The following is a 60,948-nucleotide window of genomic DNA, read 5'->3' as shown; positions in this document are numbered from 1 at the left end:
TCTCCACCACGCCAAAAAACTTCATTCAGATTTTTGTTCTATGTGCCCTCACATTCCAGAATTATCTTCATTTTTGCATTTCCATCCAAACCCCTTATCCACTGGACCGATACAATGGCAACATCCATCCAACAAAAGACTTAGGTATCTTCATTAGTACTTGACATCCGAAAATGCCCTCGTCTAAGACTCTACAATGTAGTTCTCTCGATTGGTCTAAACCACCCGTCTTTGAAGTCACCGCTGCCCAGTTGATCTCACCTAACCACCGCTCTCATTTCCATGAGAAACTACATCATCGTCAACTCGAAAAATCATTACTCCGAACTCGCACTCAATGTCATCTCTAGTGTATTCAATGGGAATTACTTGATTCAGGGAAAACGAAACATTCAAATCAAAGTTGTTTTGCGATTCCGGACGTTTATCTTCAAAGGCCGCCTCGGGTTCAATGAGCTTAACTATAGCAATTAAAGGTAACTCGGGTTCAAAGGCCGCCTCAGGTTCAAAGGCAACTTCAAAGGAGAATGGTCCTTTGTATTCTTCTTTTTCAGACATACCACTAACATCACTCATGTTCCAAGAAACCTTGAGATCTTGAGCTTGTCTTAGCGTAGTTGAAGAATCAAACTTAAAATGATCACAATGTACAAAAATTAATTACATGTTACAAGTCAACAAGCCCACACATTCAGATCTCGTGAGTCATCAATTCTTTTCCTACTCTTAGTACTCTATGGTCTTACTTTAAAACATCCTCCAAGTTACATAGTTTTCTAGGTTGCCAACAAGGACTCACACCTCGCTTTGATTGTTTGCATATAGTTTACCGAAGATCTAAAAGCCGTCCCCTGCCTATTGAATTCAATCATTAATATGAAGTTCTCGCTAGGAAGTTCACCTACTTCACTCATAAGGACCGCAATTAAGCGTGTCCTTCAACGCAAAGAATAACAACATTAAACGTATTCAACCCCGGAGGGTTACCAATTCTCATCATTTCGTGTAAACTAGATAACGCTTTCTCCACCGGTGGACAAAGTTTGATTACAAGCCATAGTTTGTGGGTAAAGAGTAGATCCCGATGACTTGATTCTTTCCAACACTTCCTCAACATCTCCAAATAGCTCTTCATTTGCCCCCTGGTCTCCTACAAATTCCTCTTAAATATTCATTATCCTTTCATCTACTTGTATCTCCACCATCTCCTTGTAAACCTTTAGAGCTGCCAACACTTTCCCCATTTCAATAGTCCATGTAACACAAGATTGTAACTAATATGATCGGTGGCAATCTCTCTCCTTCATTCTCTTCAACAAAGAGTTTGACCTCCCTTCCCTATACCCATTAAACAAGGTATTAAACACAACATTCGGCTTTAGGCCATCCGCTGATTCTTCCAAAGAACTCCATCCCCTCGTCCGAACCACAAAAACCATCCATAACCAAATAAGTATAAATATCCGGTTTCTTCAAAGATTTCTTCATCTTCAAACAACTTAAATGCTTCCTCAACTTTACCCACATAACACAAACCTTTCATCAAACATTATAAGTGTACATTGGGTTCACACCCAGTTTTACTCATGACCTCAAAACCTCAAAAGCTATCTTCACTCTTCCCCTTACACACAATGAATTAATAACATCAGTAAATATCACAACATGTGGAGTGAAACCATTTTCCACCATTTGGTCTAGAATCATTTTAGCTTCAAGTGGTTCATTCTTCTTGCAATAACATCTCACCATTGTCCGAAAATCGAGAATCCGGTATTATATCACATTTTATGATTCCTTAAAATAGCGGTTTCTATATATCTATCTTATCTGCCTCCCACTAAATCAATAAATGTTTTTAGAATGAACTATCTTTTTTGAATAGTCAAGAAACTTGCTTCCTTCTCCATCTAATAAGTTTCTAACATTTTCAACAAAATCACTTTCAAAGTTATGTCTTTCTTAGTAGAACATTCACTTGATTTTTGTGTAGTGGGTATTTTGGTTATGTTGTTGAACCAACTCCCTCTAACCGACTTCTCATTCCATACAATATAAACAAAGACAAAGACAAAACCCGACTACAAAAAGATGGGAACTTGAAAAATGTTCTCCTAACCCCTTTGTAGAATGGAGCCGATATTATATAAGGAAATATCAAACTTATCCATTTTGTGTTCTCCCCATTGAATTTGTTGCACCACAATACCGCGTGACCTCCTCATTTACTCATTATTCTCGCCTCCTTTTAGATCGGCTGCACCAATTAGGTTGCCCTCGCACCCTTCGACCAAGCCGCCGTGTAGTTCACCTTTCACCCCCTCTCCCTCCATTCCATTCTCCTTTTTCCTCTCCTTTTCTCTTTCCTCCTTCCCTCTTTTAGGGTTACTCCTAGGGCATAGTTTGGTCTGGGCCCAATACACACTACGGTCTGGGCCGTATCTCTTGGCCCAGTACTTATGTGATACATCCCTGAATATGGCTACTACACAATCCATGTCAACCTCGGTCATTGTTTGGGTGGAAGACACAATTTCCTGTGAAAATATGAATGAAACGAAATAATAATGTTTTATGCTATCGCATCCTTTACATGTTCATGAATTTTGTTGACCATTTGATTTGTGTTCGTAGCCAGCCCTGTGGTTTTAGCCTACTAGTAGGGGTGTAAAACGGGCCGGGCTGGGCCGGGCTGGCAGCTCATATGACTTGAGGGTCGGCCCTCTCATGTAGTGAGGGGCGGGCCTATGAGGGCCAATGCTAAAATTGTGAACCTCTAACTCTCGCCTTAGCCGTCTCTTTAGAGAATTGAGGGTCGGCCAGAGGGCCGGGTTTGATTACTCTTTTAAACTCTTTATTTTTAGTATAATCTTGCTAAATTGATACGCGATAAATTAATTATCACGTTTAAATAATAGGTTTTCTCAATCTTGACTTTGGTTAATGTACTATATTAATAATTTGGCTAAAATTTGTAAGATAATAAATTTCAAAAATTTCGTTCTTAGGATTTATGTGCCGATGTATTCAATGAATCAATAAGAAATATATATATGACACCAAAAATATGATGTGGTGTTGCTGGTTGTAGAATAACTTGTGTTTGATTAGCTGAAGTTGATTAAAAATTTTATTACCATATACCAAGGATCATATCACATCACTCTAATTTATATTTTATTCTTGCTTATACATAGAGAAGTGACCCGGGTTCATATCATGACAAAAAAACAATTTGTTATTTTGAACTAGATTTTTCATGTAACGTTGGAGGAGCATATACAAAACACTAACTTATGTAAAACATACTTCTAATTTTGCTATTTATACAATTACGTATTTTTTAACAAAATATAAATAAAATTACATAGAAAAATTGTGAGGGCCTTAATGCGGGACTTGTGAGGGTCGGGCTGAGGGCCACCCTCATGCCACCCTCATGCTTTCAAAAATCTAGGCCCAAATTATCCTTTAAATTTGAAAATTGTGAGGGTTTAAATTGTATGAGGGTTTAAATTTGAGGGTTTAAATTGTATGAGGGTTTAAATTGTATGAGGGTTTAAATTTTTCGGCCCATGAGTCGGGCCGGGCTGAGGGCCTCTTTTACACCCCTTGCTACTAGCTAGTATTTATCTTTATACACACATACCCATGCATGCACACAGGCTTTACTGTATGAACTCATTTGCAATCCATAGGCCCATATAGAGATACAAACCAAAACCACTATGTGTCACTTGATACCCAAAAAAATTCCCGCCAGCATAAAAGAATAAAAAAGAGCAAAAATTTCTTAACAATAAAACAAACCCAAACAAAATTTCTAGCCATTCCATGAAAAAAAAAAGAGGAAATTTGTCCAAACCCCTCATTTTTGTCACCACTTTATAATAAACCCCCCACATTTGTAAACATCACGATTTCTCCCCCTGCTCCATCTAACTTCCATCCAAGTTCCGTTGGTATTTCACCTAATACCAAAAGTACCCCTCCCAAATATAGATTACATTTTGTCTAAACCTCCCAAAATAGTATTTCATTTTGTCTAAACCCCCCAAAATAATGTTTATATTTGACTTTACCCATCAAACCAAAGGGTACTTTTGGTATTAGGTGAAATACCAATGGAACTTAGATGGAAGTCAGATGGAGTGAGGGAGAAATCGTGATGTGTTACCATAAGCGGTGGGCTAAGCCTACTTTTGACGAAGGTTGTTTTTCTGGTTTCTTGTATTTTTGTTGGTTGTTATTACCCTCAGGAGGGATGTTGCATGAGTGCATGGGGTCTTAGGCTTATGATGATGTTCTCTGCTAATGGCATAAGGGTCTTGCTTGTGTTTATAGTTGTATACTGTACAAGAAAAACACGTTCATTTTAGGTGTTTGTCGCTTTTGGTAAACGAACTATGCAAGTATGCAGTTGATTAATTAACATGTACTGGTTAAAAGCCGAAGATATAACTATTATTCTGAAAGTGTCTTACAAGGTAATATTTACTTACAGATATATAGGGAAAGATAAAAATATCTAGAAGCCGAAACAGAGCTGATGGAATCCCTGCAGGCTACAGCTGATAAAAAAAAGGGGTAATTGCCTGAATCGGCCATGATAAAAGCATATTGTGCTAAAAAAAAGGGGTAATTGCCTGAATCGGCCATGATAAAAGCATATTGTGCTCAAACCGGCCATGCCTTTTAATTTTGACATTTTCAATAGGTTTTTTACCTTTTTTTCCCTTCCTTACAACACTCTCTTTCCTCCTGCCACACTCTCTCTCCTCTACAACACACTCTCTCTCCTCTTGTACTTCTGATGTTGACATGCACAGTAATATTTATCCGTTAGATTCTCTTAACGATACGTACTAGTGATTAATGACTGTTGGATTTCAATCCCAGCAAAAATGAAAACGGACTATAGCTATTGTGGGAATCAGGAACTAGCAACTTATGGATCTACTATCAGCAACTTTTTCGTTGTTAATTTAAAGATGAGACAATATTTATCTCGTTTTTTGTGCCAACCTCAAAAAGTTTTTACAAAGCTCCAAAGCTACACTTTTTTCTTTGGGTTCTTCTTTTTTGTTCCTCTACTCTGTCTTCTCCTTTACGATTTTTCTAAGGATTTTGATTAATGAAAACAACTCAAACCTCGATAATGGTCAGTTTTAATGTTTGTTTAGTTGTCTTTAGTGTTGGTTTGTTTCTACGTAGATTTATGTTTCGGTTTGCTTCTTTGTGGTTTTTCGTAGAAGTGTGAGTATTTTTTTTTATAAGGTTTCCATGGTTGTTTACCATTTCCATGTTGATTTTGTTGTCATAGTTATGGTATTTATACAATGTCATAAATGTAGAATAATAAATGAAAGAACTTTATTGTCGTTTTATTAAAAGCTCATACTTTTTACTGTGCTAACTTTGTATTTTTGCAGGTTCATTCGATATGCTTATTTATTATGATGGCGAGATGAAATCTGACCAGCATGGTGTGATGAAGTATCTAGGGGTGAGGTGAAATTGAGAGTGTTTGATGTGGATACTCCCTTTGAAGGATTCATGTGTCTTGTTGAAGCTATGTTATCGCGCATGAGATTGGGTTTTTCTGTTAGGTATTTGATGAGCAAGTCCCCTTGTAGAATCGATGAAGAAATCGACTACTTGAACATGATTAAGAAGCAGAAGAAGACTCCAACGAAAGCAATGAAAGTTTGGGTTATCAATGAAGCAATCGTCATCACACCATATGGTATGGGAGCAGGACAAATTAGAAGATCAAGTCCTAGACAACCTACTGTTAAGAACAAAAAAGTTCGTACTGAGCTGTTTAAAGTAGATAGTGTTACTCTTGGAAAAGGTGGTGGACAACTTAGAGTGCAAAATAAACTAGTTGGTAGTAAGCTATTTAAACAAAAAATGGTTAGAAGTGCAAGTCCTAGATCAAGTTATGGAATTCCTAATACGAAGAAGAAACAAGTTTGTAGTAAGCCGTTTAAACCTTCTCTGCCAAAGAGTGCTTGTCCTGGATCAAGTGGTGGAGAACATTGTATGAAGAAGAAACTCAATGAAGAAATTCCAATAACTGATTCTCCAAGAAAACAATTTTTTGAAAGAAAAAGTTCTAACTCAAAAGAAATATTCTTTCAATCAATTTAAACTTGTGAACAAACCAATAGGTAAATTACTAATTTTATTTTAGTTATTCTTAGTCCCAGTAAATGGTTTGGTTGTTGACGGTTATAAACATTGTGTTCCCCAGACAGTCCGCTAGAACAACTTTCAACTGCGACTCGTCAATTACAAGATGTGGAAAATGAAAATGGCGTTGAAAATGTCCCACACAGCTTGGAGACGTTCGAAAAGGTCATGGCAAGTGAGGGATAACGAACATGTAGTACACCTATAAATATGTTAGTTACTGGTATATCCCTGTTAAATTACTCACATTTAGTAACCGTTTTAGATTTGTTCCCAAAGGGAAGCTCAAATGCAGTTGGTAGTTGCAAATCAATAGACGAAATGATACCTCTTGCAATTGTCATTGAAGGTGAGCAGTATAAACATTACAAGGGATAATTATAGTTTCAGTCCCTGATAGTCCGTGCACTAATGGTTGACCTATTGTAATGCAGAGGATGATCCCACTGGTGGTGAATATGCTGATCAACCAGACTATGAAGAGTTTGATTCGCAAAAATCCATATGGAGATACAGCTGACATTCCTAAAGAATACATAATTGCCAGTTCTCGAAGTAATGAGGAGGTTGAATTTCAAAATGAATATGAAGATGAAGTTCAAATACTAAATGATTTAGTTGATACAGCTGACATTCCTCAAGAAAACATAATCGGCAGTTCTCAAATTGAAGTAATGAGGATGTTGAATTTCAAAATAAATATGAAGATGTTGTTGCGGGTGAAGTTGTGGTAGTTGAAGATGATATGATGATGATGATCAAGTTGAAGAATACGATTGTGATGATGGTGATATATGGTCGACTCTGAACCGAAGCAAGAGTATTTGTGGGGGGACACACCTATGACAGTTGTGAATGATGGCGATGGGGAAGGTGAGATTGATTTCGAATTGGAGGGAATGGTTGATGCTAGGGTTTTTGGTGCTAAAGATCTGAATTCTAAAGACCTACGTCAAGGATATAATCCTTTGTGTGGTTTTCATAGTCCAAAAACCCCTACAAACCAAAGTGGGGTTGTAAATCCTTGTAATGAGGGGTTGACGTTTGTACCCCCTAAAGTAGGTCAGCACTACACCACTTGATAAGAGCCTAAAACTGTAGTTTTAACCCTGTAACGGTCATACTTTTAGACCAATTATGTGAGTAATAATTAAGAGTTAATACTGATTACGTGTTTTTATGCATTTCAGGCTTCAAAGTCCATTATGTGTAGAAATGTGCCACTTTAGCGAGATAAAGGAGCAAAGGTCGGTTGCTAAGGAGTTCTGTGATTAAAGGCCAAGATTGAAGAAGACAAAGCCTTTCTAAAGCCCGGTCAAAAGCTGAAAAGTCGACGCGCGTAAAATGAAACAAAGTCGTGAGAACTTCCGGTCAGATCTTTGGACTCAGACCTCGGAATTGGGCCTACCTTATGTCAAAACGACCGGCTCGGAAAGAGCTTTCCAATGGTCTAAGCCTTGACCCAATAAGAGGATCAGAAGTAGACGAAAAGTCTGTTGAAGCCAACTGCAGCTGAAGAGGCCTTTTTGGACTGAAAGAATTGGGTTTTGGGCCTGATTCTCTGGCCCAAAACATGGCTCCAAGCCCATGCACGATTTTTGGATCTGAAAGTATAAAAACAAGAGCTTGACTCTTTGTTAATGGTAGCTATTTAGACCTAAAACTATAGATAATTATAGATCTAGTTTTCATGTAATAAAATTAAGTTTAGTTTTAAATTCAATTCTTGTTTTAGATTAAACTCTTAGAATTATTATTCTTAATTAGTTTGATTAATAAAATAACTAGTTTGTCAATTTCGATTCTTGTCATTTATAATTGTGTAGATCTAAATTCCCTTATTACGTAGATAGCTAGACTTAGATTAGTTAGATTATTAATTTAGTATTGAATCATTGTTTTATTATTCATTAGATTAATAAAATAGTGTTCTCCATAAGTTAGTTTCATTTCCATTAATTGTTTAATTTAAATTCGTAGATTCAATTAATTGTCATTATTAGTTTAATTCAATTATTGCATTAGTAGTTTTGAATTAGGTTTAAACAAGCAAAGTTTCAATCTTTATATCATGTCTTGTTTGAATTCCATTGGGAATGATAGCCGTGATGATTCTCGGCTAAACCTCCATTGAGGGGTTGAGAAGCCTTGATGAAAGCTTGATTCCGATTATCGTAGAGTCGTCATAATTTCCTTTCCACTCTAGAAACGATTAGTTCACCATGAGAATGGGTTTAATCATTCACATACTAGTTATGAATTGGTAGGAATGTCATGTGTAATTAGGGATTAGGAGTAACCATATTGTTGGTAATTCAATTTGGATTACTTAATTATTCGTTAATAGGATTAAGTCGAAGTTAAGGTGAAATCAACCCCCTCTAACTCCTTATCATAGAATCAACGTAGCATTCTCATAGTTGTTCTAATAGTCGACTAGTTGCACCCCAGTGGGTAGTTGCATAAGATAGTCTAGTTGCCACTTCAAATCTCTCATTAGACTTTAGAGTTAAGAATACTTATAATGTAGAGAACACAAAGATGGGAAGGACTAGGAGTGGAACGAATCACTCTACTCCACTATATCTCATAGGATTGAGAGTAGAAATCTTTGATAAAATTAGGCACGTAATATAGTTTTAGTTTACTTACGTTTTGAGTTTCATCGTTCATTTCGTAGGTAAACTATTCATTTTTATGTTTTATCACCACTCGAGATGATCTTGTGAAAGACATGAAATCTTATGCAATTGCATACATGTTTGATTTACGTCATTGCAATACTACCTCCCAAAAGTTGGTAATCAAGTATAAGACAACTAACTGTCCATTTCATTTGTATGCAAAACCTGCAACTGGGTCTGATATGTGGGTGGTTATAACTTTTAGAGATGCACACACTTGTGCACAAGATAAGGCTGTTTCAAAAAATTTACAAGTAGACGCAAAGTGAGTTTCAGAAATTGTTATGTCCAAGCTTAAGGACAATGAAGAACTGACTGCAAAGAACCTTCAGTTGGAGGTGAAACAGGCACAACTAACCGATGCGACATATAAGGTTGCGTGGAGGGCCAGAGAAATTGTGTTAGAAAATGTCAGAGTACTATTGTAACTGTCAGCAACTATGAGGATAACTAGTAGCAATATGTAAAGTCTTAGTACAATTTTTTTTTTTAGGGTATACTATGAAGAACATCTAGTTGTACACCGAATTATTCTTTATAGTATGCTATGAAGAACATGTATCATCTTTTCGATTAACTTGTATCTATCATGGCGTGTAACTGTTAGGAAAGCTAAATGACGTGTAACTATCAGCCACTAAATAAGTAACTGTTAGGCATATGTAACCTGAGATGGTGTATTTTGTTTCGATGTAGATAAGGGGCAACTTCAGTCAATCATACCAGATGTTGCCAATTTATTTTAAAGAACTGAAGAAAATTGATCCAGATCGCCACACTGATATAATAACAACAAGCGAGCCCAGGTTTGAGCGTTTGTTTCTGAGTTATGGTGTAATTGTTCGTGCCTATAGAAAGTGCCTTCGTCAGTTAATTATGATCAATGGAACTTTTATGAAGGGTAGATACAAGTTTGTCATCCTAATTGCTATTTTTGTTGATGGAGATAGTCATTGCTTTCCAATTGCAGTTGGTGTAGTCCCAAAAGAGAATAATGAACATTGGGATTGATTACTTCAAAAACTCAGAGATGTTGTAGTTGGTCCTACAGATAAGTTTGTTCTATTATCAGATAAGCATACAAGTATTCTCCAGGCAGTGCCAAAAATCCTTTCAAATGCGTACCATTGCTTTTGTGTACAACATATCTCTAACAATGTCAGCAAAGAAGACACCAAAGGGAGAGTTAAGGTCCACAATAGAAACTTATGATAAAGCTGTCTTTGAGAGAATCATGTGTCGCATTTGGTGTAGTGATAGTAAAGGTTACGCAAAAATAATAAAGATTCCTAAGGAATAGTGGTCATTTGCCTATGCTGAAATGAGAAGGTATGGAATTTGTTAGACAAATCATATCGAGATTTGGAATAAGATGATTATGCCTGAGTGAGCTATGCCAATTACATCTCTGCTAAATGGTATTTGAATGAACATTATGAGGCATTTTTATGACTATTGGGTCATGGCTTCGAAGCTAAGACAAAGCTGGCAAAATCAACTGAGGATGTAATCATTTCCTCTCGTTATGTTAGTTAGTCGTTCACTGCAATAAGGGCTAGTGAGTAGGTATACTCGGTTACCAGTGTAGGGCGCACGGATATAGTTGACCTACTAAATAAATGTTGTACATGTGGTTTTTTTCAACAAGTTGGTATTCCTTGCAGCCATGCAATGAAGGCCATTAACGATGGTCGGTTCTGTGTATATGACTTTTGCTTGCCATGCTACTCAAAGGAAATGATGATGGATACCTATCAAGAGAATTGGACACCGATGAAGGGCAAAGAACAGTGGCATTAGGGAAGTTACAACATCATGCTTCATCTTCCCACAGATGAGGTAATACCTAGCTGGCCCCAAAAGAAGAGGAAATGTTCTAAAGGGGAGGGTGTGCCGAATAAAAGGAGAAGGTGCAGCTGTTGTGGTGCCCTTGGACACAACAGAGCAACCTGCCCTAATGCGACAGATGATGCTGCTTGGATTGACTTTTGAGCTAGGGGTTCCGGCTGAATTTACCAACGAAGACTTCAATTAAGTCAACCAGCAGTGACATATATATAGAAGTACTGTCAGCAACTACGCTTGTAATGTTATTTGGATTTTCTTTGGCCTTTCAATGACTATGTAATTTATTTGGAAATCAATGTAATGGTATTTTGTTGTCTTTAAAGTGGCAGGTGTTTTGTCTATTGAAGTTATCAATATGTAAGGTAGTAAAAAAAACAAATACTATAAAAAAAATACTATAAAATTAACGCCACAATTGAAACACTTAGGATTGTAACTTGAAAATGAGAGACGTTATCTAAACAAACCACTGACATCAAAATATTATGTTTATCAAAACGGAGCACTGCAAAATGAGACACATAAGTTCCAAAATAATAACAAACATCTAAAAATGAGATAGCATTTCGATGTCCCCTAGTTCTTATCTTCAGCTATGTTCTCCTGCTGGTTAGCAGACCCATCTTCACCATTTTCAGCATCCTTACCTTTGTTGTTTTCTACATCCTTCAGCTGTACCTGACTTTCAGCTGCATCATCATGACTCTCTTCATCTTGGTCAATGTTGAGTTGGTCCTCACTTGGTCACTTCCAGCTGCATCTGCTTGACTCTGTTGGCATTGGTCAGTCTCTACTTGGTTCTCAATAGCAAGTTCAACATCCTTGTTCACTTGGTTCTCAGTAGCAGCTTCAGCATCCTTGTTCACTTGGTCACTTCCAGCTTCAACATCCTTGTTCACTTGACTCTGTTGGCATTGGTCAATGTCCATTTGGTTCTCAGTAGCTGCTTCAGTATCCTTGGGCTCTTTGTCAATTCTAGCTGAATCTGCTTCACTCTGTAGCTCTATGCCAATGTTAACTTGCTTCAGTGCCTCTTTCCCAGTAGCTGCTACATCCTTGGACACTTGGTTCTCTGCTTGCAGACTTCCTTCTGTCAACCTCTCTTCAAATTCTTTTCTCTTCTTAGCCACTTCATCTGGGTTTAATCCATAGGATATAATGTCCATTCCAATCCTCAGCTGAATTCTAAATGGTTGCATGTCAATATGGTTTACCCTCTCATGAACACCTCCAAGAAAACTATCAATAAAGGCAAGGCAATATAACCCACAACTGTTGGAATCTGGTTGTTATGTGACACTAACAAATTCATGAGCCCATGATGTGTTCATATCAACAATGGAGCTTGGATCAACACACCTGAGCACATAAGGAATCATTCTCTCCAAAGCTAGTTGTTCATCAGAAATTTGGTTTCCACCAAGAGAATCATAGGTGCACACTTTCATCACTTTAAAATTAAAGACATCAACAATCCAGTGACTACCATGAACTTGAATAGGTACAATTACTCCCTTACCCTGTACTGGGTGCGGTTGATTTCTTATCCTTCCTTCAAAGGGGTCCAAATACTCTTTCACAATTTCATTTGTATGGTACAAACCATTACCCACTCTCTCCTCTGGGCTTGCAGCTCGAAAACTTGGTTCTTGTAGCTTTTTGTTGAATATCCCATACTCTCTTATGATGAATTTCTATATCCACAAAGTGATGATGAAGCTTATCAAACTTAAGTCAGAATTGTGAGTAAGCTTTAACAGAAACTTAATATTAAAGTATAGATAACTCACAGCAAAGTAAACATCCTCCACAACAGTATACACTTCCTCTTCTTGAATGGCATGTTCCTTACAGTGCTGCTTATACCACCTTATCAATAGCTTGACATATAAGCTGAAAACCTAGAAAAGAATCATATAGTAATTAGTAACAATTAACTTTTTTGTAGTTTTTTTGCAATGGCCAAGTTGTTGATAGTTGTAGAGCTAATTACTAATGGTAGATTCATTACCTCACCATCCACCCATTGTCTTCCATGTAACGAATGAAAATTATGCACCCTTGATCGTTTTCCAAAAACTCTCATATCTAGAGAGCTCCCCTTCTTCCCTTGAACTTTTTCAAGTAATAATTGACAACATTTACCTCACCTGGTAGTTGTTTTCTTGTAAAAGGTTGATGACAGAGCAACCTTGATTAATGAGTCACATTCCTTTCCCATTTTCTCTTCCCATAAACTAGTACTTTCTTTTCCCAGTTTTTTTTCCCCTCCTCTTTCTTCTACGGCCACTCTCTTCAGTTTTCTTATCCATTTCCTCCTCCATCTGAGTGTGAATGAGTACCACATCAGGTTCCTCCAAATCACCAGCATCATGCTGACCCACAGTGTTCTGATCATCATCTACAGATGCCACAACATGTTCAATGCTTGCTCCTTCTGATGGTGATAAGGCTGGCAATTCAGTTATGTTAGGGAGCTCTGCACTTCCAGCCAATAGCGAAACAAAACTAATTTTTTCCATTTCTCTATTCAGGACTGCTTCCCCATCAAGATCACCAGGAGGAAGGACTAAAGCAGAAGCCAAAGGAGAGTAAAAGGGAACATGATCAAGCATTGCAGATTCAGCATAAGGTACTATAGCAGTTTATACCCCCCACCAGGTCGTCCTCCAGCTCCACACTATGTTCTTGGTATGTCCCCTTGGGTATGACCTCACTAATCTCTTGCAAAGCACTTGCAGCAACTGACTCCGAATCATTTTGCCCTTTTTGTTGTTGTGTAACATCTTCATCTTCATCTGACTCAACCTAGATTAACTTTCTTCTTTGTTTGGGTGTCTCTGCTGCCTTAAGCTTCATCTCCCTTTCCCTTGTTCTCTCACTGATTTGATATTTTTTTTCTTCAAGTTTTGCCTCTCACTAGCCTTTATAGCCTCATCTTTGCTTGCCCTAGATGGCTGAACTCAGGTACCACAAACTTTGACCACTTTCCTTTTCTTTATTTCATACTGAGTAGGTATTGAAGTATCTCCCAGAACTTTAAGGCTTTGATCCTTGTCCAATGCTCTTTTTCTTTTATATGAGGAACTAGGAAAAACCTCAAAGATAACTTTCTTAGAAGCAGATGAACTCCTTTTCTTAGGTTCTGAGTGAACTTTCTTCTGGGAAGACCTTGTTGGTGTTTTCAGTATAGCATCAACACCTACATTGCTTGGCTTCTTTGGGCTTCTAGTTGTAGCTCCTTTCATAACCTCAACCTCTAAACTTCTACCCCTTGTTCTAGGCCCTTTCACAACCTCAACCTCTGAACTTTTCATACCACCTTTCAACCCACCATGAACAATCTCTTGAATTATTGTTTCCATGCTAGTCCTTATTTCACTCTGGAGTATATCCCCAACAACCCTAACCTCCTTACTGACCTATTTTAGATTAATCATAGCACATAACAAATAATATAAGTAAGATCCCACTTCACTATTTGTAAACCACAACAGATACATTGTTGCTGACATATATTATTTAACAATATCTCAATCATGGTACTGTAACATATTACTGCCTCATATATGAAAAAATGCTGCAACATGCAATTCAATAACAACACATTAATTATCAGTGCTTCATATAACAACATGGGTCCTAACAACATTTGCAATTCCAATTCAAGACTATATAATAGGGTACCCATATTATATTACAACTTCTATAACATTATAAGATTATATAAGTACTTCAAATGTCAAAACTGGTTACCTATATATTATCATGGGTACCCTATTATCATTCTGGGATACAACATGCAAGATCCCACTTCACTGTTTGTAAACCACAAAAGATACATTGTTGCTAACATATATTGGTTAACAATATCTCAATCATGGTACCGTAACATATTATTGCCTCATATATGAAAAAATGTTGCAACATGCAGGTCAATAACAACACATTATCAGTGTTTCATATAACAACATGGGTCCTAACAACATTTGCAATTCCAATTCAAGACTATATAATAGGGTACCCATATCATATTACAACTTCTATAACATTATAAGATTATATGAGTACTTCAAATGTCAAAAACTGGTTACCCATATATTATCATGGGTACCCTATTATCATTCTTGGATATAACATGCAACATTGTTGAACGCAGTAAAGAAAACAAGTTACTTACAAGGCCTTTAATTACTTTTGTCTGTCTTTGAAAAAGTTCATCATTATTGTATTTCCCTTAAACTGCTGCACCACTTTGTTTGGGCTGTTGCGCCAAAGCATCCTTTAGCACTTCTTCATTCAGTTCTCCTTCAGACAGATCTAGACTTTCTAACACTACTGCCTTCCCCTTAAGAGGCTGAAGCTTTTTCTTATAAGTATGTAGATGTATGTTTCTTGAAGGCAAGTCTACCCAATCTAGTATTCTGGGGAACCTACCATCAACTTGTCTCCGAGCCCCAAGAGATAGGATGTGAAGATATACCCAAATAACAAAACAAATTAAACAACCATAAACTGCAGAAAAATCTTTTCTAACACTCACCAAGTTAGACATGTCTTCCAAAGACTCTTCCAACATTTCAAACAGAGGTGTGCCCCAAGGAAAGCTGACAAATGCATTTAAATTCTCTGCCAGATCAATATAACTACCATCAACTGTCCTAGCAGATCCTAGAAGCACAACCTGTAACAGTATATACAACCTATTCAGCCTAAACACATCATTCTAACTTTCTTCACCAACACTTGATTTTGCCAAGTTTCTAGCTTCCAATATTTCTGTTTTAGAAACCGTGGTTCCTTTAAAAAACCTTGCACGAAATTGGGATGGGATCTTGACGTCTGCTGTGTAGAATGAATTAGAAATCGGCTTCACACTAAGACCCATTATAAGAGCAACATCACTTTTTTTAAACACCAAATCCTTCTTACCGATTTGGTAGCAAAGTTTACCTACTTGGTGTCCCAAAACAGTATACACTAGCATAGTAGTGTGTGCATTCTCTTGTTAATGCTTAAAAACTTCCCGAACCAAGACTTCTCAAAATCTTCCCTCTCTGCAGTAGTGAATGTCTTGAACAATTTATGCATTTTATCAAGTGACATATGAACAGTCAAATTAAGCTTTCTCATTTTTGAAAGATTGGAAATGGTCAGAAAATTAGGGATTCAAGGTATTCAATTTGGATGGTCTTTTTTGTCCGAAAATGAACACTGAACAGTCCTTATAGCTCACACATATTACTACCGACACGTGCCCGTTAAAGGTTAAAAAATCATCATTTATTTAACTGTTCGGAGAATAATTAATGCTATCGTATCATTCCTAACACGTGCCAAATATTTTTCCCGCCCAAACTAGATTCTTCATCTCACTAGTTTATCTCAGTACAGACATATTCTAATGTGCTAACCATCTGCAACTTCTGAGTCTGATCATTTTACAAAGGGTGGGACTTCCAAACATTTTAGCTATTTGTATAAGAAAACTTTTTAAATATTGAACAATGGACAAGCTTGTAACTGAGTTGGGTGGGAACAATGGTGAAATATGGCACTGAGATGCTAGTTACTACTTCTCAACTTCAGTATGTGTTATTAAATGCTACATTTTTGCTTTACTTGATATTGAATAAACTTATCAAAATTAACTTTTGTTTAACTTGTTATTGGATAATACTATTTTGTACATAAGTTATAAATGTATATTAAAGTCAACCTGATAGTCTTAATTATGTTTTTGTTTATGGCTTCAGTTGCTGATGTATCATACATAATACGCTACCGGTTACCTCTGTTTAGAATAGCACGTCCAGCCCAGTTTTGTGAATGCCAAATACATCTTTTCTTATTGAGTTTCCATACATATTTCTTTCTCATTATCTCCTTATAAACAACAACAGTGATATAAGGGTACCCCTGATATAATCACAAACAAAACATATGAACATTAACAGGTATTGTGCTGACACTCAAGCACAATAAACCGGCCATTTCGCAAACCACAAAATACCATTACATCGATTCATGCCCAAACCTATACAGTGAAACATACTTCCAAAACTCCATAAGGTGATCTGTGAAATAAAAGTGGGATTTCCAAATAAACCCAAGTTGCTGACAGTACATGTAAGTGTCCCTTATGGTGGCATCCACACAGTCTTCATTGCTAAAACCTGGTGGAACCGCCACTGAAAAGGCAATCCAAGCTCACCACAATGACTGTACAGTTGTCTTCTTCTGCTTTTGAATCATATTCAAGTAGTCAATTTTTCATCGATCTAGAAAGGGACTTGTTCATCAAGTACATCATATAAAAACTCAATTTCATGCACTTGGACAAACCTTCCACAAGACACATGAATCCTTCTAAGCAAATATACATCAAACACTCTCAATTTCACCTCACCTGTTACATATTTCTTCACTCCATGCAACAAGAACAAAATCAACATGGAAATAGTAAACACAACTATAGAAACCTTAAGAAACTCTATACACTACTACGTAAAAATAAATCCAAGATGACCTAGAAACAAACCAACATTGAAGACAACAAACAAAAGTTCAAAACATATCAATAAACAATGAGAACTGTAGAGGGAAAGGATAATCAAGAAGATGAACCTTAGAAAAATTCATTATCAAGATTTGTGTTCTTGTTCTCCATGAAAAACCTTACCAAAATCACGAAGGAGAGGATAACCAAAAAGATGAAGTAAAAAAACTGAAAACTTTGAAGGTTTGTAAACACTTTTATAGTTTGGCACAAAAATCGAGATCAACGTTGTTTCATGTCCGTACAACAAAAACAACCAAACATTGCTGAAAGTAGGTCTATAAGTTGTTGGTTCCTAATTCCCACAATAGCTAAAGTCCGTTTTCATTTTTGCTAGGTTGAAATCCAACGGTCATTAATCGCTAGTACATATCGCTAAGAGAATCGAACATATAGATATTACTTTGCATGTCAACATCAGAAGTATAAAAGAGAGAGTGTGTGTTGCAGAGGAAAGAGAGTGTTGTAAGAAAGGACAAAAGGGTCAAAAACCCGTTGAATTGGTCAAAATTAAAAAACATGACCGGTTGGAGCACAATGTGCTTTTATCATGGCCAATTTAGGCAATTACCCAAAAAAAAGAGTGCGTGAGCAATATAGCTAAGAAATTTAATTTTTATCAACAATGTAGCAAAAGAAACTACAAAAAGAATATAAACTTCAAATTAAAAAATTATCACGGAAGATCAAATCTTAGGAGTCGCACAATTTTTTAATTGAATTCTCAATTTTATACCTACAAAAGTGTGGTGGAGTTTATATCCTCTATAAAGTAGGAGAAAATAATGAAAAAATAACCTTCTAATACATGCACGAAACAATCGGTTCACATGGCTATGTAAATTATCCTGATATGATTTGTAGATATACATGAAATCATCAAAAGCATTTCTTTCCTTTTGATAATTCAAATGCATTGCAGGAAAGTATGATTAAATCATTAAATGCCAAAGCAAAACTGGTGCAATCCCTGCAACTGAATAAAACTGTGCCCTAGCAATATAGCAAAAGAATGAAAAGACACTACTTTTTTTATTGATGATATAAAACAAATTTACCATAAAAAGAATCTAAGCTTCAAATTTGTAACTTAAGAAAACAATGGATGAAAGTGTATGGTGTGCTATGCTATTAATATCGCCTTATTCCTCTTATTCCTTTTAATATTTAATTTAATTGTTGTGTTTGACATCTATGTAGTGCTCTAAAATTGAGGTAGTTAGATATTTAGAGGTGATTATGAGAATTTGATATTTTTTATTGTATCTCGGATAACTAATTAGAAATATTTGGTATAATTATACTATTATATATTTTGAAAGTGTCAAATATATACATCCGATATAACCGATTAAATCACCTATTAATCATCGATTAATCACATATCGCTTCTCGACCAAGTAGTTCTGAAAACTAACAGGGAGAAAGGTTTGGAGAGAAAAATGAGAAAGAATGGAAGTGGGCAAGCAATGTTTTCATGGTGGAATAATACTTATATGGGGTACTATCTAAACAAAAAGTGATACAAGAGATAAAATTAGCTTGAGATCATTGTTAATTTTCCTTACAAAAAGATATGGGTTAATATCGTTGGGCGCATCTAAACGATCAACAATGTTAATGAGAGAGGTATGAAGCTAAATAATGTATGTCCACTTTGCATGGAAGTGGAGGAAGAGGTGGATCATCTGCTTGTTTTATGTCCGGTATTAAAAATCGTGTGGGAATTGTTCATCTCTTCATTCAATAGACCTTGGAATTTTCCGGAAAATGTAAGGGTGGCTCTTGGTAGGGATATTGTCATTGAGGACCTTGTACCAAAAACTGAATGGATTGCAGTGCACCTTCAGAAGGCAAGGGTTTATGGAATGAGCGCAATCAGAGGGTATTTTGTAACTAAAAACTGGTGCATCGGCGAGAGTCTTCGGGCTAGGTTCCCTTGGGGCAATGTAAGCCTTCTTGGCTAGGGTCTTTCAATGTAACCGGTGTGGGTATGTTTTAACCCTCTAAAAAAAAAAAAAAAAAAAAAAAAAACTGGTTATCCTTAGCATCTTGCTAAGGTTTAGCTACTATGTAACACTATTTGGAATAAACTAGCTTTCGAACCCGTCTTACAAACGGGTGTCGTTATATTAAATTATTTTGAAAAATATTTACAATTATGCAGAGTTATGAGATATAAATATCCCCATATTATTATATTCATCACTCATTTAAATTTCTTGCAACGTGAAAATCTCACTCTCAATAAAAAAGAAAGAGCCCACCCTTGATAAAACATTTCACTTCTTTTGTTGTTAATAAGAGAAGTTCGATTAAAGTTTTGTAAGAATGCCCAATGAGGTAGGGGTGCATAAAACTGGGCTGAATCGACAAAAACCGACCAAACCAAATTGAACCGGGTCGGTTCACGGTTGGTTATATTTATGAGTCGGTTCGGTCTTGTCAAAACTATATTTGTCGAGACATTCCCAATACAACTGTGTTTTGAGGTTAGTTCAATGCATTTACATCTAGTTTTCAATTTCATGTTAATTATTTTTTGAGGTTGGTTCATTGTATTTGCATCCAGTTTCTGATTTCCCATTAATTATTTTTTTAGGTTGGTTCAATGCAATTGCAAATCTAGTTTTCAATTTCCCTTTAATTGTTGTTCTTTGAGGTTAGTTCAATGTGCATTTGCATATAGTTTTCAACTTCCCGTTAATTATTCTTTAAAGTTAGTTCAATGCAGTTGCATCTAGTTTTTTATTTTTCTTTTAATTATTCTTTTTTGAAGTTAGTTTAATGCATTTACATCTGGTTTCTGACTTCTGGTTAGTTATTATTATTTAAGGTTAGTTCAGTGCATTTGCATCCAGTTACTAATTTTCCGTTAATTATTCTTCTTTGACGTTAGTTCAATATATTTGCATCCAATTTTTGATTTCCCGTTAATTATTCTTTATTGAAGTTAGTTTAATACATTTGCATCCAGTTACCAATTTCATGTGAATTATTATTCTTTAACGTTAGTTCAATACATTTGCATCCAGTTTTTTTATTTCCCGTTAATTATTTTTTTTAGATTAGTTCAATGCATTTGCATCAAGTTTTCAATTTCCCGTTAATTATTATTTCTTTAAGATTAGTTCAATGCATTTGCATATAGTTTCTGATTTCCCGTTAATTATTCTTTTATGTTAGTTCAATGCAATTTCATCCAATTTCCGATTTTATGTTAATTATTCTTTGAAGTTAGATTAATGCATTTGCATCCATTTTCTGACTTCCCGTTAATAATGTATTTGCATCCAATTTTCAATTTCTAGCTATTTATTCTTTAAGATTAGTTCAATGGATTTATATCTGGGTTATAATTTCAATTCCCGTTAAGCCATTATTCTATGATATTAGTTCAATGCATTTGCATCAAGTTTTTGATTTCCCGTTAATTTTTTTTTTTTTTTTTTTTTTTTGTTTATCAGTTGCATCCAGTTTCCGATTTCTAACTTTGTGGGATTCTCAAAAAATACCTTGAAATAATATAATAACATGTGATAGGTAATAGCATCATACTCTAATTAATCTGTGATTCTTTTTCCATATTGTGTATGTTTTGTGATTTTAATTCGTGAAATTCTAGCATTTCCCAAGTTATAAACGTCTTAGTAGGAATCAATAATTTTTTTAGTTGATTTTACATGCAGCAGTTTCAAAATTAATTAAAACAAATATTGGTAAGAAAAACTAATGACAATAATTAGTAACACCTCTTATGTTTTCCATGTCGTATATAACATTTTTTATAGACCAAAAAAATCGACAATTTTCTATTGGGTTTAATTTACATATCACAGTATCAAAATTAATTAAAAAAATCGAAAGTAAGAAAACGTAATGATAGTAATTAATAATACCTCTTATGCTTTCAGTCATTTAATTTTGTCACGTCATAATGTTGTATGTAACTTTTTATAGACCCAAAAATGGGGGGGGGGGGGAATTGTCACGGACAAAAAAATATTTTATATTTGAGCACACGTTGAAGAGATATTTGAATGCACAAAATAATCTTATAACATATTTTAAATTATAGTCCAAAGAAAACTAAAATTTGCTTTATTAGGTATCAATAAGTAGGTAAGCACAACTTTCTCAAAAGCAGGCTTCTTCATTTATTTCATTTGGACACAAAAGACTTGAAACTGATTATTTAAGGGTGAGGGTGATGAGAAGAACTTAGAAAGTAATAACTATTTAATTTACTTGCCGAAACATAAAGGACTATTTGATGTACAACATTAGTGTACGCTTTCTACAGTGCTCATCTTTATAGAGAATAACCATAACAACCTTGCTATGCTTTTATAACTTAGCTAAAACAAAAAACTACTTAAATATTTGAACTGAAGTGACTTTTTGCTACGGAACAAAATTTTGAGCCTAACAGGCTTGTCTATGGCTTCACATTGTCTTTGTCCGTAGGTACATAGTTGTTGATTGGAGGCTTTCTCTTACAGTTTCCATTCCCAGTGTAATCCATATGCATCAAATGGTTTCCTCTAGGAGCCTTCTGTATTCAGTAGTTTCATGCAATGCTTCATCAGAGCGTGAGACTGATTTTCCCAGTTGCAAGCTGCCACTATGATAAATGTCAGATTTTTGTGACTTGAGATTGTTCCTGATTGAGAGATCAACTGGTTCACTATGAAGATTTTTCTTTGTGGCTAATTTGCGATTGTCCTGTGATTAAGAAAATTGTTAGTAATGTAGATTGCCTGAATCTATTCGATCAGCAACAAAATGAGCAATAATTGCCCTGAAAACATGTACTGCAAGCACGCTAGAGAGAGAGAGATGCCTACTTTGTCATTCATCATCTTCTTATGTGATCCTCGGAGCAATTTGTTTGAAGTATAAATCGTATCCCCTGCATTCAAGCATATCCAAATATTTCAAATTGATCCTTGGAAACCATCTAGCTTGAGCCTAGCTAAGTAGTTTCTTTAGTATATAAAGCATTCACATTGTAGATTCCATATAACTAAAGTTCAGATCAAATCTCGCTAAACAAAGGCATACACATACACAATGAATTAAGAAAAATATAAATATATAATATAGCAATTTGACACTAAGAAACAAAATTAATTGCACATGGTCATCAAAAAACTTTTCTTTAAGCATATAATCTCAGTTACATACATACACATTTAAGGTATCTATCAATAATGTTACTATCATCTTATCAATTTTCACAAAAATTATCTTAATTATTAATGAAAGAAGCATCAAAGAACAAAGTTAAACCCATAAATACAAAGAGTGCATTTTACAATGTATGATTCATTGTTCAAAGAGTGCATTATACAATGTATGTATTGACATATTTATTAAACACTAAACGAATGACAGGAAGTAACAACTCTGAAAAGGCATGGCTTGACCATAATCTACAATGGATACAAACGGCACCCAACCCCACAAAATTCAAAATACCTACTTTAATTTGCAACTAAATAACCTATGACTTATTAACACCAAAGAACAAATTAGGAAACTTGTTTGTTAATTTTCCAGTGGAACTAAAATTTAATTCATACAAAAATGAAATAAGAGAGAAAAATCAGACCTAGAAGGCAGAACGTCCAGCTAACTAATCCAGTTTGAGAGCGAGTGCTTTGATGATGCCAAACCTCTATGTTTCTTCTCTACTTCATAGATAATATAAGCATGGACGACACAATATCAAAGGGGAAAATAGTGAAGAGTAGGGTTTAGTTTATCACTTGTGGAATGGAGAAGGAACATTTTTCGTGATATAAATTAAATCATTGAGTTTTTGTTGGGTTTAGCTTTCCTTTTTCAGTTAAAGACTCCTAATTTAATCTTCCTGATTTCTCGTAATCCCCCTGTGACGTGGATAGCCTCACTGAGCTGAAAAGAGGACCAAGTCATGGTTTCTTGCTCTATAGCACATACTTAACTATAGAATAAAAGAAATCACACAATAGATTATAAGCAGGATAACAACGTTGCGTTGATTTAAACCAATTCACACTTTCAAGCTCAAGTTCAAGACTCAGGTTATACCAAATTAAATAGGCACCAAGTACCTTAATAGGCGTGGAACATCATTAAGTCTCCATTGAAGGTACTTGAAGTCTCATCACTATCTGTGTAGAACCGTAGCATGCTGAAAATATAGAAGCGTATCATAAACTGTGGCGTAACAATAGTTTTAGGCATCCACTCACCACATATTATATTGCCAGTACCTTTTGACTACCTTACATGCCAAAAATAGAAGTAGAATTCATGCTTTTACACCAAGTACATAGAACACCCCCCCCTCAAGGCATCATTATATAAATTTGAATTTGAAAAATACATCATCATATAGAAATGCAAAAAAGCAGGGGAAAAGAGAGAAAGCAAGTATAGTACTTTTTGGCTTAGTTAGTTTGGTCCTAAAACAAAACTATAATATAGATCGTTGATTTTGTATGCATAAATAGAGCAACCCTGCAAATCCAAGTTGCACTATACATGTATATACTTAGTCAGCAAAAAAGAGTTGAACGATATGAGCAATCGATGATGATGTATATACATAGCTCATGGCAACATACTAAATGATGACTAATTCTATCCTTCTAGATGAAGAAGTATGACTCTGTTGGGACTATTGATCTAAGTGGCGATAAATTGCTTTGTTGATGTATATTTAGAATTAAAGGATGAATGCCAATGCAATGATGTCCGCCTCTCGAACCCATTTCAAAAGCATCCAACTTAACCTTGGGACACTAAGTACTATAAGAATATAAAAAATTAATGAAATGAAACAAAACACATAACACTACCCCCATTTTGATCGATAACAAAAGCTAAAAACCAAAGGACTAAAATCACAGTAATGGGTACCCACATACGTTAACCCGAATCACCAGTTGGTATTATGACATGCAATTGCCACATAATTGTAACTCAACTTATGAAATTATTCAAAGATATATACATGATATGTCATGCGAAAAATTGGTTTGAATTTATCAAGATTTACTCCCTCTTTTTGCTTTTGCCACAAATTCTTGGTATTGGAGCAGTACGTGGATTTAGTCTTTTTTTTTTATGGTTGGCTTCCTTTGGGGCTAAAATTTCCTACTTCCTAGATGGTTTATTAAGAACTTTTGAAGAAGAACCATTTGAATTTGAGGAGAAAGAAGAAAGAGAAAGAAACGTACCTGAAAGAGGTGAGGCTGATGAGAAGTCCTTAGAAGGTGGTGAAGTGCATTGAACTCGCAAACCCAACCATCTTTCGTGTTGGGCTTTACATTCACATTGTTAGTGAAAAGATATCAGATGAGGTGGTGGGGGAAATGGCTGTAGAGGCGTTGGCAGAAATGGACTTCTAAGAGGGTATACATCATTCCTCAATCGTAAAAGCATTAGCTTTTATATTCGTGCATATATATTAAAACTTCTAGTCGTATATATTGGTACTTGTGGTACATATAGTATAATCCCACACAGGGAATTTAAAGTTTGCATAATAATATTTAAGTTCCAAGAACAATTTGGGTTTTGTGTTGGATGCTCCAAATTTAAGATCTGCGCATCTTACTCGATTGATTTTTTTTTAAAAACAAAACAAAAACAAAATAGTAAAAAGCAAATTTTACACTTTCTCAGAGTTTGGGAAAGCTAAATAGAGTTTGCGACACAACTCCATGAAGATTCCCATTTTCCATCACCCCTGGTCATTCACCATAAAAGGTGTTTCAATCAATAGATAATTGAGTAAAGTACAAACACTTTCGATTCCTAGTATCCGAAGGGGTACAAAGAAAAATTCACAAAGTCGGGGGGAGTGTATGGTTGAGAACCATTTTGGAGCTTCGGATGGATCAAATGAGTTGTTGCTCAAGTCCCCGGGTAATAAACAAACAATAAGCTAGGCTGCATCCAGTAGTTAGACTTAGACGATAAGAAGGAGACAACAGGATGCAAAAAAAAAAAAGACATCAAATTTAATCGGATCTATTTAACATAAACTCTATCTTACACATAATTGAGGGAGTTTATTCCTGTTAGATCAGTCTCGGACCTGTGGAGCGATTGTTTGCTAATTGCCTTGAAAAAAAGAGAATAGTGAGAAAGGAACATTGTCGAAATCTCGACCAACATGCAGAGAACTACTACAGGTTCAAGCAATAACATAGTTTTCTCACAGTTAGATTGAGGCTAGTAAGGTTGTTAAGGTTGGAAGGAACTCGGTTAGCCCCAGCTATCAGCGCTTCCTATCAAGTCGATTCGTTGAAGAGTGGAGAACCACCATGTAAACCAACATAGATCAGAAGAAGTGAACAAACTATATAAAGGTGAGCACATATGATCAGAAGGCAACTTACAGAATCTCGAGAGTCTTAACAACTCCCAAAGTGGTTGGAATCTCTCCAGTTAACCGATTGTCATTCAATATACTGCCAACAAAGATGCTCAGTGATTGCCCATAGAACAACAATTCTAAATAACTGTTTCATATTTCATGTCTTCATTGTGTTGAAAGAATTTGCTAAACAACAATAATTTCACCGGCTGCTAACTCGAACACAACTGGACTTAATTTAGTTAAATTTTCTTCGTCGGGGGCGTAACTACGCCCCGATATAAGCTAATGATGGATTACAAATTTTAGGTACTCACTTGCATCATTTTGAAGATATACACAAAGGAATTCCTCTTCATCAGCAGCCATTCCCTTGAAAAGCAAGCTTTCAAAAGCTCTTTTTTGCTGACACCATACTCAAAAGTTGTCGGGCGGCCGGGGGTGGCTCTTTCTCTTGTCAAAAGGGGTGCCGAGTTCTTGCCCTTGCTTTTGCGGCCAACATGGAACGACTGGAATGCGCCCTCAGAAATTCCCTGGACGAAAACATAGGAATAGGGTTCGCCTTTATTGGCCCAGTACTGGTGCTGATCTTTTCTTGATGTTACCTGTATGAGAAGAATTACAGGTCAGATCTTAACATTCTACTTAGTTTGACAAAATTGACAACTAAAAATGCGTACAAAATTTATAATTCAAATGATAGGAATAGAATGTAATTGGTTGAGTAGTCTGCAACCCCTTTCTTTCAGGACATCTAAAACCCTTGGCTTCAATGTCCGTCTGAAAGTAGAATAATATCATCGAAAAGATCATAAGTTTCTGGTGCTGGCTGAAGTAGAGCAATTACTACAGTTCCACCAAAAATATGGACAAACTGCCGCAGGGAATTCACAATTTGGAGCTTTTCTACGTGAATTCAGAGGTGGAGAAAGAAACTTTTCGGGGACTCGTGGGGTTTAGAATCTTATTTGTGGGGGAGTCACCGTATAATTCCTTTTTTCTCTTCTTATTTCCCGCAATTTTTTTTCCATCTCCTAATTTCTCGTGAGTAAAAAGGGTACTTAAAAGTTGCTGACGTGGACACCCTTAGAGACCAGGAAAAGGGACTGCTAGAACTCACGACACTGAATTTAGATAATATGATGACTTAAAGAAAACACATCTTACTTGACTATCATTTTCCATACTCCTTACCCGTAGACAATCACTTACTAAGGAGGCCACAATGTATAAAGACTATTTTTTTTTTCCCCCTATGAAAAGTCACTTCTTGAAATTAGGAAATAAACGTATTCGAAAGATAAAATAGTAAACCTGAAGAGAAACTGACGATTGAGATTAGTAACTTCAATCTTAATTTCTATATATATAATAGCCACTTAAAAAGTAAAGTGAAGAGAAACTGACGATTGAGATTAGTAACTTCAATAGTATCCATATCAATAACATGAAGATTAGTAAAGCCAGATAAAGCCAAATCCTTTAAAAGCTCACAACCCAATCCACCAGCACCAACTACTAAAACCTTTGTGTATTCCCCACCTTAAACCCAACTCTAATTGGTACAAACCACACCGGTGCATAAACCCTTGAACAGACGACATATGACGATTCGGGCTTCCGGGCGATTTGTGGGAGGAAGATAATGGAACATAGGTTCCACACGCCTCGACAATTTTTTGTTTAAATGGAGGTAGAGAATCTATCGCAGCTTTTTTCTCCACTTTACTTTTTAAGTGGTTCGGCCAGTTTTTTCTCCAGTTTTTTCTTAATTCATCCTGATTTCTCGTGAGTAAAAAGGGTACTTAATATCATTTATGTTTGAGAGAAGGGAAGTTTTTAGTAGACTTACAGATTCGTTGTGACCAGTCAAAGAATGGACTAAACTTCCATCAGCAGCATTCCAAACACAGATTCTGTAACACACCTTAATATAGAAGTACACTCATTATCAAAACACACATACGGAATAAATCATGGACAGCATAATAAAACTTGGAGACAAAAAACCAAAATTAATGCAGCTAAATTGAAACTCTTCTCGGTGTCAAAAGGTAATTAATCTTTTGCAAGAACGTGAAAAATGAGATCATCCCAATACCAAAAGCAAACCAAACCCAAAGATCTCGGTGTCAAAAGGTAATTAATCTTTTGCAAGAACCTCGAAAAATGAGATCATCCCAATACCAAAAGCAAACCAAACCCAAAGATTCAAAAATACAACAACAACAACAACAACAAAAGCCCTTAAGAAAGAAGGCTTACCAAGAAGAAGGGGTGTGATCGAAGTCCGAGATGTTCAAAGGAGACGGTGGTGGATCCGTGGAAACTCAAGCTTTGAAGTAGCATAAGATTTAGTCGTGGGTTTTTATTTTATTTTTTTGGGAACAGTCGTGGGTTTTTGATTCTATCAATTGATTTATGGGGTTCTTGGTACATGATGTTTAAGGGTTAACACGTTTTTGAAATTTTTGTGATATCGGATGGATTGTGATAGTTGGTTTGAAGAAATAAGTTAAAGATAACCGATATTGGGGTGACATCCTCTTAGCTGATGTAGAATGAATGGCAAGTTCTGTTTAATGGCGAAGAGTAAGAGATGGGTTAGCCGTTCTTCTTTGTAGAGAGAAAGATGGGTTTGCATTTTTGTTGCCGGTAAACTTACTTTCATTTGTTGGTCCTCACTTTTAGGAAACATAATTTTCTCCACTTTTTTCTCAATCCATCCTGATTTCTCGTGAGTAAAAAGGGTACTTAAAATTTGCCTACGTGGACACCCTCAGAGAGCAGGAAAAGGGACTGCTATTATATATATATAAAGATATATACCTTTTATTGAGAAAAAAAAAATGTGTATTCGGTTTAAGAGGCAACGAACTCAACATAAATAGTGTGGTCTTGTTATAATCAGATTTTCCATTCTCAGTAACTTTTTATCTCCTTATCGCAACTGTAACTAAAGTTACATGTTATTTCTCAACTGCTAAGTAAGTCCGTTTGGGATCACTTTGTTGGGTGCGCATGGGTGAGAACTGCGGCGTCGCTTGCTCGGAGCAGTGAAAGGATACACTTCTGTCTATGTTGCATGAATGGTGGATCATTTGCACAGAAGGATTAGACTAGAAAATATTTGCTCAGTGGAGGGGGAAGGTGAATCATTTGCACAGAAGGGCTAAGAGATTCTATAGATTGTGGGTGTGGATATTAAGAGACAAAGAGAAGCAGAACAAGGGCTTCAGAAACTGATAGGAGTAGGAGTTCAGCCGTTCAGGGCAGGGCTTGTGGATGATAGAAGCTTTACGAGAATGATGCAAATAAAAGCTGAGAGGGGAGAGAAGTTAGGGTTGAGTGGAAGAGGTGGTGTAGGAAAGATGGATATGGTGAATCAAAAAAGGACGAAGGAGGCTAAAGATCCAGTGACTGCCAGCTTGTGGAAGAGAGCTGGTGATGATTCTCTCATCTGAAATGTGGTGTTCGAGATGTGTGGTAGAGTGTTCCAGTCAAGTTGTTTCCTTTCTCTAGTGAATCAAAACTGATCTTCCGTTTGGACTTAGCCAAGTTCATTCTCAAACCAAAAGCCATCTCAAACCATAATAGTAAGCTTCTTAGTTTTTTGCTTTCTCCACTGCAGCCCCCATCAAAAGAAAACAAAAAAGGGGCATGCAAGCAACTAGGACTTAAAATCCAAAAGGGAAAGTATTCAACATAATCATACTAGGAAACTTAACTTCTAGAACCTTATATTAAATTATTTAGAAACCCTAAATTTATAATCCATAGTAATAGCATTTTTACTGTGATTATAAATGCCAACTCTTTTATTATAAATTGTAGTATAAAATAAAATTTACACAAAAGAAAAAATATTATATTAAAAACCCAGTCTTAACATTGTTCCTCATCAATACCCACTTTCAAAATTTTCATTCTCGGATTCGGGTTGGTGAATGTGCATAAGAAGATATTTTATACTAATCATAGATCCAAAATTATTTGAATAGCAACCAATTGACAACTTCTTCTCCATCATTCAACGTCCAACGACGAATTTTAACACTTCCAAATCAAAAACAGAACAGAGGAAGGTCTGGAAAACATCAACAATAAACAAGCAGATTTTTTCTGTTGACAATCTCAATAGCGAGGAGATCACATCCACGCAAAATGAGATCCTAACTCATCTGGTAGGTTAACCGAAGTACCTTGTGTAGAAGAAAACTCCATATGGATACAAGTCCGCCTTAAATAGATTCCAAAAGAGCTACGTAAATTGGACTTACACAATGAGTTGAGGGATGATTTGTTTTGAAGATAATGCTCCCACGATGGGGATCACCCCCACAAAAAAGGGGTGGTGGCAAATTGAATATAACATAACATAGTGATAATTGGAACTAAAACACAATTCTTTCTAGTGAGTAATTATGAAGAGTCATGCCAGCGAAGAAAACACCGAAGGATATCACACAGCGAGAATTACTACGCAAAAATATAAAGAAAGAGAAAATGCAGGACCACCTGAAATAACAATACTCGGTCCACTGGTGATTGTTGCAACCTTATCAATCCACAGCTTTAAAAATAAACCTAATGAGAAAATACAACAGTTCATGCTGGTATAAGAAAATTGATTTGATGAAGAGACTACTATCTCACCATATAATTGCCAGCACTATTTGCAGAAATCTTATCAAGGGTGATACGAACAAACCTATGACAAAACAGTATAACATCTTTGAGCTCAAAGCCAACAGCATATTTCTCCAAATTGAACAACAATAAATTAGAAAGATTAATCACTCACCATGAGGATTCGTATAACAAAGTTTTTGGCAGTTGGAGTAAGAGCATCCCATGAATACCATAGAAACCTAAATAACGAAACAAACGCAGCAGCCTTGAACATAAATTGATAAACAGCAGAGGAAGCACCAGCACCAATAGCAGGAGCAGCAGCTAATGCTGATGATTGTGGGACGTATGGTATAATAATAATACAACAGCAGCAGCAATAGCACAAGGTGGCAAAGAATATTTTTTTAACGCTTTCTGATGCACTTCTACTACAGAACAACAATTTGTTTCTTTATATTCCAGAACTTTTGGTAGCTTCTTCTTTGAATAATTACAATTAGGGAGGGTGTTTGGATCCTATTTATTTATTTTATTTATTGTCAAAAAGTGTTTATTAGTGAAAAAATATTTTTTGAAAAAATAAATACGTTTTGGTCTCTATTTAAAAAAAATAGCTTTTCATCCAAAAAAAACACTTTTTGGCCCAAAAACTCGTTTGATGATAATTAGGTCAAACTTGTTTTTCAAATTAAAAAATTTGTTTTTCTTTTAGGGAAACACTTTGGACTCCGCTCAAGGCAAATGAACTGTGGGATGTTTCAGACTTTAGTACTTTATGTCACAATATGCCGAAATATGTCAAAAAATATAGTGCAAAATCTAGTTTGATAAAACAGTTTTTAAGAAAAATCACAACCAAACATGTTTATTCAAAAACTATTTTTAGAATAAATATTTTTTCATAAAAGTGCTTTTTAAGAAAAAATAATTTTTTGAAAAAATAAGACCCAAACACCCACTAAAGTTTAAATCTTTGGAAAGTTTGATACTTTGGACATAATTTGTGTTATTTGTCTGTAACCGAACAAGTGTTTGCTTTGGGAATGCTTCAAGGAATTATCGGGAGCAAGGCCCCACAGTAGGGATGTAAATATTACCCATGGGTAAACTTTTTTTCTCCATAGAAACGAACCCTAATAGGAGGCACTAAATAGGTATGGGGACGAGTACAGAGAATCCCCGACTGGTCTCAAACGGAAATGGGGCACTAAATGGGAAAGGGGTCCCCTAACCCGATTATGTATATATATATATATATATATATATATATATATATATATATATATATATATATATATTTTTTTTTTTTTTTTTTTTGTTTACAAGTTGAAAGTTGAACACAAAATTCCTCTTATGGAAAAGTATCCCTCAAACCACTAGACCGAAACCACTTTATGCTATAAAATATATATTATTGATCTAAATATTATTGAGCTAGAATATAGTTTTTGTATTTGCAAATTCAATTTACTACTTAGACTATTGTGAAAGCTTATTAGTTTTTATTAAATGATCTAAATTTTTTGAGTAGAACTACTTAGTTGGTAGGGGGTAAGATGGGGAATCCCCTGACTACTCTCAAATGGGGATTGAGGCGGATATGGGGAATAATCGAAGTCGCGGATGGGGATGGCAAACCCGCCCCGACATCCCTACCACGCACGCAGGCCAAGCCTCCCTTTTCCTGGATATTAGAATGACCTCTGGCTCCCTTTAAATAAAGGCCCTGTTCCTAAAATTTACTCGAGAAAAGAAAACTTGCTTACAAGAGAATGTCCAGGCATGCAGAAGACACGTCTTAGAACTGAAGCTTTTTTTACAGATAATTTAACGTAAAGGATGTGAATTTAGATTGACTACATGTATCTTTCTCATAAGAAAAATAATTTGATAAGATAGATATGAACAAAAATGATGTGTACATTAATGTAATGTCTTGAGTGACTTATGTCAAGAGTGGGGTAGCCACTGTTCATTGCTAGTGAATTTACATTACTCATAAGAACCAGCAGAAGGGTTCCCAGAATTCTGCTCGCAATGACCATTCCTCCATGCATTACCACCATCTGAGCTGCTGCAGGCCTGATTAGGAAGGACACTGTTCCCAAGATCTCCATCCAAGCTCATTTGCTGGACTTCTTGAGGAGATAGTATCTTGATGCAGCGAACACAGTTCACAAACTCTCTGCAATATAAGTATACTGTCAAACAACTAACAAAGTTCATCGCGTAGCTTGGGTAGCACATCGAAACACTATCATTTTTCTTGTTCAATTATTCTTTTTTAGAAGTAAACAATCAATATTTATGCGTGTTGTGTGCTCAGGTATATAAAAGTAAGCTTTTAACCCAGTATCCAGGTTCAGGACAAACCTGTCAATGGGCTTATTGACAAATGCTATTTAACGACAAACCAGGATGGATTGACCATAAGCAGATTGCAAAGAAACTTGAATGTGACCATGTAAGGGAAATTTATTCCTAAGAGAATAAAGAATGACAATGGATTCTTAGTTTGGGGTGGTACAAAGAGATCTACCCGGTGAGTACTCTGTCACCCACAGGCAAGTTCTCTCTTCCATGATAAGATACGCAGAAAAAAGTAACAACAACAACAACAACAAAGAAAGAAATAAAGGAAAAGAGGCAAAGGTATTTAGAACTTACTCCCAAGGATCATCCCCAACTAACAAGACATCGCCCTCATGATCCACGTAAACAAGTTTCCAACCAATCCTTTGCCGGTCCTCAAGTTGACCCTCTAATCCAAACCTACGAGCAAGATCCTGCTTGAGCTCATCATAACCTGAATAACGAGCAATATCAATAGATCTCCCTACTGCTCCACGTTTGTATACCTTCATAAAAGAATAACAATTGTGTCAGCCCCATGTTTATTACTGAATTTTTTTAACATGTCCAATGGATCAGCTGAAACAACAAACCTTCGTGAAAGTCCTCATTCTCTGAAGCTGGGGTGGTGGAGCCCATGGACCTTGACTTAAGAATCCACTGTCACTTATGGTGGAATCCATTGAATTAAATGCCATATCTGGAACACCAAATGACTGGGAAACCATTGATGATGACAGTTCCTGCTGAACCTCTTTGGAATTCCCGTAATTGGTGAGCACGTTCCCCGAGGAAAGGTGATCGGGCGACTCTTTCATGGAACCCACAACACCTTTTGCTAGTAAAGGATCAGGAGTAAAAGGTATTCCTAGTGGCCCATCAATATTAACTCCAAACAGAACATTATTCCTCGGATCAACATGAACATCCCCATCATGACTCGTCTCTCTGAATAACATCGCCTGTTGATTAAATGAAGGCATTTGGAAGTTCTGTTGCAATGTTCCATCGTTTTGAGAAAGACAGACAGAAGTTGCTGATGAGGATGCTTCCAAGTAATCCATCTGGGCTGCTGAATTAAGGTATGTTTGTGGAGCAATATTCTGAGTCTTAGAAACAGGCAATGAAGGCTTGACATCAGCCTTAGGCTGCACTTCCTTTACTAATCTTGGGCCTGATACATGTTCTAAAGCACCTGAATTCAAAAGAGCCCCTGCAGACTGGACCAACTCTTCTGCCAAACCATTGCTGCACGGAATCCTACTGCTAATAGAGGGTTGAACTACATTCGGGTAGTTTGTGGACGGTGATGTGGAACAAGATGGCACATCATCGTTAAACACTGACTGGCCTCCACAACCAGCTGCTACCAATAAACCACTACCAGCAGTGGAAAGCAAATTGGTTGTTGGGTCCTGGGGAAGTACCAAACCAGGCAACTCACCAAGCATTGATTGTTGCTGCTGGAGCTTTGAATGCGAATTATGTTGGGAAAGATTAGAAAACCCTATGCTCTGTTGCGTATTGTTCTTCAACATCTGCGGTTGTATCATGTGCTGCTGAGGAACTGAGTTTGGGTTAGATAAGTTTTGAGGCATCTCAAGAATTTGCCTCTGCTGCTCTTGGAATTGGTTCAGTTGCGGAGGTTGTTGCTGTGAAAAAAGAGACTGTTGCTGCTGCTGAAGCTTCTGTAACAGCTGCAGCTGAATCTGATGATCAGACATTTGCAACTGTTGATTGGGTTGCTGAACTGCAATTTGGTTTTGTGGATGGCTCTGCCCATTATTAAGTTGATGTTGTTGATGTTGTTGTTGTTGTTGTTGTTGTTGCTGCTGCTGCTGCTGCTGCTGTTGCTGCTGCTGCTGCTGTTGCTGCTGATGTTGTTGCTGCTGTTGATGCTGCTGTTGTTGTTTATGCGGTTGCTGGTTATGATGGGGGCTAGACTGAGATTGTTGATTCTGGATCAGTGCATGCTGTTGATGAAAGCCATTCTGGACTAGAACTTGAGGTTGTAATAGTTGGGCCTGGGCTCCAGAAAGCGTTTGATTAATCAGATTCTGCCTTTGCTGCTGACCATTTCCATCCAGCTGTTGCTGCATCTGAATTAAGGACCCTAGTTGGTTCAAAGTCGTTGGTAACTTTGGAAGTTGATCTAGCTGTTGCGCTTGCTGAGGTGGTCTCTGAGCATTAAATTGTAAGTTATTCTGCTGCAATGCCTGGGGCCCCAGTAAGCCCAACTGACGGGAAAGATCAGCTGCAGCAAGATTCTGCATGACAGGACCGTTTAGAGAACGCATATAGTCAGGCTGCATGGTTGAGTTACCAAGGGAAGGATTTTGCTGCATATTCATCCACTGAGCTAAGCTCATTCCAGGCATAATAGCTGTCTGAGACTGGGGATCTTTAATGCAAATATCTTCACCGAGCCAAGGCATTGTTCTTTTGAAAAGGTTCTCCAAATCAGACTCATCATCTGCATTAGTACTATAAACTGTAAGTCAACCATTCTTTAAAACGTTTCAGAGATCTAACAGAATGCCATACCAAAACAAGATGCACTTTTCTGAATAAGCTCAATCATCATTCACCAGCAAGCCAGTCATATGATTTTGAGTGGAAAAAAAATTATATTTACATAAAGCCTCTGCTATTTTATTTTTTTAACATGTTCCATTGGTAGTATATGCCTCAAGGTCAATTAATTGTGGCATCAGAGAGAAGTCACCCATTTTCAACTGAAATGCTTAAGAAAAGGAACGAGCCTACTCTGACCAAGAATATCACTTGGGAGTTTCCTACATTGGAATGGGAATTACCAGAAGATGCAAGGAAAAGGTACAGTTTATCAAATAGACTAGATTATCCTCCAGAAAATATAGCACACCAAACGGTACGAGCCGAACCTGGCATTCCTGGTTGTCGGGGACGCTTTGATCTGAAAAATGGTGGTGGACAGATGAAAAATGGAGCTGCCACAGGTTCAATCTCCCAGATCGAGACCCGGTTACGCCTCTCTCCAGCAGTGGACTCATCCCAACCAACCTGAGTCAAGAAAGAACATTTGAAATTTACATGAAAAACAGTTTTTAATCAAACCTATATATAAGGTACATATTAAAGATACAAAACCGTGAAATATGACTATGAAGTTCAACCTGTAGATTGCGCCATTGCGAGTTTTTCCACCTTACAGGATCTAGATCGCTGATGCCTGTAATTGTACCCATATACCTGTAGATGGAGCAGAGTAATCCTTCAGTATTTTCAGAACTCTTTGTCAAAGACAACAAGATCAGAAGCTGTTTGTCATTAATCAGAAATATGCATAAATGTTTGGTTTGAGAAATTAACTCTTATGAAGGAGTCAACACTTTTTGGTCTGAGAACTTAACTCTTAAATGCACCCTCGCTTGCTAAAAGGATCAGATTACAGGAGAAAGTTTATATAAATGAATGGAAGCCAGTTTTGATAAAATATCACGTACTCTACTATTTGAAGAAGTTGGAAGATTGCCATTTTGGTTTATTGTAGAGAAATAAGGTTACCTTCTAGTTCCTGACTCTTCAGTTTCAAACATCATCCTGAACCTCATGCCCAGGGATACTTGGTTGTTGTACACTGCCTTGTAATACTTGGCTAAAGGGATAACAAATTCTGATGGGCTAGCCCTGCCAACGCAAATTTTACTTTTGTAAATATAATGCAGAATTGATATATTAGTTAAACAGCTAAAACAAAACCAATATCCTGATTGAGAAGTTTGTGATATCATTCATAACAGGTCAAACTAGCTCACTAAATTTTAAAAATACAGCTAAAAATAAAATAATGTATTGTCATTGACCTCGGGTTATAGAAGACTGTGAAGGGACTATTGTTTGCAGCTGCATGGGCCGCTGCTGCTAAGATCCCAATATGCATGCTGTCACTTGACAATACAGATGACGATATATTTGTGGGTTGCCTGTTAGCCCGTCTAATACCCAAGAGAAGCTGCTGCTTTTCATCTCTGTGAACAATGCAACAAATAAAGTCTATTACTAGGATTGATAATTCAAGACAAATAAGTAGGATTATTCTCAAAACCCATTTTTATTTACAGCTCGTTGTCATTTTGGAATAAATGCATGAGCCTTCGACATCTAACGATCTGGGTTTCCTTTTTACCTTATAAATAAGACAGAATCACCTGCAAATAGCCTCTTTCCACTCACAAATAGGCTCCAACCAGTTGTAAGTAGGTGACGTTTTGGCTGACCTGGTTTAAGGAAATGAGAACAGATGTCTAATCAGGTAATTAGGCTTGGGCAGATACATCAACCAATTTAGTAGACCTAATGCAAACAAGAGCTAGAAAGATAACTATCAGTCACCTATATGGCGGGTCAGATGGAAGAAAACAAAATACCTCGGTAAATATGACGAAAGATCCACGCATTATCATGCAAGTCTCTCGCTGTTAGTTCTTGAGCAGGAGGTTGCATCGAAAAATCCTATACATAAGTCCCAGAAAAGAACATTAATAAGACTGACAGAATGTATTTTCGTTCGTATGCACTATGCACTTGGGGCGAACTTGCTTACAAGAGAGGGAAAGATCTTCTCTGCTGCACGGCGGGGTACAGAGAAACCCCCATGAGTACTTGTATCACTTGCTGTCAAAGTTTTGCAGAAAAACTCAGTCTGTGGCTTATTTACTTTCAGTGCAAGATCTGAGGCTAATAATGCTTCCTTATCGTACTGCAATCAAAATTTTGTAGATTAAAGAAATAATATCTAAACAAGAAATATAATAGCAAAACAATGACAACAACATAGTCTTAACAGAGATGATGGCATCATGGCTTTGACTGTACATTTCGCATGCCATCTTTTTGAAAAGATATTGAAAAACTATGCCAATGTATGCATTCAACTCATTCCATTGATGCACCCAACCAATACACTATTCAAAGTGCGGGTCACCGGAGCCGGCAACCATCCAAGTATCCAACCACATATCTTTAAAGCTTTTAGAAAAAGGAAGTTTCAGGGTTTAACGGGTCTTTGTCTCTTTGACTGGGCCAACTGGAAAAAGTTCAGCATCTCTAAGAACATCATAAATCTATGGATTAATGTTGATCTTAAGCAAGATCTGCTAATACTTATCTCCTTCACCCACATGATGTTGTACTTCAAGAAGTAACATTTAGTTAATACTAAATTCAAGAAAACAAGAGGCACTCACCGAAGGAACAGGCTGAAGTGTCATCTGAGCATACACTTCATCGGTCTCTGCATCCGCCTAAAAAGTTTAGAGAAGAAGAATTCATTAACTACTTCAAAAAAAAAGATAAAATTTATTTGATATATTTAAAGTTAAACTAACATAAGCACATACATGCAGCGTCACATTGAGGAGAAGACATATCAGCTTGGATGGTAGATTCGGGTAGTTTGGTATGTGAGCATCTATATCTTTCTGCATAGAAGCTGCCACCTGGAAACATAACTTTTTTAGATCCTCTGTCAAATGATTATAAGCATGACATTTAAGAAAAGATAAAATTTTCTTGTTTCACAGTAAATATAGTATCCAATTACCAGCTTTTCTTTTTCAGTTTTTTCACCGGTTTTAGATGACCACCGCCACTTAGCAGCTAGTCAAAGTTTTACAAAAAGCACCAAATCAGAAACTCGTCAAAATTTTTCCAACGTCTTATAATCACCAATTTTAAAAGATAAGGGAAATGGTTAGAGATTTTCCATTTTTTTCCCCTTAACAAATTTATAGGCATTGAACCGATAATCTTCAACCCCTTTCCCTCATATAGAGACTAGGATCCACTCAGAACCAGTAAATTATTGGGTGGCTAAAATAATGAATATAAACTCCAAACACCCATTCACCACCAGAAATGGCATAAATTCAACAGTGCTTTAAGTTCAAAAATCGCAACTCACTAACTCCTAACAAAAAGAACCTTTTTCTTTTTAAAAAACCAACATAATAGCAAAAACTTCCAATTAGTTAATTTGATGCAGTCCGAACGTTACATTTTACACACTCAATTCCGGTCACGTTTTCCTCAAAAAAGACCATATAATTTCCCAAACATGTAAATAACGTGAATCATCACAAGTCAAAATTAGATATTTACCTGCTCACTATGACCTTGAGGAAAATAAACGACCAAACTTCCAACCGGCGGCAACGTAACAAGTGGTCCAGCACACGCGTGCCATAACTCAGCGTTAATACTCTTTCTCTCTCCTACACGTGTCATAATCTCATTAGCCAACACACAATTTCCTCAATTAAAAAAAAATGCGCGAAACAAAACTATCCCACCTTCATTCCCCACCGGCGCTAGCATTGCACCGGTCGTCGTCGGTGCCTTCATGGGCCGGTTTTCTGTCCCCAAACTCACCGGAAAATTACTTGGTATGGCTTATAAGTTCATTTCTCCAGGGGAAAAAGGCCGGGATCGGATATTATGAGTTAACTCAGCTGAAGAAGTAAGATGTACAGTCAGATCTCTCCGTTTACCGACAAGAGAGAGACACCGGGGAAAGGAAAAGATGTTGAGTAGCAATCAGACCAACAACAAAAAAAAAAAAAAAGCTGAACTTGTGTTCCCTCGAACACAGCTTACTTACATACAATAATAATAATTCAGACCCAGACACACAAAACACACAGCAACCCTTTTTCCACTCTTTCTTGCCTTCCTTTCTTTCTCTTTCTTTCTTCTCTCTTGACACTAAAACCCAGGCCACATGACCATGAGATGACAGCCTTATTTATTTATTTTATTTTTTCTTTCTTATTAACATCAAATCAGGTATGATGAAAGTGTTTTAATTCTTTTGTTATTTTATAAATTATTATTATTATTTATATGTTCTAATCAAGTTAGCTTCTCACCAACATCAGCACATGGGTGGCTTCAGTGTTAATTTCTTTACTTTTTCCCAAATAATGACCTAAACTTAACCATGGTTAAATGCGAAGAAACTTTAGTGAACTTTCCTAGTCGTAGTCACATTTTGGGAAATCTAATTTCTAGTAAAAGTCATTTTTTATCATTTCATCAACAAAAGACAAAACATGCTAAATCAACTTGGATAGAATTTGCAAACATAATCAAAACAGGCATATTAAAATACAGTTTGGAATACATAGATACACCAATATTAGGAGAATATACTGACCAACCAAACAAGTTGCATTAGTGTTGGCTCAAAAAAACTGATGGATGCTGGCTTGCTTGTTTTGATAGCTAGAATTTAGCAAGAATTTATTAACATAAACCATATACTTGTTTTTAAACTTCTCACTAACCATTTTTTTTTTAATTGCAATTCAGTTAATCCAAAATCATTCATTGTCCATTTGTCAAACATATTGGATAATATAGATGTTAAAAATGGATATTAGAAAAGAGCCTTTTTTGTTGTTGACTTTAAAATGCTATAATTGCTAGCTTGCACAAGAAAGGCAATATGTACTTCACTTTTGTTGTTAACTAGTTAACCTTCTTATTCTTATTGTAATTAATCTTCTTCTTCCCAAAAGAATATCCAACTCCAATAACCACTCTCCGAACAAAAACCTTCATTTAATTTGAGTCATATTATTCATAGACTCCAAATTGGGCTAGGCCAACTCCAAATTGTAGACCCTAATTTAGGGTCTACAATTATATTGGGCACTACATAGAGTCTCATACTCTCATACACCCCCCCCCCCCCCTACCAAAAACACCCAATTTGAAATAAAATCGGGTAACCAGTTAGAACTAGTTTTCCATATTTTTCTTTCTCTCTTCATGCTTCAGAGTTCAGACCCATCTCCATTTGGCAACCGCACTTTACACAATTCAAAGCCAACAAATTTACAAACTCGATCATTCGTGTTCTTCCTTGTTAATGTCTCTGACGGGAATGTGGGTGAAGAGCGATCTAGAGTTTTGCAGCTGGATATTGGTTGTAGTTAGAAAGAAACGTGGGTGAAGAAGAGTATAAATGGTACAAACAAAATTATTCCCACAAGTGGCCTATAACTCCTTCTGAAAAGGAAGAGAGGTTGTGTCAACGATATTGGAGTGCTAAGCTTAGAATGGTTTAGAAAATGAGAACTCAATGATCAGGCGGCTACTGAGTTTGATAATAAGTACAACTGCATCCCCGACCTTGAATGGCTGAAAATTATCATCTATGTGCTAATTCTGTCGGCTATTATGCATGTCAGCTTGTTATCCAAGGCCTATATGTTTACGGATTTTTGTTTGTAAAGTTTCATAGAATAATCTGGCATCTATTTTCGCAGCTTAACGTCTCTCTCTAAAGATCTTCAAACCACATTAAGTACCCATAATTAGTGATTATTAGGCTAAAGTTGGGTTTTGAAGCCGCTAGAGTTAGCTTAAAGTCGCTGAAGTTGGGTTTTGAACGATAATACAGTGTCGTTTGGAGCATAAAAATTTCAACACACTTTTAGACCAACTCCACCACATCGTTGGAATGTGGTTTAAACGATGTATATGTGTAGACTGTAGAATGAGTTCCATTTGAACCACTTCATGGGGTCAAATTAATGCGCCAAAAAACAATATAATCGAGTCATTTGGGAGTGCTTTATAGGATTGCCCCAAACCTAAATTCCTAAATCGAAACATTTCCAAACCGACTCCACCAAGTCGCTGGACATATGCCCCAGAACGACGCTACCACATCGATTAGCCTAGTTCTAAACGACTCCACCACATCGATTCAGTGCACTATAGAGTGATATGTCTGGGCCGTCCAAAGATATATTTTTGGAATAAATAGAACTTTGATTTCAATTAAAAAACACAATTAATATGGATATTTCAAACTTTTATCAATTAAATTTGATATTTGTAGAACAATGTAATGAAATCTCATGTAATGACATCATTTTTATTCTCTGTGTATATTAATTGATGTAATTGTGTGTTTTAAAAAAAAAATGAAATCAACCTTTTTAATTGTGTTTGTTGTTAAAGACTTGGAAATTTTGAAATGGGGGTGGGTTGAGAAGACAAAGAAGTTGGGTCTTTGAGGATAAGGGCAATAGGAGGTTGCAATAGGTTACTAGTGATAGTGATGTAGTTAGGAGGTGCCCAATACAAAATATATATTTTAGGGCAATGACAAATTTATAATAATTCTTTTTTTTTCGGAGTCTGCCTAACATAAAATGGAAGGTGCCCATAGCGAGTACCTTTAATTTTGTTTATCTATTCCAAATCAATTTTCATTTGGTTTCTCGTAAATTTTATAATATATTATACTACAAATCTATATCTAGCTCTCTTAAAACTTCACGACATCGACTCTTATTAAAACAGAAATTATTCTCCTATTGAAAAGATAAATTATAGCACTTCTAATTAAAATGAAAATCTTTCTCCTATTATAATGGGAATTTATCCCCTATTGAAGAAAAAAAATCTAAGACTTATAATTAAAACGATAATCATTCTTATATTAAAAACGGGATCCCTTCTCTAATTAAAAAATGAGGTTTTAAAATTTAATTAAAACAATTTGTTGAGAGATTAAAATTGGTTGTTAAGACTTAATTAAAACGATTTGTTATGAAATTACAATGGGTTAGAGACTAAAACGGGAATCACGATTTGCTACAAAATTTCTATATGTATAGTAAATGATTGTTGAGCATGTTTATAAAAGAGTCGGTGCATATGCACGCGCCTACTTTATAGTCTTAAAATTAAAACTTCCACAAAAAATATTTTTCAAGCTCTATTAAAATTTAACGTCATCTCTTATTAAAACCGAAATTTATCCCCTATTAAAAAAGATAATTTTAGCATTTCTAATTTAATATTAAAGCTTTCACAAAATGTATTTTTCGAGCTCTATTAAAATTTCACGTCATCTCCTATTAAAACGGAAATTTCTCCCTCGATTAAAAAGAACAATTTTAGCATTTCTAATTAAAACGGGAATCATTATCTTATTAAAACAGAAACTCCTCTACTAACGAAAAATAAAATTCTAGCACTTCTAATTGAACCAAGAATCACTCTCCTATTAAAACAGGAATCACTCTTCTTAATTAATTCAACTATTAAACACATAATCTCCCTACAAATTAAAAAACGGATTATTAAAACTCAATTAAAATAATTTATTATGAAATTAAAACAAGAATCATTTCCCCCGATTCAAACAATTTGTTATAAAATTTATATATGTATAGTTATAATTATTGAACAAGTTTTCAAAAGAGCCAGTGCACGTGCCTATTTTCTTTTCTTTTTTTTTTTTCCAAACCTTCCATTCCATTAACCAAGAGCAAAAAGTTCGTACAGACATGACTGGACATCATAGAAACCAAGTTTCACTACCGTAAGAACTTGGTTGTTACATACTAGCGACAAATTAGACGACGCTAATGTTGCCATAAGATGGACATGTTTGATCAACTCTCTAGGACAAAGGACAATTTTAAAGAAACTGAAACTAGTTTTGAGATGATAAATCTCATGCAAAATTTCAACAGAAGACCAAGAAACAGCTGCAGATTATCCATTTAGTTCTTGGACTATGCTCTTATTATCGGAACAAACTACCACTTTGCTAACACTTAGTTGACGGGCTTGTGCCAATCCGGTTTTTACTGCTTGCAGCTCTACCTCTTTGGCTGATCCTGGTACGACGTGCTTGCTTCCTGCATAACAAATATCATAATTCTATCTATTCATTGTATAGCCAACACCAACTTGCAAAGATATGGGGTCAAAACTGCCATCACAAGCAAGCGTAAAAAGCTCTGAAACATGCACTTTTGGAATCAGATGCTTCAAAACAATAGGAGGAGTATTAGGAATAATACTCTTACGTGTTTGCTCAAGCACCTAAGTATGAGAAATGGCCTTATAATGAGGATCAAAAACCAAAAAAATTCTATCTAACCAAATCATGTATGCAATAGATGCTAGGATAGATAAATTATGAGTAATGCTATCTTTTGAGTTACCATTGGAGATAACTTTTCTAACCACATCAGAGACAATAAAGTTTGGAGGCCAAAAATGCATGGCAAGGGGAGAAGCAAACCAAATCTTATCAAGACTAGGGCAGCTAAAAATAGTATGCTCTATACTCTCACACACAGACTGACAACGAGGGCAGATGGAAACAGAACATACATGCCTGCCAAATAACAACTTCCTAGTAAGCAAAATACCATTAAGCAGCTTCCACATAAAGAGCTTAATACGATGGGGGTATTAATATTCCAAACATGACTCCACATGAATTTAACGGATACCATAGACCTGATAGGACTAAAATCTTGAGATTGACTCAGAAACCGACTGTAAACTGATTTGACAGTGAATACACCATTTTTTTCTAAAGCCCAAAATATTTTATGGTCTATATCCAAAGGAAATAACTTAGTTTGTAAAATCTCATCCACAATATTGTATCTAACAAACTAGTATTCCAAGAATGAGAAACATTATCAATCACCTCAGAAACATATCTAACAGAAGTCAGAGGGTTGGGTTAAGATCCAAAAGGCTTCTTAAAAGGAAGAGAAGGGATCCAATTATCATCCCAAATGCTAATATTATTACCATCAGTTATTCTCTAACAATGAAGGTGAGAAATATCATTTCTTATCTTGATAATGTTCTTCCACCACTTAGAAGCAGAACTACTCTTTTTCGCATGTAAAAAATGAACATGACGAAAATATTTGTTAGTATATTATCTATTTCTAATAATATAAGAAAATCTTCAAAAAAGTATACAAGGCATGTCTTTGTTGTGTAATACACCTCGAGAACGGTCACAATCTACTTACATAACACTTTGAATTAATGTGTAGTTGAATCCCCATTTTTTTTTCGTGCTAATGTAATGAGTTATATATAACTTTAAGTACATACATCACTCCCTCTGATGAAGTATAGCCAAGGCCTGCAATGAAGTTTTGATTCTCCCATTAGCAGTAGTTATAATTTTGCTTACAAGGTCAAAAACCGAAAGTCTTTTAACTTATATATATTGACCCCTCACGACTCTTTGGTGTGGCAAAGTTACAAAGGCTAATTTCCTCACGTCTCTTTGGTGTGGCAAAGTTACAAAGGCTAATTTCTTTGTGATGGGCAGTGTATACTAAACATGGCGGTTATATAAACTCCACTTAAAGTGACTCTAAAAAATTTAAAAAGAAACTCTACCCACTAAATACAATGAATTAAAAGTTTATTTTTGACATTTATATAAGTAGCAAACACCTATAAATGCTAATGGCATCTCCAATGGAGGGTGTAAAATTACACCTCCACCTAGGTTCCTCGTAGGTGCCATTAAGATTTTACACCTCTAATTGTATACTATTATATAGTTTATAAATATCCACATTCTATACTCTCTAATGGAGAAGTGTAAAAAAAAAAAAAAAAAATTAAATTCTTTTAAATGACGTCCCTATTTAATTTAAACTGGGACGTCACTTAAAGTGATGTCCGAGTTAAAAAATTACTTTAGAATTAGAAATGGACGTTATTCCAAGTGACGTCCGAAAATTATTTCACTCAGACGTCAGTTCGAGTTAGGGGTGGGAATTTGGCCCTAACGACCCTAATCCGGCCCTGACCGACCCGACCCTAAGCCTTATAAAGCCCTCACAGAGTTTAGGGCAAGGCCGACCCGACCCTAAGGCCTTCTAAGGCAGGGCTAGAGCTAAGGTTCTGAAACATAGGCCCGACCTTAATTCAGCCCTAACCAAGCCCTAGTTATAGTTTTACATTTTCACTATAAATACAAGTATTATAATTGTCTAACTCTTTGTTAAATATTTTAAATTAAAATAACATCGTCGCTTTCAGAATTTATCACTTACACCCAAAGGTATTTCCAATAACTTGTCTTATATAACAAAAACTTGTCAACCTATCTAGCAGCCATGAAGAACAATGAAAGCACTAGCCTAATAAAAAAAATAAGACTTTATTCATTTGATCATCAAATTAAAGTCTATAACTTATTATTCTCAATTTATTTTCCCACTTACTTCTCATAAATTATATTTTTATTCACATCCAAGCCAAGTCTAAAACTAAATGTTTCTATCCACACCATTAAAGCGAAATACATAACAGACATTTGTAACATAGAAACAAAAAAAACAACCTTTGTCTGAAAAATGACATTTGTAAAATGAATAAAATATATAGGCCCGGCCCTAAAACTCGACTCTAAAGCATTTAAAGAGGAATTAGGGTAGGGTCAGGGCTTGAGATTTAGACTTGTGACCCAAAATTCCGACCCGACTCTATCTTTGACTTTTTAGGGCCTACCGATCCCACCTTAATATCTAAAGGGCTTTTAAATGTTTAGGGTTGGGCTAGCCCGACCCGACCCATTGCCCACTCCTAGTTCGAGTGTCGCCTGGGCTTTTTATTAACTAATAGCGAGAGGAGAAATTCCACACCCTCTCTATTAGCTAATACACTATTAGAGAGAGTTTTTTTATATTTGGAGTGTAAAATTTCCACTCTATACGGTTTACACCTCCCATTGGAGATGCTCCAAAGAGTATTGAGACCAACCAATTGAAAATGAAATTTAAGTAATAATTATTTGATTCTTAGACCAATTATCCAAATAAAAAGTTTGTATATAGTGGCAAACTCAAGGTAGCTTTGCGAATTAAAACAAAATGAACTAAACCACTAGACGAGAAGTTCTTTCAGAATAAAGTTTTGAAGGACTTGTACGTGTTCAAAATGTAATTTGTGTTTCGTAGTAGATTGTAATTGAAAATTCAATTTCAAATATGCATATCAGATCAATTTGAAAGGGAAAAAGAAGTAAACATGCATACAAGTATCAAATTAAACCAAAGCCCTACTTATTGATTCCAACCTTTAATGGCTTTAAGACCCTGGTTCTAACTGTTAATGGCATCCTTTTACTGTCATGTATAAAAATGTTCCTCAATTTAATTCCTGGTTTCTTTGATCGTTTTAAATCCATGTACAAAAAAGTCCGTGGTTAGTAACTTCATCTAAAAATCTAAATTAAGAAACCTGTTTTCTTTTGGGAACAAACTCAAAAGTCACGAAAAAAAATGTTAGCAAATAAACAATATTCGTTTCAACTCTAGTTCTGCTCATTCCTTTCAAATTCGATTTTTCGATCTAACAACCCATAACCAGAGGTCAAAATTGGTTAAATTGGAGTCTATACATTTAAATTTGATAACCTTACATATTTTACATCAATTTTTAGCTGACACTAATATCAGTAAACGAAAAATAGTTTATACAATCAAATTCGATAATCTACATTTCACGAATTATCGAAAAAGAAAAGATGAAACATTTCACGTTCATTTGTTCGGTACCTGAAAGGCTGAAACCGCATATGAGATTCAATATTAATCATTGACACTCCTAAGTCGTTAAGTTGTCTGCATGCGGATATCAATGTTGATGATTAAAAGTGGTTTGTTGGGAATTAATAAATGATTAAAAGATCTAATCAAGCGTTTAACACCTGGGGTTACTAATTACACTTGGTGATGTGGGCATTGGGCAAGCATGTCGGCGGCTGTGGTACCCACACTGCTACAAAGTTGATGGTGAAAGCACTGCCATTTTTGTTTGATTAATTTAATTCGCTAATTATAATAAAAAAGAGAATCAATACATACTTTTGTAATAATTTACTTGATCCACTATTCATTGTCTATTCCATTGTTGATTTCCCTATTTTTCAGTTTCTATAGGGGATCACGGGATGTGGGACCCAATTGGCCGTGTTTCATGGAATGGTGCGTGGTAGGGACACATGAAGTTTGACCATGATGAACGTGTGTGATTGATTAGGTGAGCACTTCATTTTAAACGATGATCTTATTATTAGGCTTGCTAGATTTTAGATTCCTTGCTTCCGGTGAGCACTGTACCAGGCGTGCATAGCGAATTATTATATGTATGTACGTATAAAATCAGTAAATTGCGTATATATGAATGTTGATTTTGATTTTGATTTTTTGATTTGTTCAATTTCTTTTTCTGATTGGATGCAATGTGGCAATGTTGCAAATGCTTTTGTGGGATTGTGGGTATTCGATCTTATGAAATACACTGCCACCTGGGTGGACTACTAAATATGTAATAATATTTTCAACGTATGAACTATTGCGCTATGTACTATCTTGAGGATTTGTTACAAATTTAAGGACCTCCGCAGACGGCTAATGGTTAACTTTTTTTAAGTTACTATATTCAGTTTAGGAGAATTGATAAGTCAAAAGTGCACTTGGATAAGGTGTGTTCGATAAAGAGGAATGCTTATGAATAATATTTCTGAAGTGTTGTACCACGCCACCACACAACCTCTAAATTTGTTTTCGATATAATCTAGACAGAGTATTTCATGTGTCGTGACTATTTTTTTTTTTTGCTGTTTTTTTTGGTGTTTTACACCGACTTGATACTATGACCAAACAAGCTAATAGTCAATCACGTACACTACCAACCAATCAATGGGTCATGGTGACTTTGTGACTATTGAAGTACAAGTATTCTTGGAATTTTCATAAATAAGCAATTTTATAAATATTGTCCGCATCGAGTCCCTGATTCTATATCCATATTATGATATTAGGAACCACATACCATAAAGTGATCGAGAAGAAGCATAGGCTCGACTGCTCTTTCTCAAGTTGTATTGCAAATGCAAATGTAGAAAACTATTATGCTATAAATAAAAGAAAAAAAAAAAAGGCCATTGAGATGTGGATTTTTTATTAGCTTGAAAACTTGTAGTTTTGGTTTTATACCAATTTAATCGCATTAAGAGATGTATGAAGTCGTGAAGTTTTACTTGCGGCCCACATAGTTAGAAAATATTTATCATACATTAACTCTTAGATTATCATTTCAGGTACACTGTACCAGTGTACCATAATCACCAAATCAATTACTTTGTAAAAATAGTTAGTGAAGGGAAAGTTAAAATATTCCGAAAGCAAATGATCTTTTAGGTGGGCAAATCGCATTAGCAGCCTGGATTATACATTTGGAGTACCAAGATGGAATAAACTTTAAAAATACCAAAAAAGAGAAGCCATCAGGAAAAATAAAATAAAGTGAAAGAAAGCCTGGGAAAAATAAAAGAAGGCATGCAAATATTCCGGCAATTTGGACGGGTTGCAATTCCAAGGTATGGCGTGGGACGGTTCACAGAGTTGTCCAATATATCGACACGTTTTATAGCGTCAGATGGGGTGATTTGACGCCTTCACTTTCTCTCTTTTCACTCTACCTTTCTCGTATCAATCGGCGTATTACCACTGTAAAACAAAGAATCGATTCTTCTCTCTCATTGTTTTTTTTGGCGTTTTGTTATTTGGCTTAAGATATGCTTTTGGGGATTAGCGTGACATAAGGCCATGAATATAATAGCATTAGAATAAAGATAAAGTAAACCTGATTTTAAGGAGAGATTAGCTTGAATTCAGACGTTGAATTGTTGATTATCTCTTGGCTTTTGTTGCTTCTGGTTGAAATGTCAACTGCGCTCTAAACTCAGTTGCTAAGAATTTTGTAAACGAATGCTTGTAAGTTATCTACTCAACGAGTTGCAAAGATGCCATTCAGATTGTATCGAGAATTTGAGATACAGAACTTTGTATTGAGATTCAGACATTGAGAAATATTTGCATTTTAAGACAAAAGTGTCTTTCAGTGAGGTGTCATAAGTCATAACTTGCAAAACTAGTGCAAGAGTGTCCTGGATCAAGCTCTTCCGAGTAGGCAACCAAATTTGTGAGTTGCATAATGCCACCTCGATTAATTTTTGATTTTTGAACAAATGGATTGGGCTCTGTATGTCGTTACATGAGAGTGAGTACGAGATTTTAGATACCTGATGGAGGATTAGAATCTGATAAAGAGGAAATCTCTTGATTGTAAGTGTATTTTAAAAGCATTAATATGAGACAAATAGATGCATAACAATTTGTTATGCGATTTATTTATCCCATATCAGCACTGGTTGGTTTGTTTTTTTTTTTATACGGCCCACCCCCACCCCCATCCCCTAAAATTGACACTTGGCTGTTAACAACCACCAATGTACATTCTCAATCTTGAATCTCATTAGATGCATGATTATTCAAAGTTTATCTAACGAAATTAGTTCACTGCTCAATTAAATAATTAATATTGACTGTCAGTTTATAAATCTAAACTTCTTGATTAACACTCTGGACTCTTGAGGCATCTCCAGTTGTCGGAACTTCGAATCTTCCTCTGCTGCTCATGGAGACTAATGCGTTGTTTCTTGGGATCTCCCATATATTGAGATATATCATACAGTAACAGATCTAACTCAAACCAAAGCCTTATGAACTTACCTTGCTATTGCGTTTGGTGGATGCTTAAAGCCTTAAACACAGGCTAGGGTGCTTGGTATTTTTAACCTGTACTGTACAACCAAAAATTTGATGAAAAATGTTCCCCTAGAACATCATCGATCTAGTGATTAAGAATGAGGATCTCTCAAACGATGGCGTTAAGAATCGATTTGTATAATAAAATCAAACAAATTCTAATGCAATGTTTGTTCTGGATTACTGAGTTTAAAAATATTGTTGAATTTATCCATGGCCAACTGCGCGCAGATAATATTTATTTAGATTTGTTGAGCATTCTATGCAAAGTTCACATGCAAGAGCCGAATTTCCCCAATATAATACAGTTATCGTCACTCTATAGTTGTAAATCATCAAGAGGAGGACGTAACTCCCGGTAGAATGATTTGTGTCAATTTTAAGACATTAATTAATTGTAAAAATGGAGGTGTGTAGAATGCTTGAGTTAATCGGCTACCTTCACTACTGTAAAGGAGCGTTTTAGTTCACCTTTACATACGATATCTGAAGGAGATTGGAATTGAATATGGGAAAGACCGAGTTCGTTGTTTTGAGCGAACGAACTGTCTACGTATCTTCCTCTCAATTCTGGAGAGAAGAATCAGGTCTGACGTAGTTCATATAGAGAGTATTTATAGGCGATGAAAATGAATCTTCACCCAACACGTGTAAAGATCAGTACAAATGTAGGATGGAGATTGCTGATTTGTGTGAGAACTGTGCTAGTAGGTCTGCTGTAATGATGGGGATTAGTAGCTTGGGTTAGTAGTTTGCGGCAATGGTCGTTAGATGGGCGGCGATGATTTGGTATCGTATCTTTGTACATGATCGCTTCTAGAAGGTATGCTGAGTCATGATACAGAACGATCTGTGTAATGATATGAACTGTTCTAGAGCGATCTCGTAGTTTGTGGATGCAATCTAGTGACATAGGTCGGCAAAGTAAGTAAGGGGTCGGTGTGGTGGCTACCATGCTGAGCACGTGCTTGATATTCTTGGAGAAGAATATCACTCCCTTACATAGCCCCCTCTCAGTAGGTTGTGCCGCTTGGTGAAGCGATTTGCTGAGAGAACACAGTAGCACGTGTGGAGCATGCATAAAGAGACAAACTGGTCGAAGTGGAAATACCCAACGAACTACGGAGATCGATTCGAGCTGTCTACTTATCGGGTGTGCGATAACATTTGGCACGTGTACGACACGTGAGCAAATCTGAGTAGTTGCAAAAAAACGTGCTGTCCCATTTTTTCGGGATTTGAAAAGACAAGACAGCTTGTTAGAAGTCGTGTGCGGCTAGGATTAGGGTGTAATCATGACGCTTTGGAAACTGGAGGGGCAATTATACAGAGCAATGATATCCATCTGAATCACCATCTTTTCTTTTGCTTCTCTTTGCAAACAAAACTCACTACACCAAGAGTCTTCAGGTTAGTCTTCTGCCATTGTTGATCTTCTATTCTCTGCTTCGTTCTTGCTTTTTGTTATTGAGTTGTTAGGTCGTTCATTTCGTTGTCTGTTGTTTAGAGTTGTGAGTGACAAGAGAGAGCTATCTGACTCAGACGATACGCGATCTAATGAGGTTCGTGAAGTTTTTTTTGGTTGGGATGACGCGGAGGAAGAGAAGAAAGAATCAGTTTGTGGGGTGAGCGAGGGTGACGATGGAGATGACGATGTTGATGGGGTGAAAGGTGGGGAAGATGATGCTCGATCTGCGTCTGCGGTTTCTATAACTAGCATTTTAGGTCGCAATGAGAGGTCGTCGTCTAGTGGGCTGCCTCCTAGGGCTGTAGATAGACACGCTTTGAGGGTGTTCCCTTACTTGAGAGAGAAGTATGGAATAACCGTAAGCGGTCTGGAGATCCATGAGCCCGAACAGGACGCACGGGTGTTTAGCAATAGGTATAACCCACCGAACTATGGTGTCACACCCCGAATTTCGACAGAATTCGGAAAAACATTATTTGTCCCCGACTCTTCGATCTCCGAGGTGTGGACGACTCTCTACTCCCAAAACCCATAAACAGCTTTTAAAATATGCGGATAATAAAACCAATAAAATTTTTAACTTAAACAAATACCATCTTCATTACCAAAAAACAATTTACAAAATGAAAATGCAAATAACCTTATCTCAACCGAAAATCTATATCACCTCGAGGAAAACAAAACTTATCATGAGATGAACGCTTAACGCAAACCACAAGCAAAGAACCGATCTTCTTCAACACTAAACTCGAAAACTTATCAACTATGTTCATTGAATGAACACACCCGATAAGCAAACATGCAAATCGGGTCAGCATTATAAAAATGCTGGTGTGAGTAGCTCTAAAATACAACATATATTTATACCAATATATACACAAACCATACGGCAGTTAGTTCCTCCATCGAGGCGCCTTAACTTTCAACGACTAATACAACATCCTTAAGTTCAATATCTAAGGCAGGTAGTTCCTCCACTGAGGCGCCTTAACTTCCCACTAACCACACAACAACCTATACTCATAATAAATAAGGCATGTAGTTCCTCCATCGAGTTCCTCCATTAGAATGTAAGTTCTAACTAAACTATAACCATTTTAAGCATATACAATCATCTATCTAAAGATACATCATTAACTAACATATTACCATAATTAGATTATTTCGGGCTTTCTTTGTGTGTCCCTAAAATCACGTCAGATCTATGTCTTACCTAGTTTTCCCAAGGCTACCACAATCGCAACCCAACGCCGTGTACATCCACATGCCTCCCTTACATAATGAGCCACCTCCGCGCGAACCACCTCCGAAATGATGCCGACACCGTAAATCCTCACACGGAAGCCAAATCTATGTAAGACCGCCACTATTCGGCATAAAATATTATGCATCATCGCTCTATTTTTTGCTTAACGGAATAATCAATTATTCGGCTATTACGCCAGAGGTCGGCCCGGCCATTCAAATTTTAATCAAACGCCGTATGGTCCGCCCAAAAACCATTCAAATTTAACTGAAACGCCGGAAGGCCAATCACATGAGTTGTGGTAGTCGTTCTAGGATTTTCGTTATGTAATTTATTCCGGTGTCATACATTAATGACTCATAAACATTTCTACTATATCACGCGGGTCAATTACCTTATCAGCACTAAGCCATAATATCTAAAATATCTCAATTATATCTCATAGTCACTTTCATTCTTTCACGTACAATATATTATTATCAACAACCACACTCCCGTGGCAAATATTCACCGCTATACTAGCATCTCACATATAAAATAATGGAGTGTATATACATTTCTCCAAGATATTGCATCAATATATTATAACGTATTATATCATGTCATGTCACAATGTTTCCACGATCGCATACATTATTTATTATAACGTATTAGGAATATAATGTCTCCTAACATCTCAATATCGTCACGCGTCAAAAATGCACAACATCACAAATCTTTCTTGGACAAATAACCAATTATGCAGGTTTCCGTACCATTTTTATTTTATGGCTTGTCCATACAATATACAACATAAAACGTGAGACAATTAGGCGGTCCAAAAAAGTCTACAATCAAAGCCCAATATTTATATATTTTTACACACTACTCACGCCAAATCTTAATTAGATAATGACCAACCAAGTTATACAATATCAACAATATTTTTTTACTATATATATTCATATGAACAAATATGTGAAAAACCGAAAAGTCAACGGTCAAAGTCAACCGAATGGTCAATCTGGTCAACACGCCATGGTCAAGGTCAAAGTCCACATGTCCCGGTCAAAGTCAAAGTCAAAGTCCATGTCCCGTCAAAAAGTCAAACCGTCCCCTCAAAGTCAACAGTCCCGGTCAAAGTCAAACTGCGTCTCCGTCAAAGTCAATGTGTCCCGGTCAAAGTCAAACCGTTCCGTCAAAGTCAACCGGTCCCCGGTCAAAGTCAATGTGTCCCGGTCAAAGTCAAACTGTCCCGGTCAAAGTCAATGTGTCCCGGTCAAAGTCAGTGTCCCCCAGTCAAAGTCAAACTTTTGTTTTGTTCGACAAGTTTAGGGTCATAGCCATGGTTCATGGCTATCGTCAAAGTGATGGCTCGTGGACTCACGACCAAGGTAATGGTTCGGACCCAACCGCCGACCCAACCTTAAACCCGAAGTTTAAACATTGAAAACCCAAACAAATCTATTTTAAGTCCAATGGATCGTCCTAAAGCAATATTAGATACGCCCAAAACGATATCTTCGAATCGCCCAAAACACAACCGAAGTTCGGTCCAAAATACAAATGAAACGGGCCATAGACTAATATTAGAACCGGTCCCAAAACTTAAGTTAATCCGGGGCCCAAACTAAACTTAATAAAATCGGGCCCAACAACTAAAACTGAAATTTCGCCAACCACCATCGAAATTTCTAAAACAACTTAAACTCAATCGGCCCAACCAACTAAACAAACTAGGCCAACCGATTTGGCCTTAAGCCCAAAATCGGGTGAACGATTATCTCCTTCCTCAAGTTTCTCTCCTCCACCACCAGCACCAAACCGACCACCACTAACCTCCACACAACCACCCCATTAAACTAGGCGGTTTTACTCCAAAGGAAAAACCCACCAACATTAACAAAGGCAACAATCTCCAAAGATAAAAAACCCAAACTTCACCAATCTAGATCTACAAATTTCGGACTGCCATTAAAGCTTGCTCCAAGCTCCAATCGACAGCCCCCTCAACCGCCATTCATCAAACCCCAAACAACAATAACCAAAAACGTTCAAAACAATGAAAAATCAAGACAAAAACGATCGCTCAAGAATACAAGAACGCGACGCATTAATATTAAAGCTTCCTCAAAGCTTTGGCGGACCTCCGATCACCAACAACCAACCTTATCCAACCCTAATCCATCCGCCCAACAACAACCAATCCACCCAACAAAACAGCCCACGCCGCAAAGAAAAAACGTTTAAAGAAACAATAAGGCGGACCAAGGGACCATTCCCCCTTATCTTGGCCTCGGACGACGCCTCTCCCCGAGTTTGGAACCGTTCCCACAGTTCACTAAAACCAATATCCACACCACTTCATTATCCCATTTCGACAGTCTAACAGCTCAACAGTTCAACATTTTAACAGTTCAACAGTTCAATAGTTTAACAGTTCAATACTAACCAAAACAATATACTAATAATTAACCCATTTAATAAATGACGCGACATGACGAAGAATGATGAACAGTAAAAACAGTTACTGTATACCGGTGAAGTAGAAAACTAACTACTCACTTGTAACAAGCGGATTTAATCCTCCTCTTAGCCCGATTAAAATTCAAGCTCCAACGCCCAAAGAAACCGGGTTTCTCTCCATTTTTTAATATATTATTATTTTTATGAACCCTATTTTCTAGAAAAAGTGTTTATATACTTGGGTCCGAAACCCAAGCCCAACACGCACTTCGCCCAAAACCGGTGCCCACGATCCCGAGTCCGATCCGACGAATTTTGAAAATAAAATAATTTAATTAATTAATAAATAGAAAAAAATACGTATTTAAAAATACGGGCGTTACAGCTATACACATTTCAAAAGAATCTCGTCCCGAGATTCGGAAGTAAAGCTATACGAACAAAAACGTTGGTTATTAACTTAGAACCTATACAATAATGCACGTTGATTAAACTTAAACAAGATAACATTGGTATTAATTATTATTAAATAATAATTAATATATATCCTCATGCCATTACAAAACCTATTACAGTTTTAACTGCCTATATTAAAACAAATTATTACTATCACTTAAACACAAGACAAATATATCATATCTTTTTAGCATGCAGTTTCTTGACACGTGAAAAAGGACTCTACTAAAAATAATATTCTACGTAACTAATCAATAATATGGAGAAAGTTCATCCCGGTATAAAATATTATGGAGTCTTTTATATCATGCATAAAAGAAAATTAGTGTCTTAACACACTTAAAACAAAATGTCACTCATGTCATTGATACTACAATAAAACTTTATATTTACTTTAGTCATACTTCCAGAAATATTAAATTTTAAAACCACCCTTAAATCCTAATTCATACTTGCAACTGGATCAAATATAGCACGTATCCAAAAATAATTTTTCATATTCATGTATAAAAATCATATAGACTGAAACCAAACAAGTAAGAATAAATACTTGAATATGCAAAGATCATGTGAAACTAATTTAACGATATTAATCAATCATATACGCACGGTAATAGTTCACCTATATACAATAATATAAAAATGTGTATACGCAAGTAGACACCTCTCAAAAGAATACACGATATAATGCAAGTATACACTTCTCAAAAGAACACACGTATACCCAAGATACACATCTCAAAAAGAATGCACGTGTATACGCAAGTATACACGCCTCAAAAGAATACACGCGGTATACGCTGGTATACACATCTCAAAAGATTACACGTGTATACTAAGTATACACATCTCAAAAAAGATTACACGATATTTTATTATTATATTCAATCTATTTCTAACTAATCACCTCTAATGATTAATCTCTTTATACTTTTAAAAATACTATCCATCCATTACAATGCAATGAAAGTAGGCAGATAGTTCCTCCAACACCGAGGCAATTAGTTCCTTACTCAGTACGTCACAAAGCCATCAGTTAATACAACTCATTCAATATAGCTCAAACTATCTCATCATTTCTTGAATAATAACATAACACTCAAATACAAAGTTCACAAACATGTTATCACACTTAATCCATAATCCATGTGAAAACGAACACCAACAAGAAAACAATATTACAGCAACACACATAATTTTGATCAAATCCATTAATAATCAACATATTACACATATAACCACTCCTTATATGATAAGGAAAAATAAAAATAATTTCATATCCACTCCACAAGAGTAACTAATATAAATATACACATTACACTTACAATCCAATCAAGAAAAATATTGACTCTTTTTGTTTCTATATATCTTTTCATTTTATTTGTAAAAATAAAACAACTAGCTTTAAATAGTTTTGAAAATAAAACTCCTTAAACACTACCCATAAACCACGATCCGAGAATCACCTAGACTCACCTAAGTCTAAGCTAACCAAATGCTCGATACCAAATCATTACACCTCAATTTCGACACGAATTGAAAAACATTATTTGTCCCCGACTCTTCGATCTCCGAGGTGTGACGACTCTCTACTCCCAAAACCCATAAACAGCTTTTAAAATATGCGGATAATAAAACCAATAAAATTTTTAACTTAAACAAATAAATATCTTCATTACCAAAAAACAATTTACAAATGAAAATGCAAATAACCTTATCTCAACTGAAAATCTATATCACCTCAAGGGAAAACAAAACTTATCATGAGATGCAACGCTTAACGCAAAACCACAAGCAAAGAACCCATCTTCTTCAACACTAAACCTCAAAACTTATCAACTATGTTCATTGAATGAACACACCCGATAAGCAAACATGCAAATCGGGTCAAAGATTATAAAAAATGCCGGTGTGAGTAGCTCTAAAATACAACATATATTTATACCAATATATACACAAACCATAATGGCAGCTTAGTTCCTCCATCGAGGCCTTTAACTTTCAACGACTAATACAACATCCTTAAGTTCAATATCTAAGGCGGTTCCTCCACCAATCGAAAAACTTCCCACTAACCACACAACAACCTATACTCATAATAAATAAGGCATGTAGTTCCTCCATCGAGGCCTTAGGTTCTAACTAAACTATAACCCGATGACATATACAATCATCTATCTAAAGATACATCATTAACTAACATATTACCATAATTAGATTATTTCGTGCTTTCTTTGTGTGTCCCTAAAATCACGTCAGATCTATGTCTTACCTAGTTTCCCCTGGCTACCACAATCGCAACCCAACGCCGAACATGTACATCCACATGCCTCCCCTTTACATAATGAGCCACTCTGCGTAACCACCTCGAAATGATGCCGCATCCGTAAATCCTCACACGGAAGCCAAATCTATGTAAGCACCGCCACTATTCGCATAAAATATTGCGCGATCATCGCTCTATTTTCTTGAACGGAATAATCAAGCCAATATTCGGTTACGCCAGAGAGGCGCCGAAGGCCATTCAAACTTTAACTGAAACGCGAAGGAAAGTCGGCCTCAAGGCCATTCAAAAGCGAAACGCCGGAAGGCCAATCACACGAGTTGTGGTAGTCGTTCTAGGATTTTCGTTATGTAATTTATTCCGTGTCATACATTAATGACTCATAAACATTTCTACTATATCACGCGGTCAATTACCTTATTGACTAAGCCATAATATCTAGAAATATCTCAATTATATCTCATAGTCACTTTCATTCTTTCACGTGCCAATATATTATTTTTAACAACGCCACACTCCCGTGGCAAATATTCACCGCTTTATCTAGCATCTCACATATAAAATAATGGAGTGTATATACATTTCTCCAAGATATTGCATCAATATATTATAACGTATTATATCATGTCATGTCACAATGCTTCCACGTATCGCGATACATTATTTATTATAACGATTAGGAATATAATGTCTCCTAACATCTCAATATCGTCACGTGTCAAAAATGCACAACATCACAAATCAAATCTTTTCTTAGGACGGTGACTAACCAATTATCATGCGGTTTTCGCATCTTCATTTTATTTTATGGCTTGTCCATACAATATACAACATAAAACGTAGGATTAGGCGGTCGAAAAAGTCTACAATCAAAGCCCAATATTTATATATTTTTTACACACTACTCACGCCAAATCTTAATTAGATAATGACCAACCAAGTTATACAATATCAACAATATTTTCTTACTATATATATATTCATATGAACAAATATGTGAAAATCGAAAAAGTCAACGGCCAAAGTCAACCGCCGGTCAACACGCCATGGTCAAGGTCAAAGTCCACATGTCCCGGTCAAAGTCAAAGTCAAAGTCCACATGTCCCGGTCAAAGTCAAACCGTCCCGGTCAAAGTCAACAGTCCTGGTCAAAGTCAAACTGTCTCCGGTCAAAGTCAACCGTCCCCGTCAAAGTCAATGTGTCCCGGTCAAAGTCAAACCGTCTCGGTCAAAGTCAACGTGTCCCGGTCAAAGTCAATGTGTCCCAGTCAAAGTCAAACCGTCGCTTTTAAGTGTCGACAAGTTTGTGGTCATAGCCATTGGTTCATGGTTAAGGTCAAAGTTGCATGGCTGGGACTCACGACCAAGGTAATGGTTCGGACCTAACCGTAGCCCAACCTTAGAACCGAAAGTTTAAACATTGGAAAACCCAAACAAATCTATTTTAAGTCCAATGGATCGTCCCAAAGAATATTAGGATATGGCCCAAAACGATTATCGAATCGCCCAAAACACAACTGAGTTCGGTCCAAAAATACAAATGAAACGGGCCATAGACTAATATTAGAACTGGTCCCAAAACTTAAGTTAATCTGGGCCCAAACTAAACTTAATAAAATCGGGCCCAACAACTAAAACTGAAATTTCGGCCAACCACCATCGAAATTTCGGCCAAACAACTTAAACTCAATCGGGCCCAACCAACTAAACAAACTAGGCCCAACCGATTTGGCCCAAGCCCAAAATCGGTGAACAGTGTCATCTCCTTCCTCAAGTTTCTCTCCTCCACCACCAGCACCAAACCGACCACCACTAACCTCCACACAACCACCCCATTAAACTAGGCGGTTTTACTCCAAAGGAAAAACCCACCAACATTAACAAAGGCAACAATCTCCAAAGATAAAAAACCCAAACTTCACCAATCTAGATCTACAAATTTCGGACTGCCATTAAAGCTTGCTCCAAGCTCCAATCGACAGCCCCCTCAACCGCCATTCATCAAACCCCAAACAACAATAACCAAAAACGTTCAAAACAATGAAAAATCAAGACAAAAACGCATCGTTCAGTAACACAGTAAACGCGATCGGCGCCATTAAAGCTTCCCTCAAAGCTTTGGCAGCACCTCCGTCACCAACAACCAACCTTATCCAACCCCAATCCATCTGCCTCCAGCCAACAACCAATCCACCCAACAAAAACAGCCCACGCACAACAGAAAAAAACGTTTAAAGAAACAATAAGGCAGACCGCAGGACCATTCCCTTATCTTGGGCTCGTGACGACGCCCTCCCGAGTTTGGAACCGTTCCCACAGTTCACTAAAACCAATATCCACACCACTTCATTATCCCATTTCGACAAATCCCCAATTCAAATGGTTCAACATTTTAACAGTTCAACAGTTCAATAGTTTAACAGTTCAATACTAACCAAAACAATATACTAATAATTAACCCATTTAATAAATGACGCGACATGACGAAGAATGATGAACAGTAAAAACAGTTATTGTATACCGGTGAAGTAGAAAACTAACTACTCACTTGTATGAACAGCTCGACGAATCCTCCTAGCCCGATTCGTCATCCCAACGCCTCAAAAGAAACCGGTTTCTCTTCCATTTTTATATATTATTATTTTTATGAACCCTATTTTCTAGAAAAGTGTTTATATACTTGGGTCCAAACCCAAGCCCAACACGCACTTCGGCCCAAAACCCAGGCCCACGATCCCGAACCGATCCGGACGAATTTTGAAAATAAAATAATTTAATTAATTAATAAATAGAAAAATACGATTTAAAAAATCACACGTTACATATGGGGTTATAATCATGAGGGGGCACCGAGGGCGCATATGATGATACCGTTCTCTAAACTGGTTTGTGAGTTCTTGAACTACTATGGCAAAACGCCTTGTCAATTTGTGGGCAACACATGGTG

General features: G+C 36.3%; 1 protein-coding gene, 1 long non-coding RNA gene and 1 pseudogene across 3 annotated transcripts; all 3 read right to left on the bottom strand.

Annotated features, from left to right (window-relative positions):
• Positions 1-925: 925 nt before the first annotated feature.
• On the bottom strand, positions 926-1,752 carry LOC147509378 (uncharacterized; annotated as a pseudogene).
• Positions 1,753-16,563: 14,811 nt separating this feature from the next.
• On the bottom strand, positions 16,564-30,861 carry LOC147509377 (uncharacterized). 2 transcript variants are annotated; one of them, XR_015218480.1, is made up of 3 exons: positions 30,465-30,861; positions 30,179-30,371; positions 16,564-16,970 (listed from the first exon to the last, which is right to left on the bottom strand). It is a non-coding gene; the product is annotated as an uncharacterized LOC147509377 (long non-coding RNA). The 2 variants fall into 2 exon arrangements; XR_015218479.1 differs by having other exon boundaries at positions 16,564-16,967; positions 30,465-30,860.
• Positions 30,862-32,162: 1,301 nt separating this feature from the next.
• Positions 32,163-39,540, bottom strand: LOC147509376 (auxin response factor 19-like). The gene is made up of 14 exons (XM_086601697.1): positions 38,980-39,540; positions 38,789-38,901; positions 38,029-38,127; positions 37,876-37,932; positions 37,233-37,388; positions 37,057-37,141; positions 36,816-36,906; positions 36,493-36,657; positions 36,194-36,316; positions 35,803-35,878; positions 35,551-35,689; positions 33,241-35,120; positions 32,963-33,153; positions 32,163-32,480 (listed from the first exon to the last, which is right to left on the bottom strand). Exons 1-14 carry the CDS (start codon positions 39,029-39,031, stop codon positions 32,288-32,290), a joined length of 3,420 nt encoding a protein of 1,139 aa, XP_086457823.1. The 5' UTR covers positions 39,032-39,540; the 3' UTR covers positions 32,163-32,287.
• Positions 39,541-60,948: the final 21,408 nt, after the last annotated feature.

This window comes from Coptis chinensis, chromosome 3, assembly GCF_015680905.1.
Source record: "Coptis chinensis isolate HL-2020 chromosome 3, ASM1568090v1, whole genome shotgun sequence".
In the NCBI taxonomy this organism is placed as follows: Eukaryota; Viridiplantae; Streptophyta; class Magnoliopsida; order Ranunculales; family Ranunculaceae; genus Coptis; species Coptis chinensis.
The sequence above is the reverse complement of the archived record's forward strand: the minus strand, read 5'-3'. Positions and strand labels throughout refer to the sequence as shown.

Bases quoted from the DNA above. Each gene is read 5' to 3' on its own strand.
- LOC147509376 (XM_086601697.1), bottom strand. From the start codon at position 39,031: ATGAAGGCACCGACGACGACCGGTGCAATGCTAGCGCCGGTGGGGAAT. The intron at 35,690-35,802 runs GTTGAACTTCAT...TTCTTGACTCAG, and splicing joins CGCAATGGCGCAATCTACAG to GTTGGTTGGGATGAGTCCAC. The intron at 33,154-33,240 runs GTTTGTTGTTTC...TCTTTTATGAAG, and splicing joins GAATGAGGACTTTCACGAAG to GTATACAAACGTGGAGCAGT.